At 44.3% G+C, this 72,089-nt stretch overlaps 3 protein-coding genes across 3 annotated transcripts; 2 read left to right on the forward strand and 1 right to left on the reverse strand.

Annotated features, from left to right (window-relative positions):
• Positions 1–4,281: 4,281 nt before the first annotated feature.
• LOC310783417 (ectonucleoside triphosphate diphosphohydrolase 2-like) lies at positions 4,282–23,754 on the reverse strand. The gene is made up of 9 exons (XM_083644278.1): positions 23,588–23,754; positions 15,337–15,454; positions 12,035–12,185; positions 11,603–11,762; positions 10,879–11,106; positions 9,317–9,592; positions 9,062–9,181; positions 6,234–6,368; positions 4,282–4,599 (listed from the first exon to the last, which is right to left on the reverse strand). Exons 1-9 carry the CDS (start codon positions 23,702–23,704, stop codon positions 4,387–4,389), a joined length of 1,518 nt encoding a protein of 505 aa, XP_083500404.1. The 5' UTR covers positions 23,705–23,754; the 3' UTR covers positions 4,282–4,386.
• Positions 23,755–27,018: 3,264 nt separating this feature from the next.
• On the forward strand, positions 27,019–52,446 carry nelfb (negative elongation factor complex member B). Its single transcript, XM_083644449.1, has 13 exons — positions 27,019–27,237; positions 27,766–27,926; positions 28,387–28,486; positions 31,663–31,893; positions 33,049–33,234; positions 33,588–33,700; positions 33,794–33,896; positions 35,059–35,154; positions 35,815–35,957; positions 39,823–39,929; positions 43,585–43,726; positions 44,321–44,429; positions 52,205–52,446. Exons 1-13 carry the CDS (start codon positions 27,136–27,138, stop codon positions 52,376–52,378), a joined length of 1,767 nt encoding a protein of 588 aa, XP_083500575.1. The 5' UTR covers positions 27,019–27,135; the 3' UTR covers positions 52,379–52,446.
• A 3,363-nt stretch (positions 52,447–55,809) lies between these two features.
• Positions 55,810–63,881, forward strand: LOC310784512 (uncharacterized protein; the record flags this gene model as incomplete). The annotated part of the gene is made up of 5 exons (XM_083645495.1): positions 55,810–55,876; positions 59,840–60,072; positions 61,674–61,710; positions 61,825–61,884; positions 62,851–63,881. 5 exons carry the CDS (start codon positions 55,810–55,812, stop codon positions 63,276–63,278), a joined length of 825 nt encoding a protein of 274 aa, XP_083501621.1. The 3' UTR covers positions 63,279–63,881.
• Positions 63,882–72,089: the final 8,208 nt, after the last annotated feature.

The following is a 72,089-nucleotide window of genomic DNA, read 5'->3' on the forward strand; positions in this document are numbered from 1 at the left end:
CCGCGGCCGCGTCCCAGGAACTCCGAAGAACGCGCACGGGGAGAAACCGTCACTTTAAACACCAGCCTGAAATAAGATGGATTAGCAGGCTGAAGTCATGCACGGTGTAAAGCCAACTCTGGAGGTCTCAGGTTTGACATTATAATAGCCGCACGTGTTGCGTTTCGAGCTTAATTCACAATCTCAGAGCAGACACGTTCTAAATCACTCCACCCATCAAGTTGATTGTAATTGAACGAATGCCACATTTGCCCTTAATTGTCTCTGAGGAGATAAAGTCTCTCTGACCATATGCACCCCGAGGTGTGCTGCATTCACATTCATCAGAGAAGATCTTCACCCTAAACGTCTCCATCAGCTCAGTCCACGGAGAAGGTCCTCAGCCTAAACGTCTCCATCACCTCAGTCCACGGAGAAGGTCCTCAGCCTAAACGTCTCATCACCTCAGTCCACGGAGAAGGTCCTCAGCCTAAATGTCTCCATCAGCTCAGTCCACAGAGAAGGTCCTCAACCTAAATGTCTCCATCACCTCAGTCCACAGAGAAGGTCCTCAGCCTAAACGTCTCCATCACCTCAGTCCACGGAGAAGGTCCTCAGCCTAAACGTCTCCATCACCTCAGTCCACAGAGAAGGTCATCAAAGCAGGGCTTGAGTCACAGGGGCAATAGAAGGCTGGGACCGACAAATGCACCAGTTGTAAAACTTAACAAGGTGTGAATGCCCTTTGGGTGCCCCGGGTCTCCAGTATGCAGGAGCAGCCTGTGGAAGTCCTTAGAGCCTGCGCTACACTGTAAAAAAATTTATAAAAAATAATGCCCATTCTAACAAGCCATTCCATCTTGTGTTCAGTCATAATATTACTTTGATGAACATAGAGACCTGCAATTTGCCTTTATTGTGTACCACACTCTGCACCACACTTTACACCACACTGTACACCACACACTGTACACCACACACTGTACATACTGTACACAACACAATCAACAAGACATCATTAGCTGCACAACCAGGGAAACTGGGCTGATGTGAAGACAATCATGAAGCTGTTCAGCTGGACAAAAGTTGGGCACAGCTGAACTGTTTGAGTGAGTTAGTCAGATTTCCATGCTTCCTTGCAACTGATGCAATTTTGTTTCATAAACAATAGTTCAAACTGGCAAGTTCAGCAAAATGGACAAGGGAGCCATTCAAAGCTCCCTTCTCTACAACTTTAATTTGAAAGAATATTGAATCTTACCATGCTTGGAGAATGGTTATATCCATTGTTGGGGGAATTTTACGTTTTCAGTTCATTTTTGATTAATGCTACAACTCAACAAATTCTATGATCTCAACATATCGTCACTTGTTTCAGTGAAGTTCGCTAATAGCTTCTATAGCCATGGGCGGATTTCTAGCACTTGTTTTAACACAAATAGCTGGACACAAGCTCAGAGAGCTGTTGAGGGCCAACATTTTTTACAGTGTAGCAGCTGTGGGGGGAGGGGCAGGAGCGAGTGTTTGGAGAGGAAACATCAGGTGACTGGCTGGACTGCTGGGCCTGCTGGACACTTCTGATTTATTTGTGCGTTTCAGAATCATGTTGGTGACCTCTTCACCTCACGGCCATTTGTGTGGCCCCCCATGCTCTGTTCAGGCAATCACACCCCCCACACCCATCCCACACACACACACACACACACACACACACACACACACACACACACACACACACACACACACACACACACACACACACACACACACACACACACACACACACACACACACACACACACACACTTCAGGCTGCAGTGTCATCTACAGTTCGGTACAAACTCCATCGGTGTTCTCAAAAAAAATTCACATGAAGGACCCCTAAACCGAGAATGACGAGAGATGACAAGATGTCCTCTCAGTCTGATAGGATTCAAGGTCTTTGGAAAGAAACACATTTTGCCAACAAAACATTCAACTGTTTGCTAAAGGAGGAGTTGTCACATTCTGTGCAGGAAAATATGGACAGCAGTGAATCGATGTTGGAATCTGTGAGGACTTGAGAACAGTCAGTAAACTCCAAGCAGTGTGTAAAGCAGAGTATAGCACCTTCTACTGGTTCAAAAGGGTTGAGTCCACGATACTGTATGTGAATACTATTGATCATACAATATACTTTTTTTTGCAAATAAGATATTCAAATGAGCTAAAATTTCACAAACAATGCAATGCAATAACTTTGAACACTTATTTTTCTTATATTCTTGTAGTAAATGCTGCTTTGTGTCACATCAGAATAAGCGAAGAATGGAATCGCGCTGCTATAACTTGGAAGTGAATGGAGAAGACATTGGAACAGTTAGATCCAAATTCATGTGTTTATGAATTCAAAATCAAGCATAAACAAACTGACAATGCTTTTGTAAATAGAGTATTATTGTGCCTCTTACTGATCATTTGGCTGTTTGTGTCAACAACTCAGGTGTAAGAGGTTTATGTGAATGGCTTTTCCCAGTTGGCAGGTCGTGTTGCCCATGGAACTGGAAAGTTAGCTAACTTCAAGCTAAATGAATGATCTCTTGCTGTGGAAGTTAAGAATGTAGCAAGACTATTGTCTTAGCAGAGCTGAGGGAGTCAAATTAATGATCGGATGCTAATTTAAAAAGAAAAGTGAGTCAAATTGATATGATAATCTGAAAGCTAATAAAAACAACACTAGTCTTGGTTACAGTTGAAACCATAATAAAAGACTGAATGACAGATTGATTCGTCCATTTAAAATTGGTAATGGTGAGGAGGAACATTTTAAATACATATTTATTGTGACCACAGCTTGTAATTAAAGACACAGGCATGTAAAATTAAATGAATGAAACGTTGTGGGTTTTAATCTTCTTCTGGTTGGGCTGGTAGCCTACTGTCATAACAAACAGCAAGAATGGAAATGATCATTGGATGGTTACAGTACATTGTATCTGTTGTGATCAAAAATGATGATGTATTAATATGATGCGTTACATAATCGTTTCAATAGTCCTCATTTTGGGGATTGGCAAACAAGAAATTGCACAATACATTTGTGTGCTTCAGAGTTTTCACTTCGCTTTCACACACACACACACACACACACACACACACACACACAAACACACACACACACACACACACACACACACACACACACACACACACACACACACACACACACACACACACACACACACAAAAACGGAAAACGGAATAAAAATAGCTATTTAGATGCAGGAAAGACAGGCTCACACTTGGCCCCAAATCAGCTCCATTTTACAACTGACTTAGACGCTATTGATCTCAAAACAACGCTAGGACGGCCAGAAACGCCGCGGACATCACTTGGTGAGTGGTCAAATCATAATTAATGCCAGGAGATGGGTCCAGGTTAAAAAAAAACGAAATTCTCCTTTAAGTTTAAGATCAGACTGCAGACTGTTCCATGCGGTGGGTGCAGAGAACCTAAAAGCTTTCTTCTCCAATTCAGTTCGGACTTTGGGAACAGAAAATTGTAGAGTGTCCTGAGAACGAAGATTGTAATTCCCACATTTGAAGCTTAAAAGTGACGACAGGTAGGTAGGAACTTTGCCAAGAATGGCTTTGTAAATTAAGACATACCAATGACTGAGGCGGCGTGTACATAAAGCAGCCCAATTCACTTTTGAATACAATGCACAATGATGAGTAAGAGATCCACAGTTTGTAATGAACCTCAAAGCCCCATGATACACACTGTCCAGCATGTGGAGACACTGAGCAGTGGCATTCATATATAGCACATCGCCATAGTCGCACTCAGAGTGTGTGTGTGTGTGTGTGTGTGTGTGTGTGTGTGTGTGTGTGTTCATGCCAATTGGCTAAAAAGGGGTGGGGGTTTCTAAATGCAGGGTGGCAGGAGCAGAGTAGGGTGGGCTGTCCCTGCCATCCTGGATTTTCGGAAATTTGCACGTGTGGTCAAGTTTTAGGACAGATGACGAGGCTAGATGTTCTATAGGAGGATGACCAGGCTAGATGTTCTATAGGAGGATGACCAGGCTAGATGTTCTATAGGAGGATGAACTGGACCATGAATTCTTCTTCAACTGCTGGTTGTGGATAGCAGTTCCAGCAGGGCACCCAAACCTCCCTTTTCCCCGGCCACAACTGAGAGCTTGACCATCACAATTTCACTGGCTCAAGACATTTTTCCATTTAAATTGTTGTTGTTTATATTCTAGCAAGCCGAAGCCATTGCATTTGTGTCTCAGAAAGAAGCATAATTCTGCACAGTCAGACTTTGTCGTCATTACGTTTATTTATCACATCGCATCCTGGTTGTATCGAAACACAAACCCCATCACGTATGGAATCGTATGGTCAGATAAGCATATCTTATCCTCAATCCAAGGTCTCTCCATCAAACCTCTTCTTTAGACAGCACATGGCCAGGAGGTATCCCATGGCGATGAGGAGGAGGAGGACGAAGATGAAGATGATGCCAGCCCAGGGCCCGGGGGGCAGAGCCTTCACCAGGCCCAGGCTCTCTGCAGGCAGCATGCTGCTGAGCGTCAGCATGTAGCCCAACGCCCAGCCCACTGACGAGCCTCCCACCTGCAACACACAGCAAAGCCTGAAAGCACAGCATAGCATGGAGCAACTCATCCATTTCCTCCCTATAGATGTCAAGGCAACTTGGGGTGCGTTCCGATCGGCAAGTCACTTAGGCAGGGTGACATTAATTTTTCCCCCAATTCCCGTGAGATTCCCGTGGGATGGGAGTCATTTTCACTATTCATAACATGATTGGGCCACGACAGGAAAGAAGTCAGCGGGAGCGGGCGGGAGTGGGCGGGACCGGGCGGGAGCGGGCGGGAGCGGGCGGGAGTGGGCGGGAGCGGGCGGGAGTGAACAACTGTTGTTCACTTCACCCATTTGCCAAGCAAGATTTCCCATCAGTCATTGCGCAGAATAATAGTAATAATAACAATAGGCTAAAAACAAAGAGTGTATTGGAGCTTATAAAAGGAGTTGACATATGTCTGTAAACATTGTCATTGTAAATGACCTTATCATCATTGATGTGACTATTTGAGTGGTTAAGTTACCTAATGCTCAAATAATCTATAAAGCAAATACTCTCGGGCAACAAGCTTGACCTTATAACTACTGGCTTCAAGCTAAACAGACTTTGGTTGTCGTGTACCTAAGGTGACCAGACGTCCCCGATTTTCAGGGACAGTCCCCGTTTTTGGTCACCTGTCCCCATGGAGCTGTCCCCCGAAAATGTCCCTGATTTTCTACTCCTCATCTACAGCTAACATTACTGTCTTTCAGATGCTCCAGTGGGAGTGAAGATGCTTATATATCATGGAACTTTACAACCACAAACTAGAGACCTATAGGGCATTCAGGGGATGTATGGTCTTCCAAGGTATATTGACAATAAGGGGGTTTCTGAGCAATTTCCAGAACAGAAGTGCTCGCCACTCAATCACCAAAAAATTCTAATCTTACAGAAATCTCCAAATGTCAAAAGTTTTTCATAGCAAATCACAACATGAATTTTTCTTGGTAAGTCTTGGTATCAGTCGGCTTGCACCATACTTTGTTACAGTAGCTACAACAGTTTCATCGTCAAAATACATGAAACCGGAATTGTCTGACTTTTTTATTTGATATATATTGGATATTTTAATGACAGGCCTATATTGACTGCCAAACTGGAGATGTCCCCGATTTTCATTTCAGAAATCTGGTCACCTTAATGTTAGATGTAGTTAGTAGCAGCTGGTTTCGTTTGTTGCAGGGTCTCGCATGGAGGAATGTCTGCTGCAAACAGTTTAGCAGACATTCGTTTAGTTTGGCAGTTATTGAAAGTTGATTTGAGTTCAAGCTGATGCCAGCGATGTCATTTATTTGTGCATGAATGACAGTTCTCAGACAGACAGTTTTTGGATACTGTATGTGTGAGATCATGTGCACAATAAATCAGCATTGTTTTTCAGTGAAGTGTCCCTTTAACAAAGTTGTTTCAGTTGCCTAACCTTACCGTTTTATATGCGTGACGTTTTCAAATTAACCAACATTTGTTGTCAAATGGACGTTGAGATTCGACAATTCTAGAGACGTTGTCGTGAGACGTTTTGCGCTGTGGGACAACATCGCTTTACACAATTATTTTGGAGATTGTGATGTGTCAAGAAGACACCATCTATTGATGGCAGTCAACAAATCTATTTGCTCACCTTCCTCTCAAAAGAGATCTGGGGGAAGGAGTGTTCATCAAAACCGTAGCCTTTCGTCAAGAGAACATGGATGAAGTTGGAGACGGCGCAGTATGTTATTAAGTATTTCTCCTTGCCTGGTGCCTTTTTCTGCATCTGTGTGATAGTCAGAGGTTAATTAATGCTTAGTTAATGCTTAATAATGCTTAATTAACCGTTAATTAACAGGGTTAGTAAAGTGCTGTCATAAGCAGAGGTGTGAGTCCCATGTCTTCATTCTTGAGGCAAAAGCCTCAAGTCAAGTCTCAAGTCTAAATGTGGAACAGCAAGTCAAGTCAAATCAAGAGTCAATATCATTTAGAACCTTGCTGAGATCATCATGAGTTTGATTCTAGCAGCTACCTCAGCGAACGTAGCTGTCATGTTGCACACAGTCATATCTATAGTATAGCAGATACCTCAGTGAGGGTCATGTTGCACACAGTCATATCTATAGTATAGCAGATACCTCAGCGAGGGTCATGTTGCACACAGTCATATCTATAGTATATCAGATACCTCAGTGAGGGTCATGTTGCACACAGTCATATCTATAGTATAGCAGATACCTCAGCGAGGGTCATGTTGCACACAGTCATATCTACAGTATAGCAGATACCTCAGCGAGGGTCATGTTGCACACAGTCATATCTATAGCAGCTACCTCAGCGAGGGTCATGTTGCACACAGTCATATCTATAACAGATACCTCAGCGAGGGTCATGTTGCACACAGTCATATCTACAGTATAGCAGATACCTCAGTGAGGGTCATGTTGCACACAGTCATATCTATAGTATAGCAGATACCTCAGCGAGGGTCATGTTGCACACAGTCATATCTACAGTATAGCAGATACCTCAGCGAGGGTCATGTTGCACACAGTCATATCTATAGCAGCTACCTCAGCGAGGGTCATGTTGCACACAGTCATATCTACAGTATAGCAGATACCTCAGCGAGGGTCATGTTGCACACAGTCATATCTACAGTATAGCAGCTACCTCAGCGAGGGTCATGTTGCACACAGTCATATCTATAACAGATACCTCAGCGAGGGTCATGTTGCACACAGTCATATCTATAGCAGATACCTCAGCGAGGGTCATGTTGCACACAGTCATATCTATAACAGCTACCTCAGCGAGGGTCATGTTGCACACAGTCATATCTATAGCAGATACCTCAGTGAGGGTCATGTTGCACACAGTCATATCTATAGCAGCTACCTCAGCGAGGGTCATGTTGCACACAGTTATATCTATAGCAGCTACCTCAGCGAGGGTCATGTTGCACACAGTCATATCTATAGCAGCTACCTCAGCGAGGGTCATGTTGCACACAGTCATATCTATAGCAGCTACCTCAGCGAGGGTCATGTTGCACACAGTCATATCTATAACAGCTACCTCAGTGAGGGTCATGTTGCACACAGTCATATCTATAGCAGCAACCTCAGCGAGGGTCATGTTGCACACAGTCATATCTATAGCAGCAACCTCAGCGAGGGTCATGTTGCACACAGTCATATCTATAACAGCTACCTCAGCGAGGGTCTTGTTGCACACAGTCATATCTATAGCAGCTACCTCAGCGAGGGTCATGTTGCACACAGTCATATCTATAGCAGCAACCTCAGCGAGGGTCATGTTGCACACAGTCATATCTATAACAGCTACCTCAGCGAGGGTCTTGTTGCACACAGTCATATCTATAGCAGCTACCTCAGTGAGGGTCATGTTGCACACAGTCATATCTATAGCAGCTACAAGTACCTCAGCGAGGGTCATGTTGCACACAGTCATATCTATAGCAGCTAGCTCAGCGAGGGTCACGTTGCACACAGTCATATCTATAGCAGCTACCTCAGCGAGGGTCATGTTGCACACAGTCATATCTATAGCAGATACCTCAGCGAGGGTCATGTTGCACACAGTCATATCTATAGCAGATACCTCAGCGAGGGTCATGTTGCACACAGTCATATCTATAACAGCTAACTCAGTGAGGGTCATGTTGCACACAGTTATATCTATAGCAGATACCTCAGCGAGGGTCATGTTGCACACAGTCATATCTATAACAGCTAACTCAGTGAGGGTCATGTTGCACACAGTTATATCTATAGCAGATACCTCAGCGAGGGTCATGTTGCACACAGTCATATCTATAACAGCTATCTCAGTGAGGGTCATGTTGCACACAGTTATATCTATAGCAGCAACCTCAGCGAGGGTCATGTTGCACACAGTCATATCTATAGCAGCTACCTCAGCGAGGGTCATGTTGCACACAGTCATATCTATAGCAGCAACCTCAGCGAGGGTCATGTTGCACACAGTCATATCTATAGCAGATACCTCAGCGAGGGTCATGTTGCACACAGTCATATCTATAGCAGATACCTCAGCGAGGGTCATGTTGCACACAGTCATATCTATAGCAGCAACCTCAGCGAGGGTCATGTTGCACACAGTTATATCTATAGCAGATACCTCAGCGAGGGTCATGTTGCACACAGTCATATCTATAGCAGCTACCTCAGCGAGGGTCATGTTGCACACAGTCATATCTATAGCAGATACCTCAGCTAGGGTCATGTTGCACACAGTCATATCTATAGCAGATACCTCAGCGAGGGTCATGTTGCACACAGTCATATCTATAGCAGCAACCTCAGCGAGGGTCATGTTGCACACAGTTATATCTATAGCAGATACCTCAGCGAGGGTCATGTTGCACACAGTCATATCTATAGCAGCTACCTCAGCGAGGGTCATGTTGCACACAGTTATATCTATAGCAGATACCTCAGCGAGGGTCATGTCGCACACAGTCCTGCTGGCCTCCTCCATTTGGGAGAGGGATGTGATGGTGAGACCGGTGGCACGCTGCAGATAGCTATGAGTGTAGTAGAAGCCTGAGAACGCCTGTGGAGAGAAGACTTTGAGTTAAACCAAGGACAATCACCCGGGGATATCCTGCTTTGTTCTAATATACAGGTAGGCCCTGGTGTAGGCCATGGTGTAGGCCCTGGTGTAGGCCCTGGGTTTGTAGGCCCTCACCATGAAGCTCCCGGTCACATTGGGTTGCCAGAATCCGTTGAAAGAACAACGGGAGTAATTATAGCACTCGTGGAAGGAAAACATATCTGTCACATTGCCCAGGCACTGGTGGTAATCTCCCGTGCCCTCTACTGTTATAGAGTGCTGGGGATCGAACCGCGCTGGTCTGTACGCCTCAGTGCATGGAGAGTCAAACACATCCCTCCCCAGCTTGATGGAGACATTGAAGTCTGATGGATAGCAGGGGTGGAGCACCTTGGCTCCAACACCTTGAGTCTGAGAAGAGGCAAAAAACAAAACAAAATATGACGTGATGGTGAGAGTTTTTCAACCTGTATAAATCATTGGTGTTCTATGAAAACATACATGTGCGTGCTGTATTAACGCACGTCACCATTTGTGCCAAAGAACTGATATGAATAAGAACCGAATATTAATAGCTTGTTCCACTGATGATGATGTTGATGATGTTTTTTATTTGAGTGTCATGCACCTTTATGGGCTTACAAGACACTATACAATATTTACAATAGCCAGGATGGCCACACGACAAATCGTCATATTCCTTTGCACAGAATCAAAAAAGGAAAAGGCAACAAAACAGTCACTTCCAAGAGATACAGTTATACTGGGTACAATGTTCCCTGTCTTAGTCGCCAGGCATTTTCTATAAATCTGGCTAAAACAAAAATGTCCTTATCAAAGAGCCAACTCAACATATGACCTTCAGATGACCTTCTGACAACCAAAACAGATCGGGATTCTTCAACTGGATTTTCTCAAATAAAGGATTCCTCAAATCGTTGTACATCAATATGATGTGACTGTATTCTCTGATCCTGTTACCCTGATGAGGTGAGCCAGCCTACCTGAGCTTTCCTGGCAACAGCAATATGATATCACTTGATTCTCTGATCATGTTATGATATGACTTGATTCTCTGATCATGTTATGATATGACTTGATTCTCTGATCATGTTATGATATGACTGTATTCTCTGATCATGTTATGATATGATTTGATTCTCTGATCATGTTATGATATGATTTGATTCTCTGATCATGTTATGATATGATTTGATTCTCTGATCATGTTATGATATGATTTGATTCTCTGATCATGTTATGATATGATTTGATTCTCTGATCATGTTATGATATGATTTGATTCTCTGATCATGTTATGATATGACTTGATTCTCTGATCATGTTATGATATGACTTGATTCTCTGATCATGTTATGATATGACTGTATTCTCTGATCATGTTATGATATGATTTGATTCTCTGATCATGTTATGATATGATTTGATTCTCTGATCATGTTATGATATGATTTGATTCTCTGATCATGTTATGATATGATTTGATTCTCTGATCATGTTATGATATGATTTGATTCTCTGATCATGTTATGATATGACTGTATTCTCTGATCATGTTATGATATGATTTGATTCTCTGATCATGTTATGATATGATTTGATTCTCTGATCATGTTATGATATGATTTGATTCTCTGATCATGTTATGATATGACTTGATTCTCTGATCATGTTACCCTGATGAGGTGAGCCAGCAGTTTCCGGAGGAACTGGTCTTGGCCGTAACACAAGAAGCTCTGGGTGTAGAGGCGGTAGGTCCGTCCGTAAAGCCTCAGCTCCATCGCATTGGACGTGTCCTCCACCTTCGCTGACGTCTCAAAGGTAATCTGAGTGGAGGCACCACCCAAATCCAAAGCACCCACTGCATCGCGGTCAGGGGTCACCCAGTGTCCAACAAAACCATACTGGGTGCCAAAGAAAACACAGGAGTCAAGACATAAGAATTTGAGGAAACATCCACCCTAAAACAGGTTAAAAAAAAGAAGCTAATGGTGAGGTATAGCTTGCTTTTTTGGACCCATTTTGTTGTTTTGTCGTGTGGTGGTGTTTTTGTCATATTTCCATAGATAACTGACCTAAATGTAGACAATGTGATGTCATTTCCAGAGCTGCTATACAGTGGAGTTTGAAAAACAGAAAATGTAATTTTTGGGGTAATTTGAACAACTGGGTATTTGTTCTCTCCCATTTTATTTGACTGGACAAATTTTCATTCGCTTATTCGATATTTATTGCTACTGTGCTCTTCTTCGCCCACACATAATTGACATCATGACATCATCGTGTGTGTGTGTGTGTGTGTGTGTGTGTGTGTGTGTGTGTGTGTGTGTGTGTGTGCACAGCCAGCCATGAGTGCACACCTTAATCACCTTAATCATGAATTAATTAATTAGTGCACACCTTAATCAAGTTTTCCATTAAGTAGTTGACTGTGACCCAGCCGTACGCCCCCTCCGCCTGTCCGCTCAAGATGGCCGCCTCACGGAAGTGAAAAGGATACGAGCGCACCTTGTGGCCCACCTCCTTCAGTATCTGCTGTGACTCTGTGGCATTGACTTTGCTGTTAAAGAGTAGAGAGAGTCAAAGCAGGAATCCAATCATATTTCAACATCAACGAACCCATTATGAGATCCATTTTAACCCATTGATACCTGATGCAGCATTTGCGTGTATATCCCTCATTTGTGTGTGTATCCCTTTAAGACCGCGAACCGCGTGACGGTTCACGGTCTTAAAGGGATACACACACAAATGTTGCATCGGGTATCAATGGGTTAACCCATGCATAATAGATGAGACACTGGGGGGGTTACAGTTAACTTGTATACTGACTTCAACAGCCTCATGCCTGCAGTGGCTCCCAGATAGAGCGGGGTGAGATGGTGCCTGGGTTTGGGAATGTCCTTCATAGCCTGGTCCAGACAAGCCTCCAGACTTCGTGCGGCGCCCCCACGATCACCCGCGTAGCTGGAGATTCCTCCACCTTCACAAAGACAGGCAGAAAGACCTTAGCCTGACCTTCCCCACAACACAAAATGGCTTCCCTGTCTTGTAGTTGGTACAGGCTTCTTTATTCACAGGCTCATTCAGCTCCTAGCAACTAGCTTCTCTGCTAGCTCTACACACGACACCCGCTCTAGCTCCCTCGCATAGCTAGACTGGCTTCCGCCACGCGGCCGCTGGTCCCATATACCCCCTTCCCCCTAGGAACACACCCACACACATTAGTTCCTAGCTAACACGGAAACACCACAATACCTGCGATTACCTGGATCGCTACATATCCCCCACTCAACTTTAATTGTCGCTCCCACGCGACACCCACAACCCACACATATCCCCCCTGTACCAAAACACACCAACACCAACACTTTTTGTATTCCCCCAATTTGTCTCTTCTTATTTCACCACTTCTTAATTTTCGTTCCACCACCACCATTTGCATTTCTTTCCATTCCTTTCCTCTTTTCCCATTCCTTTAAATTCACTCCACATTTCAGTTAACATTCCCATTCCAATAGCCCTTTTCTTTAACACCACTTAATTTTGCATTCACTCCCACCATCATTTAGTTACTTCCCATTAGCACCCTTTTCACCAACATTTTCAATTAACACAAGCCCCAACATTTACATTCCCTCTTTTCTCTTTACACACATTTCAACCCAAACATAACCCCCACATTTTCATTATTTCTTTTCTCTTTTACCTTCATTTAAACCTTTTTTCTTACTCACATTATCCCACTTCACTTCAACCACCATTTCCATCCCCCCTTTTTCAACCTCTGTCCCACCTGAAGTACATTACTCCCTCTCAACCCCCAGTGGGGTTAGTCCTTCCCAGGGTGACTCTTTTCAGCCCCTTTTCTGTGCTCTACAGTCATCACATGCACTGCAGTATCTCCGCACGTCCTCCTTTTGTTTGCCCCAGTAGAAATGTCTACGGATGAGGCTGAGTGTCTCTTCGGGCCCACGATCACCGTATGGGCCCTCGTGCACCCCCTTCAGTGCCAATTCTCGCAGGCAACCGGGTACCACCCACTGGGTCCCGCTTTTCCCGTGCCCCTTTCTCTCCAAAACCCAATCTCCACCCAGATGCAGGTCCGAAAACATGTTCCACAGTCCCCTCGTGGCCCCGGAACACAGGTGAATCTCCTCCACAGGGGGGCGGCGTCCGGCCGCTACCCACGCGTACACCGGACCGATATCCGCATCCTCCATCTGTCTGCGTCTCCACTCACCCCCGTTGACATGCGTGATGTGCCTGTCCTCGTCTGTCGGCTCCACCGCTTGCACTCGCTCATCCTCCCGTCCCGCTCCCCCAGGGGGCGGCGTGTTGAGGGCAGCAGGGCGAACACCACCGGCGTCGATCTCCACCTCGGCTCTCTGCAGTGCAACCGTGGGGGGTGTGTAGCGGCTAGGCTGGACCGGTTCCCCCGGCGGTAACCCCCCAGGCTCACCCGAAGACTCGAGTGTCGCTTCCCCGACTGCCACAGCATTGCAGGTGATGTCTCTCGCTTCCCTCTGGCTGTTCAGCACGATCCCCATTATCCTGATTGTCTCATCACTGATGATGATGTCCCCCTCTACCGGCTGGTATGCAGAGCAGCTAGCCTGGGCCGGCTCAACCGTCACTCTCCTGCCCTGAATAACCGGCTCTGCACTACGCCGCTGCTCCGCCGCTTGTAGCTCAGGCTGCTCCCCCGGCTGTGTGTCTCTTCCAGCGTTCACACTCTCAGTGCAGTCTCTGGCTAAATGCTCAGGCGAACGGCACGTCCAACAAAGTCTCACCTGTCCGCCGCCTGCACGTCCCTCCTCTCCCGCTGTTCTCCAGTCCCCGACAGCTTCTTGACACTCTCTGGCTATGTGTCCCAAGGCACCGCATGCCCAGCAGGCTCCCTGCTGTCCCCAGTACCTTTGCTCCGCATACCCGGTCCGTCTCCCGGGACCGCTTCGGCACCACCTCGCCACGTGGCCCGGTTCTCCACAGGTCCAACACTCTCTTTGCGGCTCCTCCGTCCGCTTCTCTCCGCGCTGCGCAACCTCTCGTAGCAGCTTCATAAGCTCCTCTGCCCAGTCAGGCATCGCCTCCACCAGCCCTCTGATCTCCTGCATCAAGCGGGCCTCCACGCCGGCAAGTACCGCGCTGAGCTCCTGCTTCAGGCGGCCCTCCTCCCCGTCCACCGACAGGCGTTCTTCTATGCGCACCATCACACGTGGCGCCCCTAGCAGCTAGCACACGCAGCTAGCCTGCTACCGCTAGGTCGCTCGAGCCGTCTGATCTCCAACTTTTCCTCTGCCGTTCCTCCTCACTCTCTCCCCTCTCGACCGAATCAGAGGCGTTACCGCTTCACTTGCTGACACCAATGTAACAAATCGCTTATTCGCCAAGGAACAGAGAGTTGTAGTTGGTACAGGGTTCTTTATTCACAGGCTCATTCAGCTCCTAGCAACTAGCTTCTCTGCTAGCTCTACACACGACACCCGCTCTAGCTCCCTCGCATAGCTAGACTGGCTTCCGCCACGCGGCCGCTGGTCCCATATACCCCCTTCCCCCTAGGAACATACCCACACACATTAGTTCCTAGCTAACACGGAAACACCACAATACCTGCGATTACCTGGATCGCTACAATATTAAAGCTTACGACAGTCTTTTATTAGACATCAGATAGATATGTATTGACTTAAAGGTGGACGTACGATGTCAGTAGATGAACAGTGTTGACCAGACCTTCCCTTCATGTTTTCCTGCAGTTCATTCCAGGCACTTCCGTCTCAAATCACACATTTCGCGTCATTTGGAGACAGAAGTGAGCAGCTGTTCTGCTCGAGGCCAGCTGTTTGAACAACAGATTGTTGTCTTTTGGTTTGTTTGTATTTCGGCATTAACAAGCGTTAATGGTTTGGATACCGTTCATGGTAACAAGTGTTACCGCAAATACTGGCTATCGGTGACTTCAGACTAAAGGTACCGGTATCGGTCTTGAAAAGCCCGGCCAAATCTGAAGATGGATGAGGCAGCATTATGTCAGCTTAGTCTTACATTAGCATTATGTCATTTATTTTATTATAATTACATTTATATTATATTAGTATTATATTATTAGCATTATGTCAGCTTAGTCTTACCTTTCACACGGCACTCACTATGCTGGGTCACGATGCCAGTGCCATTTTGTTTGTCGGCCGGCCATTTGTAGATGTACATGGAGGTGCGGGAGGAGCCTGCATCCACCACGATGCCATACTGAAAAACACAACGATGCCATACTGAAAAACACAACGATGCCATACTGAAAAACACAACGATGCCATACTGAAAAACACAACGATGTCATACTGAAAAACACAACGATGTCATACTGAAAAACACAACGATGTCATACTGAAAAACACAACGATGTCATACTGAAAAACACAACGATGTCATACTGAAAAACACAACGATGCCATACTGAAAAACACAACGATGCCATACTGAAAAACACAACGATGCCATACTGAAAAACAGAGTAGAAACATTCAAGACAAGTGCAGGGACACAGAGGCAAAGAGAGGCATATCTTCTTCATTTACATACAGGCAGTGTATCTTGGAGTTTCCCTACCATTGAATAGTTAAGCAGACAGACTGACCAACACTGACATAAAAAACGGTCATACTCTAAATGTTCCATGCACCTGACACTATATAATAAAATATTGTTTTATACTGATACTTAGTATCCATGCGATACGATATATTGACACAAAAAAGATTGTGATATTATGCTGTATCGACCCCCCCCCCCGAACCCTACCAGTTAGACAGACAACGAAATTCAGATATTGAATATTGACAAAATATCAGCTTTTTGTAGTTTGAATACAAAAGGTATGGGTATTTATTGGCCTTCTAAACCCTCATAATATTGATGCACTTTTATCCACTTGATCGTCCACTTTTGCAGCCTTTTTCTGTTTGCTGTGGTGACACTGTTTAAGAGTTCACCTGTTTGCTGTGCTGACACTGTTTAAGAGTTCACCTGTTTGCTGTGCTGACACTGTTTAAGAGTTCACCTGTTTGCTGTGGTGACACTGTTTAAGAGTTCCTCTGTTTGCTGTGCTGACACTGTTTAAGAGTTCACCTGTTTGCTGTGGTGACACTGTTTAAGAGTTCACCTGTTTGCTGTGCTGACACTGTTTAAGAGTTCACCTGTTTGCTGTGCTGACACTGTTTAAGAGTTCCCCTGTTTGCTGTGGTGACACTGTTTAAGAGTTCACCTGTTTGCTGTGCTGACACTGTTTAAGAGTTCACCTGTTTGCTGTGCTGACACTGTTTAAGAGTTCACCTGTTTGCTGTGCTGACACTGTTTAAGAGTTCACCTGTTTGCTGTGCTGACACTGTTTAAGAGTTCCCCTGTTTGCTGTGGTGACACTGTTTAAGAGTTCACCTGTTTGCTGTGCTGACACTGTTTAAGAGTTCACCTGTTTGCTGTGCTGACACTGTTTAAGAGTTCCTCTGTTTGCTGTGGTGACACTGTTTAAGAGTTCCTCTGTTTGCTGTGGTGACACTGTTTAAGAGTTCACCTGTTTGCTGTGGTGACACTGTTTAAGAGTTCACCTGTTTGCTGTGCTGACACTGTTTAAGAGTTCCTCTGTTTGCTGTGGTGACACTGTTTAAGAGTTCACCTGTTTGCTGTGCTGACACTGTTTAAGAGTTCACCTGTTTGCTGTGCTGACACTGTTTAAGAGTTCCTCTGTTTGCTGTGGTGACACTGTTTAAGAGTTCACCTGTTTGCTGTGGTGATACTGTTTAAGAGTTCCTCTGTTTGCTGTGGTGACACTGTTTAAGAGTTCACCTGTTTGCTGTGGTGACACTGTTTAAGAGTTCCTCTGTTTGCTGTGGTGACACTGTTTAAGAGTTCCTCTGTTTGCTGTGCTGACACTGTTTAAGAGTTCACCTGTTTGCTGTGGTGACACTGTTTAAGAGTTCCTCTGTTTGCTGTGGTGACACTGTTTAAGAGTTCCTCTGTTTGCTGTGCTGACACTGTTTAAGAGTTCACCTGTTTGCTGTGCTGACACTGTTTAAGAGTTCACCTGTTTGCTGTGGTGACACTGTTTAAGAGTTCCTCTGTTTGCTGTGGTGACACTGTTTAAGAGTTCCTCTGTTTGCTGTGCTGACACTGTTTAAGAGTTCACCTGTTTGCTGTGCTGACACTGTTTAAGAGTTCCTCTGTTTGCTGTGGTGACACTGTTTAAGAGTTCCTCTGTTTGCTGTGCTGACACTGTTTAAGAGTTCACCTGTTTGCTGTGCTGACACTGTTTAAGAGTTCACCTGTTTGCTGTGGTGACACTGTTTAAGAGTTCCTCTGTTTGCTGTGGTGACACTGTTTAAGAGTTCCTCTGTTTGCTGTGGTGACACTGTTTAAGAGTTCCTCTGTTTGCTGTGGTGACACTGTTTAAGAGTTCACCTGTTTGCTGTGGTGACACTGTTTAAGAGTTCACCTGTTTGCTGTGCTGACACTGTTTAAGAGTTCCTCTGTTTGCTGTGGTGACACTGTTTAAGAGTTCACCTGTTTGCTGTGGTGACACTGTTTAAGAGTTCACCTGTTTGCTGTGCTGACACTGTTTAAGAGTTCCTCTGTTTGCTGTGGTGACACTGTTTAAGAGTTCACCTGTTTGCTGTGCTGACACTGTTTAAGAGTTCACCTGTTTGCTGTGCTGACACTGTTTAAGAGTTCCTCTGTTTGCTGTGGTGACACTGTTTAAGAGTTCACCTGTTTGCTGTGGTGATACTGTTTAAGAGTTCCTCTGTTTGCTGTGGTGACACTGTTTAAGAGTTCACCTGTTTGCTGTGGTGACACTGTTTAAGAGTTCCTCTGTTTGCTGTGGTGACACTGTTTAAGAGTTCCTCTGTTTGCTGTGCTGACACTGTTTAAGAGTTCACCTGTTTGCTGTGGTGACACTGTTTAAGAGTTCCTCTGTTTGCTGTGGTGACACTGTTTAAGAGTTCCTCTGTTTGCTGTGCTGACACTGTTTAAGAGTTCACCTGTTTGCTGTGCTGACACTGTTTAAGAGTTCACCTGTTTGCTGTGGTGACACTGTTTAAGAGTTCCTCTGTTTGCTGTGGTGACACTGTTTAAGAGTTCCTCTGTTTGCTGTGCTGACACTGTTTAAGAGTTCACCTGTTTGCTGTGCTGACACTGTTTAAGAGTTCCTCTGTTTGCTGTGGTGACACTGTTTAAGAGTTCCTCTGTTTGCTGTGCTGACACTGTTTAAGAGTTCACCTGTTTGCTGTGCTGACACTGTTTAAGAGTTCACCTGTTTGCTGTGGTGACACTGTTTAAGAGTTCCTCTGTTTGCTGTGGTGACACTGTTTAAGAGTTCCTCTGTTTGCTGTGGTGACACTGTTTAAGAGTTCCTCTGTTTGCTGTGGTGACACTGTTTAAGAGTTCACCTGTTTGCTGTGGTGACACTGTTTAAGAGTTCACCTGTTTGCTGTGCTGACACTGTTTAAGAGTTCCTCTGTTTGCTGTGGTGACACTGTTTAAGAGTTCACCTGTTTGCTGTGGTGACACTGTTTAAGAGTTCCTCTGTTTGCTGTGCTGACACTGTTTAAGAGTTCACCTGTTTGCTGTGCTGACACTGTTTAAGAGTTCACCTGTTTGCTGTGGTGACACTGTTTAAGAGTTCCTCTGTTTGCTGTGCTGACACTGTTTAAGAGTTCCTCTGTTTGCTGTGCTGACACTGTTTAAGAGTTCCTCTGTTTGCTGTGGTGATACTGTTTAAGAGTTCCTCTGTTTGCTGTGGTGACACTGTTTAAGAGTTCACCTGTTTGCTGTGCTGACACTGTTTAAGAGTTCCCCTGTTTGCTGTGGTGACACTGTTTAAGAGTTCCTCTGTTTGCTGTGGTGACACTGTTTAAGAGTTCCTCTGTTTGCTGTGCTGACACTGTTTAAGAGTTCACCTGTTTGCTGTGGTGACACTGTTTAAGAGTTCCTCTGTTTGCTGTGGTGACACTGTTTAAGAGTTCACCTGTTTGCTGTGGTGACACTGTTTAAGAGTTCCTCTGTTTGCTGTGCTGACACTGTTTAAGAGTTCCTCTGTTTGCTGTGGTGACACTGTTTAAGAGTTCACCTGTTTGCTGTGCTGACACTGTTTAAGAGTTCACCTGTTTGCTGTGCTGACACTGTTTAAGAGTTCACCTGTTTGCTGTGGTGACACTGTTTAAGAGTTCACCTGTTTGCTGTGGTGACACTGTTTAAGAGTTCACCTGTTTGCTGTGCTGATACTGTTTAAGAGTTCCCCTGTTTGCTGTGCTGACACTGTTTAAGAGTTCACCTGTTTGCTGTGGTGATACTGTTTAAGAGTTCACCTGTTTGCTGTGCTGATACTGTTTAAGAGTTCACCTGTTTGCTGTGCTGATACTGTTTAAGAGTTCACCTGTTTGCTGTGCTGACACTGTTTAAGAGTTCACCTGTTTGCTGTGGTGATACTGTTTAAGAGTTCACCTGTTTGCTGTGGTGATACTGTTTAAGAGTTCACCTGTTTGCTGTGGTGATACTGTTTAAGAGTTCACCTGTTTGCTGTGCTGATACTGTTTAAGAGTTCCCCTGTTTGCTGTGCTGACACTGTTTAAGAGTTCACCTGTTTGCTGTGGTGATACTGTTTAAGAGTTCACCTGTTTGCTGTGCTGACACTGTTTAAGAGTTCACCTGTTTGCTGTGGTGACACTGTTTAAGAGTTCCTCTGTTTGCTGTGGTGATACTGTTTAAGAGTTCACCTGTTTTCTGTGGTGACACTGTTTAAGAGTTCCTCTGTTTGCTGTGCTGACACTGTTTAAGAGTTCCCCTGTTTGCTGTGCTGACACTGTTTAAGAGTTCACCTGTTTGCTGTGGTGATACTGTTTAAGAGTTCACCTGTTTGCTGTGGTGACACTGTTTAAGAGTTCACCTGTTTGCTGTGGTGACACTGTTTAAGAGTTCACCTGTTTGCTGTGCTGATACTGTTTAAGAGTTCACCTGTTTGCTGTGGTGACACTGTTTAAGAGTTCCCCTGTTTGCTGTGCTGACACTGTTTAAGAGTTCACCTGTTTGCTGTGCTGACACTGTTTAAGAGTTCACCTGTTTGCTGTGGTGATACTATTTAAGAGTTCACCTGTTTGCTGTGCTGACACTGTTTAAGAGTTCACCTGTTTGCTGTGCTGACACTGTTTAAGAGTTCACCTGTTTGCTGTGCTGACACTGTTTAAGAGTTCACCTGTTTGCTGTGCTGACACTGTTTAAGAGTTCACCTGTTTGCTGTGCTGACACTGTTTAAGAGTTCACCTGTTTGCTGTGCTGACACTGTTTAAGAGTTCACCTGTTTGCTGTGCTGACACTGTTTAAGAGTTCACCTGTTTGCTGTGCTGACACTGTTTAAGAGTTCACCTGTTTGCTGTGCTGACACTGTTTAAGAGTTCACCTGTTTGCTGTGCTGACACTGTTTAAGAGTTCCTCTGTTTGCTGTGGTTACACTGTTTAAGAGTTCACCTGTTTGCTGTGGTGACACTGTTTAAGAGTTCACCTATTTGCTGTGGTGACACTGTTTAAGAGTTCACCTGTTTGCTGTGGTGATACTGTTTAAGAGTTCACCTGTTTGCTGTGGTGATACTGTTTAAGAGTTCACCTGTTTGCTGTGCTGACACTGTTTAAGAGTTCACCTGTTTGCTGTGCTGACACTGTTTAAGAGTTCCCTTGACTGACAGTCTTGTATGTATTTTAGATTTGACTGCAAACATGTCCCCTCTTGAAACAATAAACGTGTGACTTGCCAGACTCGTCCAGCAGGTACAGTATATTTGACCTTTCTCATCCAACAATGCTGGTTAGGTTTTTGTGTATTCTATTGAAGAGGATTTCAGATTCTCTTAATATAATGTAATTCAAGCTGACAACTTCAAACCATAGAAGAAGATCCATTCATATGGCCATTCAAAAATTATTTCAAAGTGTTGAAGTTTAACAAAAGGGAGGGGTTATGATTTATGTAACAGAGAGAATGACAGCTACTTTTTTCCTCACATTGTTTGTCTCTTTCTTTCTTTCTTTCTTTCTTTCTTTCTTTCTTTCTTTCTTTCTTTCTTTCTTTCTTTCTTTCATTCTTTCTTTCTTTCTTTCTTTCTTTCTTTCAGAATATTTGGTTTAATTTCATGATACCAAGCTACCCACAGTTAAGTGATCCATTCAAATATCCAATGTCTAAAATAAAATATTCTCCACTCCTCCAAGTTATCCCAATGAGGGACATGCATACAGCACATTTTTGCTTGACTGTGATCTCCCCACCTAACAGTGAAGAGAAACCAGTCATTCAAGTCATATTTAATAACAAATATCTGCTCAGATCTAGGAGAAGAAAACATTTTGGAGCTGCTGAACTGGCACATTAAAAGACATAGGACATGTAGGAAACCATTGTGTAATGGCAGAAGCATGCACTCAGGTTCTAAAGAACATCTGCTTACAGTACTATCACTCAGGTTCTAAAGAACATCTGCTTTAAATACAGTACCATCACTCAGGTTCTAAATAACATCTGCTTTAAATACAGTACCATCAGTTGGGTTCTAAATAACATCTGCTTACTGTACCATCACTCAGGTTCTAAATAACATCTGCTTACCATCACTCAGGTTCTAAATAACATCTGCTTTAAATACAGTACCATCACTCAGGTTCTAAATAACATCTGCTTACAGTACCATCACTCAGGTTCTAAAGAAAATCTGCTTTAAATACAGTACCATCACTCAGGTTCTAAAGAACATCTGCTTTAAATACAGTACCATCACTCAGGTTCTAAATAACATCTGCTTACAGTACCATCACTCAGGTTCTAAATAACATCTGCTTACAGTACCATCACTCAGGTTCTAAAGAACATCTGCTTTAAATACAGTACCATCACTCAGGTTCTAAAGAACATCTGCTTTAAATACAGTACCATCACTCAGGTTCTAAAGAACATCTGCTTTAAATACAGTACCATCACTCAGGTTCTAAAGAACATCTGCTTTAACTACAGTACCATCACTCAGGTTCTAAAGAGCATCTGCTTAAATACAGTACCATCACTCAGGTTCTAAATAACATCTGCTTACAGTACCATCACTCAGGTTCTAAAGAACATCTGCTTTAAATACAGTACCATCACTCAGGTTCTAAAGAACATCTGCTTTAAATACAGTATCATCACTCAGGTTCTAAATAACATCTGCTTAAATGCAGTACCATCACTCAGGTTCTAAAGATCATCTGCTTAAATACAGTACCATCACTCAGGTTCTAAAGAGCATCTGCTTTAAATACAGTACCATGCACTCAGGTTCTAAGGAACATCTGCTTAAATACAGTACCATCACTCAGGTTCTAATGAACATCTGCTTCAGTACCATCACTCAGGTTCTAAAGATCATCTGCTTTAAATACAGTACCATCACTCAGGTTCTAAAGAGCATCTGCTTAAATACAGTACCATCACTCAGGTTCTAAATAACATCTGCTTAAATACAGTACCATCACTCAGGTTCTAAAGAACATCTGCTTTAAATACAGTACCATCACTCAGGTTCTAAAGAACATCTGCTTCAGTACCATCACTCAGGTTCTAAAGAACATCTGCTTTAAATACAGTACCATCACTCAGGTTCTAAAGAACATCTGCTTTAACTACAGTACCATCACTCAGGTTCTAAAGAGCATCTGCTTAAATACAGTACCATCACTCAGGTTCTAAATAACATCTGCTTACAGTACCATCACTCAGGTTCTAAAGAACATCTGCTTTAAATACAGTACCATCACTCAGGTTCTAAAGAACATCTGCTTTAAATACAGTATCATCACTCAGGTTCTAAATAACATCTGCTTAAATGCAGTACCATCACTCAGGTTCTAAAGATCATCTGCTTAAATACAGTACCATCACTCAGGTTCTAAAGAGCATCTGCTTTAAATACAGTACCATGCACTCAGGTTCTAAGGAACATCTGCTTAAATACAGTACCATCACTCAGGTTCTAATGAACATCTGCTTCAGTACCATCACTCAGGTTCTAAAGATCATCTGCTTTAAATACAGTACCATCACTCAGGTTCTAAAGAGCATCTGCTTAAATACAGTACCATCACTCAGGTTCTAAATAACATCTGCTTAAATACAGTACCATCACTCAGGTTCTAAAGAACATCTGCTTTAAATACAGTACCATCACTCAGGTTCTAAAGAACATCTGCTTCAGTACCATCACTCAGGTTCTAAAGGACATCTGCTTAAATACAGTACCATCACTCAGGTTCTAAAGGACATCTGCTTAAATACAGTACCATCACTCAGGTTCTAAATAACATCTGCTTTACCATGTTTTCAGGAGTCTCCATCGTTTCTTCAACTGGAAGGACCATGAGCAGAATCCCCGCTATGGCCAGTATCAGCAGCACAACCAGAGGGATGCTGTGGAAGCACTGGATAGCCATAGTGAACACTGGACAGCACAAGACTACTGAGACACTTGTGGCGCTGCTTGATGTGTAAAAGCAATGAAAGGCGTGTATGGGCAGTGTTTGCATATGTGGGTTTGGTCTGAGCTGAAGTCCTAATATAAAACTTAACGAGTTGGATCTCCATCAGGTCATGTGAGGTAGTACATTTCAGGAAGTGTTTATGTTCTGAAGATTCCCTTTAGTTTTTCCACTTCCTCTCCTCATCTAGTCCACTTCCTTTACCTCACTCCTTTCGCTTTACTCCTCATGGATGAGTTATTTTGTTCACCTGTTGGCTCCCTCACTGATTGTCCCCATTAAGTTCACCTGAGTTCCCTCCTCACTCCTTATTTAAGTCTGCACTCCTCAGTGTCCTTCAGTCACACGTGTGGCAGCAGGGACGAGCAGCACTGGTAAGAAGGATTTATCGCATCCTTTTAGTTATATATCCATATTCTCCTTTATATCCCATGTCCTTATTTCTTTGTCCATTGTAGTTCGAATGGAGAACTTAATTTTATATGGGCTAATTTGATTTGTCTTTTCTAATCGTGTTTTATTTGTCTTTCAGAGTAAAGGCAGCCCATGTGTTTTCAATATGGTGTTTTTTCTCCATTGCCAAAACTGATTGCTTGCTGCAAATAACTTCACTTTTCTGCATCATTGAAAGGATGCCCATGCCATGGTGACAGTCAGCTTAAACTTTAGCCCTCCATTACCGTTTATATATGGTACCGATACACACTCCGCCTAGTGGCTTGGAGGTGCATGACCCAGGCTCGCTTTACCAAAGAGGAAATATTACCAAAGAAATAAACAACATAATGTACATAATCTGAAGACACAGGATTTCAATAAGACACAGGCAGTAATGAGGTCATAGATAACTGATCAGAGCTGACAATCAATCAATGATTACCAAGATTAGTGAACAATACAGAATGAAATTATGCAACAGAAGTTGAATTTATTGGCCAGAACGACTCAACATTTGGACGGTGGGGTACTAGTCTCTCTGCAATGCATGCTTTCTCTATCTCACCTCTCACTCCACACTTCTCTCACACACACACACACACACATAGTGTTCAATAAAATGCGGACCACGAAGTACCAACGTTTTATCATGCTGTCACACACACGCACACTTTTTTCCAATCTACTCAACGATTTAAACCAAGTCTCTGCCTGCTAACCCCCCCCCCCCCCCCCCCCCCCCCTCCCCGTGCTGTCTCGAGGATGCTGCTGTACTGTAGGTTATGAAATTCCAGTGGAACCTTGATAAAATTACTAGATTATTACACTTTCATAAGAAAAGAGGAGGCCAAGATGACGTGATGGTAGCAGTGTGTTGTTCAATCCCTTTTCACGTCTCCCAACTATCAAATTTGGCAGTTTGTACGGTCGCTCATGCTCCTTGTCCATTGCAGTTGTTCTAAATGGAAAAGTAGCCTACAAACAAAACAAAGTGACATCAATCCCATGACATCATGCATCCTCAAGACATTCCTATTCCTGCTGGTCAGCTGATCATCACCATCCTCCAATGGTTTTGGGGCGTGGGCTGATGTATAATGATACACTGTGTAGGATATTACAATATTGATTAACCCTCCATGACAATGCACACACTCTACTCTGGTCTTGAACTTGGCGAGATGACAGAGTACACAGTCTTACTTAAAGCAACAACCGCCTGGAGGAGGTTGTAGGGGGAGGGAGGGATGCATTCACTCACACACTCATAGACGGCACGGTGGCTCAGTGGTTAGCACTGTTGCCTCACAGCAAGAAGGTCCCGGGTTCGAACCCCGGTCTGTCCCAGGTCCTTTCTGTGTGGAGTTTGCATGTTCTCCCGTACCAAGGTACTGGCAAAAGAACTGGAGTTGGTCCCCGGGCGCTGCACTGCGGCTGCCCACTGCGGCTGCCCACTGCTCCTCGTTCTAGGAAGGTTCCTAGTAGAGGATGGGTCAAATGCAGAGGATGAATTTCCCCATGGGGATAAATAAAGGATAACTTAACACACACACACTGAATTGGGCCATTTTGGGGCGTTTGGTGTCTTGTTCAAGGGCATTTCCATACCCATGTTTAGGGAACGGAGAGCATTACTCATTCACCCCGCCCAGACGACTGGCTCAGAGCTGTTTATATAGAAGAGTTGCGACATCTCCATTCACTTCTAATGGACCAGTTTTTTACTCTCAAAAGTTCCCGGAAGTAAGGTCCTGCATTAAGCAGCACTGTTGGATTTGCAGCAAAATGATCAGTTTGTGTTGTACTTTGAAAGGCTCAGACGTTTAAAGAATCAAATTGTACATTATCAGCTTTATTTTAGCATTCAAACGTAGCGCGAGCCTCCTTCCTGGCTATTCATTGGCTACTGAGTCATACATTTTGGTCCTCCGCTGACGCCACACTCTTACTAGATTGCTCTGGACTGGATGAAAGACTAGGCTATTAACATGAGTGACAATCTGGCCACGTAGCCTGCTTCTCTTGTGTTTGCTGAAGATAGCAGAAATAAGTACTAAGTAGACATGGATTAAATATTTGATCATCATTCATCAAGAAATGAGAGCTGAAGGGGACATAGGATTAATAGTTTTATTTCTCTATCTAGATGAGTTTATAAAGTGGTTTATAGGAAGGCATGGAAGAGCAGGCTGTATATCTCCTCATACAATACATTGAATTGTTAGGCCCTATTGATTATCTTATGTTGTTTCCAATATCAACATGAGATTAAAAAACAATTGCATAACTCGATCATAATGTGTTTTAATAAGTGATTTACGAAGATGGGACTTACTGTGAGAAATGTGTCGAGGTTGCAGTGTATATATATATATATATATATATATATATATATATATATATATATATATATATATATATATATATATACACACACACACACACACACACACACACACACACACACACACACACACACACACACACACACACACACACACACACACAACCTTAGTTTTCCATGGCCTGGTTATTTTTTTTTTTTACAATTGTTGCCAGTGTTGGATAGTTCAGATCTTGTTGGTACTGTGTTCACATTCACAACTTCACACTCAGTAACTGCAGTTCAGAACGTTTAAACGGTTGTTTATTTTTTTAATTCTCAATTTCGCGCTTATGGGCGTGCTCTGTACTTAGGGGGCGTGCTCTGTAGGGCGTGCTCTGTACTGGCTCCGCCCGGAACTAGACCGTGGAGCTAGACCCTTCTCTTTGTTTCTGACGGACCGTTGACGAAGTTACCCACACAGGAAGTGTGCATTGACAGCGAAAAAAGGCTCGATTGTTGCTGCTGTTTTGCAACTAACTGCTACCTTTCTGCAATTAACCCTGTTGGAATATTATATGAAGTAACTTTTAAACATTGCAATTGATGTTAAACTGAAACGACAATGTTTGCCGGCCTGCCTGAACTGGGGATATCCAACGGCGAGGATCTTAAAGAAACTCTCACCAACTGCACAGAGCCCCTGAAAGCCATTGATCAGTTCCAGGTAACGTTACGTTAATCATTTTGTTTGCTAGCAGAGGGCTAGCACTGTAGCAGTGGCTGACTAACTGATAACTTTAGTGTGGTTTATTTTGAATATCACTAAGAGTGTCACAACGTAGCTAGCAGGCCATTCAATTATGTATTCATTTTCATTTATTTACACAGTAAAAATCTAGAACAGAAAGAACTATACAGATACAAGTGTATGAAAATATTGTCCAGGTAAGAGACAATAAATCCTATTGGGCTTATGCGAGGTCTCTTACCTCAGAAATTAAATTAGCAAAAACATACAATGTATGTCAACAAGAACTAGAGAGAAGAACAAACAAAAAAGAAATAAGAGAAAAGAAAACATGTCAAGGTGTTAAAAGGCAATATGAGTGTATTGTAATGTGTGAAGACCATATAGACTAGAGGTTCTGATATTGGGTTTATTATAAGAGATGATGTGTGTTTGGCTATGAGAACCAGCCTGCGTTTGGGTGAACTAATCCCCTCTCTGTCTTGCACTCTTTCCTGGCCACAGACAGAAAATGGCATCCTGCTGCCGACTCTCCAGTCCGCTCTTCCCTTCCTCGACCTGCATGGGACGCCTCGGCTGGAGTTCCACCAGTCCGTCTTTGATGAGCTGCGTGACAAACTGATGGAGCGAGTCGCCACCATCGCAGAGGGCAAGGAGGATGACAGGTATGCCATGTGGTCCTCTTGGTCGAGCAGTGCTTTCCTAAGGGACCACTCAGGACGCTAGCATTTTCTGTAGGGGTGGGGCGATATGCGGATCTGGGATCTCTGGATTCAATATGTGATGCAGGGTTCACGATTCATGATACGATGTGATAAATAAAAGTTCAGTGGAGAGTTGCAACAAAGTCTGACTGCAGGATTATTTTCTTTGTTTTTCTGAGACGCAAATCTTTCTAGTGATGGAATTGGCAGAGAGAATGTAAATAGCAACAACAAAGTGACAATAAGGGATTTGGGTGGAGAGTTTGTGAAATTGTGAGCGGCAAGCGTCTCATTTGTGATTACTACAGCAGAATAAAATAGAGCTAATATCTCCATTCATGTTTCTGCCCCACGATATGTGTTCCCACATTTTAGTATGGTCCCATCCCTAAAGCTTGGTGTCCTTCACATCCACCTGCAGGTACGGGAAGCTTGAAGAGCTGCTGGAGAAGAGCTTTCCGCTGGTCAAGATGCCATCCATTCAGCCAGTGGTGATGCAGGTCCTCAAGCATCTACCAAAGGCAAGTCTTCTTTCGGAAAATGTCTTTCCTGTTGCAGCTACATGAGCTAAAAAAAATAGCTATACTACTATGTAGGGGTGGGAGAAAAAAATCGATTCACTCAAGTATCGCGATTTTTAATGTTACGATTTTTTGAATCGATCTTTTATTCCAGAATCGATAATCGCATTTTTTCTGTTTATGTATGAAATGTTCCCACTTTCATCAATCACATATTCACCTTATTCTTTGCCCACACATGGACGCTTCCGCATTACATCATTTCGTAATAGTATTTCCGTTTTAGACTTGCCAAAAACCCCGCAGGCAAGATGGCCGCCCACACTCCCCTCCTAAACTGGCAGAAACTAACATATCTTGGCCAATAAGTATGTAACATACAAAATAAAACAACCCGTAATATCTTAATTATATGTAGAATGCAGAGGACATGTAACTGTTTACTTAAACTTGCATTCCCCCACTCACACACAGCTAATCCTATCCCTTGACAATGCAGAGCCGAGAGTCCTGACATCTCCTGTCCTGGATTAAGCAGCACTGTCGAGTTGCAGCAAAATAGACAGTTTGTGTTGTACTCTGAAAGGGTTTCCCCCCCTTGAATCAAATTGTACATTATCAGCTTTATTTGAGCATGGAAAAGTAGCGCGAGACCCATTCCTGGCTAATGAGTCTCACATTTTGGTCCTCCACTGACGCCACTCGTTTGATCTCACCCGGCGTTACAAAGAATTCGATGTGGGTGATCGAGTTTCAATTCGTGTTAACGTAACGTGTTAACATGTGTTCTATCTATTAATAAGCGCCCGGGAAATTAACGTTAATGTTAAGACATCAATGCTTTTTCTCGCCCAACTAACGGCGCACGGTCCTCAGGGCGGTCGCCCTCCAGCCCTACAGCCTATGGCATATTTGTAGTTAAGCAAGTCAAAGCAAAACCCAGGCTTTTCCACACCTCTGATTCACCTAACGTTAACCCTACAACCCTGAAATACACGTTACCAAACGTTTTTTTAGAAGGCTGGCAACGCTAGGCTGTCATCAAAGTAAAACGTCACCATGTCTGTAAATTACTGCTTGCATTTTTTTTTTTTTTTTTTTTTTAGCCTTTATTTAACCAGGTTTGTCCCATTGAGATCAAAGATCTCTTTTACAAGAGAGACCTGGCCAAGAAACAGCAGCAACACAAAGTTACAACAAACAAACACATAAACGCAACCTTCGTTATTTCGAATCCCACATAGGTTACGCCAAACCCCACATAGGTTACGCTAAAACCACCACCGCAAAGCGTCCTACCTGTCGTTGGCCAGTCGGCAGGAAAGTATCGCGGGACTTCACGAGACTTGGTGACCGAGATCACGTTTGAGGTAATTTGGTCCCTGTGCGACTCCAGGAAATGGCCTGGGGCGAAATATCACTGTGGTGGATGTTGAGGGATCAGATTATGACGATATTTGGGGAAAACGGGAATAAAAATAGCTATTTAGATGCAGGAAAGACAGGCTCACACTTGGCCCCAAATCAGCTCCATTTTACAACTGACTTAGACGCTATTGATCTCAAAACAACGCTAGGACGGCCAGAAACGCCGCGGACATCACTTGGTGAGTGGTCAAATCATAATTAATGCCAGGAGATGGGTCCAGGTTAAAAAAAAACGAAATTCTCCTTTAAGTTTAAGATCAGACTGCAGACTGTTCCATGCGGTGGGTGCAGAGAACCTAAAAGCTTTCTTCTCCAATTCAGTTCGGACTTTGGGAACAGAAAATTGTAGAGTGTCCTGAGAACGAAGATTGTAATTCCCACATTTGAAGCTTAAAAGTGACGACAGGTAGGTAGGAACTTTGCCAAGAATGGCTTTGTAAATTAAGACATACCAATGACTGAGGCGGCGTGTACATAAAGCAGCCCAATTCACTTTTGAATACAATGCACAATGATGAGTAAGAGATCCACAGTTTGTAATGAACCTCAAAGCCCCATGATACACACTGTCCAGCATGTGGAGACACTGAGCAGTGGCATTCATATATAGCACATCGCCATAGTCGCACTCAGAGTGTGTGTGTGTGTGTGTGTGTGTGTGAGTGAGTGAGAGAGACAAATTAGACCTACCTCTGTGCCTTGAAAATAAGGTGGTTCAAAATGAAGTGGCTAAATGCAACATTTTTCTTCTCATGTTTTTTATTAATAAAAACGGGTAATTAAAATTATCAATAATTATCGATATCGACTGATATGAAAGATGTTATATTATCGATATACTTTTTAACTACCGGTATATCGCCCAGCCCTACTCATGATATAATATACAGTCTCTAGAAGTGTATGATTCAACTTTTCCCATGTTCTAGAGTAAAAAAGCAAACAAACTGAAAAAAATAAAATGAAAAAAGAAACAAAAATCGCAATAAATCGTAATATCGAATCGTAGAATCGCAATACTTACTTAATACTTAATCGCAATATATATATATATATATATATATATAATATCGAATCGGCACCCAAGTATCGTGATAGTATCGAATCGGGAGATAAGTGAATCGGCACAGCCCTACTACTATGTTATAGCCAGTGTAGGAACTTAGCCAGGGGCAAGGACAAAAATGCCCCAAGAAATCTCAGAATGCCCCTAAAAACTGTGACCTAAAAACTATGATGAAAAAAGAATGCAAGAATTATAGAGTACATGCAAAATAACAGCAATGGAACTTACTGAGACAAAGATTTTTTTTTTGAAAAAATACATTATGAAAATATACAAAAAAGTTAGAACATTTTCAAGACAAATAAAATATATACATGTAGAATTTAAATAATATGGAAATGACGTGAATAAACAGCTTACATAAAATGCGCTTAGGGATAGGAAACCTTCTTTTTCTTATTACACAAATTGTATTATTATTGTTGTTGTTATTATTAGTATTATTCCCATTTCTAGTCTCAGAAATTTCATTGGCTGTGTCAAATTAGAAATAAGGGGGGAATAAGTTTTAGCAGATTTGTTACTTTCAGGTTTCTTACTTTAAAGCTTACATTGGAAAAAAGTTGTTAATAAGTCTTAAATTGGGCTTTCTGTAACCAGCGGATACCCCGGGTAATTATACCCACCTGAAATTCAAAAGGTCAAGGTATCCCATTAACAAACACATGCGACCACCCCCCAGGTGCCAGAGAAGAAGCTGAAGATGGTCATGGCAGACAAGGAGCTGTACAAGGTGTGTGCTGTGGAGGTGAAGAGGCAGATCTGGCAGGACAACCAGGCTCTGTTCGGGGATGAGGTGTCTCCACTCCTCAAGCAGTACATAGTGGAGAAGGAAGCCGCTCTGTTCAGCAGCGACCTCTCCATCCTCCATAACTTCTTCACCCCTTCTCCAAGGGTGAGACGCCAAGGCGAGGTGGGTCACAGTCATCAGCACTAGCTATGGGACAATACATCGAAATATCGCCTATCGCATAAAAAAAAAATGGGACAGTACATATCATGGGGCAGAAGTTATATTGGTTACAGTTTATTCTGCTGTAGTAATCACACACAAAATGAATGGCATTCCTCATCACAAATTCATAAGAACTTCCATTATTTGCACTTCGCAATGACTGTCTGGAAAGTAGCCTGAAAAGAGAGGAAATCCACTGCTGGACTGATTAGGCTTAAGCCACGCCCCACTCGTTATTAAAACCCTCACGCACCTCCGTGTATATTACTCCCTGAGCGCACTCCCTTAACTACCTCGTGGTCCGCGAGTTACCGTAGTTATCATTCTTCATTGTGTGACAGTGTGTGCGTCGCTTAGAATGTAAGTACAAACCTGTGTAGTAGTTACAGTATGACTTAGTATAAGTTACAGTTGTATAGTAGTTTGCTGTGTGACTAGTTCCCTGGAGCTGTCGAATTGTTCCGACTATATTTCATGATGATGGTAATTGAAATTCCATGCATGCAAGTATTCTATGTATATACAGTCGAAATTGATGCCTGTTATAGTTAATATTTATATGAGTATTTTCATTTGATGGCATAGCAATAAGTTAGTTGAAGTAGGATAGTAATCATTTTATTTCCTTTTCTTGACGAACATGGCTTATAGAAATTAATAAGAATTACGGAAAGGAATGTGGTCAATGCTGCCGCCATGTGGGCATAATTTGTAATTGCGACATAATTTCTTTGATGGGAAGAGGACTTGTTGTAGCTGTGTACTGTCATGTTTCTTTATGATATTCTTGAGGCTTGTAATATTATTTAGATTTTGGATTATTGTGCTATACTCAGTTACATTATTTTAATAATTACTTAATTCAAATTGTATTGTATTTTCCTACAGAAACCACATGCTCAATCACATGCCAGACTTACAAGTTTAATAAACCAGTGAACAAGACCGTGGTTGCAATCTCTCTAACCGGAGTGCATAGACAGTTGACTACAACCAGAATTTCAGCATCCGCACACTGAATCGCACACTGGTGGTGCTAAAGCTAACCTTTTCTGTGGCCTGCACGCTGTAAGGTGGTGCTAAAGCTAACCTCTCCTGTGGCCTGCACGCTAGGTGGTGCTCAAGCTGACCCAGATGATTGGGAAGAATGTGAAGCTGTACGACATGGTGCTGCAGTTCTTGCGAACGCTCTTCCTTCGAACCCGAAATGTCCACTACTGCACCCTGAGGGCGGAGCTGCTCATGTCTCTCCACGACTTGGACATCAGCGAGATCTGCTCCGTAGACCCCTGCCATAAGGTAGGCATACCAGCCAGCGATGGTGCACTGGTTTACAAGCACCAGCGTACCAGTGAGGAGTTCATTTCCAAAATCATATGTGTCCATTTTGGGGGGGAAATGTGATTATTTTAGACAAGATTAAACTTTGAATGATCCCCGATGGTGAAATTGGCTTGTTGTGGCAGGAAAATGGTAAAAGATAAGAGGAAGAATTAAATGTTGTGTATAACAAGTAATATAGATACCAAATGCAACCCACAAGTTCAATGGTAGTTTAGAAAATAGAAACAGTGACTAGCTGGTACCTTCTTACATAGAGTCATATTGATGTAACAAGGAAAGTGACACCAGGCCCACTTGCACTGTGACAGTTCACCTGGTGCTTGGACGCCTGCATCCGAGAGAAGTTTGTGGACGTCAAGCGAGCCAGAGAGCTGCAGGGTTTCCTGGACGGAGTGAAGAAAGGACAAGAGCAAGTCCTGGGGTATGAGAGGAGACGAGAGGAGCCAGCTGTCCAAATACACCATCGCCCAATAAAGAAGGGAACTAATCTGTGGGGACTTTGTGTGCTTTCCAGGGACCTGTCCATGATCCTGTGTGACCCGTTTGCCTGTAACACCCTGGTGCTGAGTACCGTCAGGAACCTGCAAGAGCTGCTGAGTCAGGACGCCTTACCCAGGGTGAGGATGCTGTCACCCTGTGTGTCTGTAGGGGGCGCTGCAGTCCAATAGTAAAAAAAGAAAAGAAAAATCTCCTTTTTCTAACGACTTTTCCTTGACCTTGCTGGAAAACATGTTGAGGGTTAGGGAACGACCTGAAGGAGAATTCATAAGGGAGAGACAGCGGCAGAACGCACTTCCTGTACACTTCCTGTACACTCCCTGTACACTTCCTGTACACTTCCTGTACACTTCCTGTACACTCCCTGTACACTTCCTGTACACTCCCTGTACACTCCCTGTACACTCCCTGTGCACTCCCTGTACACTTCCTGTACACTCCCTGTACACTTCCTGTACACTTCCTGTACACTTCCTGTACACTCCCTGTACACTCCCTGTACACTCTCTGTACACTCCCTGTACACTCCCTGTACACTTCCTGTACACTCCCTGTACACTTCATGTACACTTCCTGTACACTCCCTGTACACTCCCTGTACACTTCCTGTACACTCCCTGTACACTCCCTGTACACTTCCTGTACACTCCCTGTACACTCCCTGTACACTTCCTGTACACTCCCTGTACACTTCCTGTACACTCTCTGTACACTCCCTGTACACTTCCTGTACACTCTCTGTACACTCTCTGTACACTCCCTGTACACTCCCTGTACACTCTCTGTACACTCTCTGTACACTTCCTGTACACTTCCTGTACACTCCCTGTACACTCCCTGTACACTTCCTGTACACTTCCTGTACACTCCCTGTACACTCCCTGTACACTTCCTGTACACTTCCTGTACACTCTCTGTACACTTCCTGTACACTTCCTGTACACTGGGGCTCGGCTACAGAAGTCTGCACATCGTTACTTGGGGCTTCTACCTTTTGCACGTCATGTAACAATTCTCAAAGCGTAAAAAGAGTGACTGAAACACACTATGTGACTGGCATGTAGTACTAATCACGCTGATTTCAATGGTGAAATGTATTTATTGTGCGGTTGCGGAGAAAAATGTGTTTTCCGCATTAACAACACTAGTGCAGTGCCCGTCCCCCCCCCCCATGCACCACCCCGTGGTGGGCCCGCCAGGCCTGTAGAATGGTGGGGGAGACACTGCACTACTCAGAGCCAAATGGATCATCTTGGTGTATGATTGTTTGACGGTGAACAGGACAGTCCAGACCTGATGCTGCTGCTGAGGATGCTGTCGCTGGGACAGGGGGCGTGGGATATGATTGACAGCCAGGTCTTCAAAGAGCCTCGTTTGGTAAGAACTTCACTCTCTTGAGTCTTTTCTTTTACCTCGGCGGGGAAAAGTCCTTCAAACTGTCTGAAAAAGTCTTAAAGCTGCACAAGACAACAAGATATAGAAATGGATATTGTTCTCATTGAACTTGTCTTTTATTATATTGGCCCCATCATACCGTCCCATCCCTCTGTATTGGTTCAAAATTTGGGTACCCAAAAATAACCAGTGAAAGTTTCAGGTAGTTTGGACCAGCAGAAGATGTTGTAGTACTGGTTATTAATGTTGTTATTACTATTACACTATGTTAAAATGTGAATGTTTTTTCTTCCTTGTGAAAAATTGTTTTTTTTTGGAGATACAAGGTTTTGGGCCCGACAGCGACGATGTGCAAGTGCAATGACCTTCAAGAGATAGTTGGGACGTTTGGATGTGTGGTTGTAGGAGGTACTTGCTGACGCTCCTGTGTACTACATGCAGTAGAATGCAGACGCTCCTGTGTACTACATGCAGTAGAATGCAGACGCTCCTGTGTACTACATGCAGTAGATCCTGTGTACTACGTGCAGTAGAATGCAGCCGGTCCCTGTTTGGAGGAATGGAGACTATCCCTCTTTTCACATGAGATTTCCTCCCAGCATTCATTGCGTTCTTTGGGCTTTGCTGCGTCTCCACCCTCAGGATGTGGAGGTGGTGACCCGCTTCCTGCCTGCCATGATGTCAGTGGTTGTGGATGACTACACCTTCACTGTGGAGCAGAAGCTTCCCAGCGAGGAGAAGAGCTCACCGACCTACCCCACCGCCCTACCAGATGCCTTCACCAGGTAAACACTCACCTACCCCACCGCCCTACCAGACGCCTTCACCAGGTAAACACTGACCTACCCCACCGCCCTACCAGACGCCTTCACCAGGTAAACACTCACCTACCCCACCGCCCTACCAGACGCCTTCACCAGGTAAACACTCACCTACCCCACCGCCCTACCAGACGCCTTCACCAGGTAAACACTCACCTACCCCACCGCCCTACCAGACGCCTTCACCAGGTAAACACTGACCTACCCCACCGCCCTACCAGACGCCTTCACCAGGTAAACACTCACCTACCCCACCGCCCTACCAGACGCCTTCACCAGGTAAACACTCACCTACTCCACCGCCCTACCAGACGCCTTCACCAGGTAAACACTCACCTACCCCACCGCCCTACCAGATGCCTTCACCAGGTAAACACTCACCTACCCCACCGCCCTACCAGACGCCTTCACCAGGTAAACACTCACCTACCCCACCGCCTTCACCAGGTAAACACTGACCTACCCCACCGCCCTACCAGACGCCTTCACCAGGTAAACACTGACCTACCCCACCGCCCTACCAGACGCCTTCACCAGGTAAACACTGACCTACCCCACCGCCCTACCAGACGCCTTCACCAGGTAAACACTGACCTACCCCACCGCCCTACCAGACGCCTTCACCAGGTAAACACTGACCTACCCCACCGCCCTACCAGACGCCTTCACCAGGTAAACACTGACCTACCCCACCGCCCTACCAGAAGCCTTCACCAGGTAAACACTCACCTACCCCACCGCCCTACCAGACGCCTTCACCAGGTAAACACTCACCTACCCCACCGCCCTACCAGACGCCTTCACCAGGTAAACACTAGGGCTGTCACTTTTTCCCCAAAATAAAATTCGAACGAACTTTAATTGCCCGAAATTCGTTCGAATATATTCGAAGTTTTTTGGTTAATTAAAAAAAAAATATATATATATATTTTTTTTTTTTTTTTTTTTTCAGTCCAGCAGCCTGTTGCACCAGCTGAACGTAAGTTTTGTCTTAAGTTAGGGTGTAAAGTCCACACTAACTGCTACGTTCAAACTAGTTAGTTTGACACTAAAGTTGTGTCTTTGTTTGGTTGCACCACGGAGACGTAAGGTACATCTTAACTAGTAGACCCTAAAGTCCATACTAACCAAAATAGTGTCGCAGACGGTTCCATGTCGCTGTTCCGACCTCTCGCTGTTCCGACCTCCCCTCTCCCAGCCCCCATGCCTAAACCTAACCTCCCCCAGACCCTAACCCAAAACCTAACCTCTCCCACCCCCACGCCTAAACCTAACCTCCCCCAGACCCTAACCCAAAACCTAACCTGTCCCACCCACCCCCCACGCCTAAACCTAAGGTCGGCATTGCGAGTGGTCGGCATAGCGGGTGGACACCGTCGCAGACAATGACGTGTACAGTATCTGTGACCAATCAGTGAAAAGCACGGTGGAAACAGTGTTTATTTACGGTTGTTTAAGTGGAGTGAAAACAGGACATGTTGCCCACCGCAAATTAGTGCTTTCATATTTCATCAACACTAATCAAATGAGAACGTTATTGAGTAACGTTCGTTTAGGTTCATATTACTGTTAACGTTTATCTGTGAGCTCTTCATCAGTATTGTAGGCTATACCACCATCCTGCCTCACTAAATTGTTGCGGTTATTTTAATTTGTATGCAGTGCTGCAGCTTGTGGGAAACAAAAGCGTGAGTCATAAATATCAAAGGGTGTAATTTATCACGGAGAGCGCGTTGCGGACGCAAAACAACGATGCGCCACGGTGCCAAGTTGCAATCCGTGCCAACTGCTATTTTACGGAGGACTTTACACCTAGTAAGACGTAGGTGTAAATTTTAAGTTCTAACTTATGCCTACGTTGTAACTATTTCACTTGGTGCAACCCAAATATTTTTAGTAGTGCGTAAACTCGGACTTAGTGAGACTTTACGTTCAAACTAGCTTACGTTTCAACTTACGCACAGCTGGTGCAACCCACTGCAGGCCACCGGGCATCAGCCCGACGTGTTAGCTTGGACGCTCACAGTCACAACACTGCCTCACAAACTTGGCTGCATCCAACTCGAGACAACTTTTCAGACCCTGGAGACAATCTGACTCAGAACATTACCAGCAAGCAGCAGTTGGTTAATTTTGGTTCATAAAAAAAAAAAAAAAATAATAATAATAATAATAAAAATAATAATAATAATTCGAACATTCAAATTACATTTCGAAAACGAACCCCTCCCCCCACATTCGAAGTTGCATTCGAATTTCGAATGAAAAGTGACAGCCCTAGTAAACACTCACCTACCCCACCGCCCTACCAGACGCCTTCACCAGGTAAACACTCACCTACCCCACCGCCCTACCAGACGCCTTCACCAGGTAAACACTCACCTACCCCACCGCCCTACCAGACGCCTTCACCAGGTAAACACTGACCTACCAAAGGTCAAAGTTCAAGGTCGCTGTGACCTCACGTCCGTCCGTTCCATGCTCGTGAACGCCTTGAGGAAATGTCCTCAAATTGGGCACAAAAACAAACGGCGTCACTGGGTGGACACGGGTAACTTTATAATGGGACCCTATGGAGCCAGCCTTGAGTGTCTCACTCTAGCCGGCTGTGCTGTTTACTAAATTCACTTCATTTTATAAACTGCGACAGTTCACACAACTTCAACAGGACGTGCATATATTATACATCAAACTCTTGAGCTACTTCTGCTCTCACTCAGAATGTCAAAATATAAGCGATGTGATGTCTAGTTTTTGAGATATTAGCGTTTGTTTGGCACAACTCATACTAGTTAACTGCTGCGGGGTTCTGCATTTCTGGGTAGTTGTGACGTCACGCTGATTTGTCCTATAGGGGGAACAGTAGGCAGGTAGTAATGCAGCACAGTCAGAGCGCATCATTTTCAGACTAACGAGCTGGCGGATTAGTGAGATTTTCATTGTCGGGTGAACGAGCTGTCGGACTAATGAGACGTATGTCCAACGCGCCATTTTTGGGACTATTGAGGTGTCGGCCTCGTCATGAGGTGTCAGACTAGTGCCATGGAACTGTAGCTTTGTCTCCCGCGTACAAAACCATCGTCTGACACATCTTAATTCCATCTGTTTGTGCCTTCGGTCATGCCATCAAGCTAACCAGCTAGACAATACAAGAGAGCCCGGAGAATTGAGGCTGGATCTGGATGGCTGGCTGCAGGCAGTCCTGTGTTCCACTAGCGATAAGAACGATACGACTTCCAGTCCGATTTTCAAAATAAAACGATTCTGCACAAGTCTAAAGCACACAGAAGCCATTGAAAATGTTTTCTTTTGGTATTTCTTTCCCTGTCTTGATTGACACAGCGCGCTGTGGCACAACAGCGCGGCCGGTCTTTGCAAAAGCACATGGCTGGTGAGGAATAAATCAATCGTCAATAAATATAAGACACTACAAATCAGGTGCACCGGTGTGACCAATTTAAATAGGCGCACTGGCAGATTTTAGGGTGTGAAAACGCACTCTGGAGTCCTGCTTTAATGTGATGCATTGTAATGCTTAGTGTTGAGTCTTGTGAGTGTTGAGTGTTGTGAGTGTTGCTCCTCCTCCCAGGTACCTGCAGGAGAACAGGGTGGCTTTAATGTAATGTAATGCTTAGTGTTGAGTGTTGTGAGTGTTGAGTCTTGTGAGTGTTGCTCCTCCTCCCAGGTACCTGCAGGAGAACAGGGTGGCTTTAATGTAATGTAATGCTGAGTGTTGAGTGTTGTGAGTGTTGAGTGTTGTGAGTGTTGCTCCTCCTCCCAGGTACCTGCAGGAGAACAGGGTGGCTTTAATGTAATGTAATACTCTCAGGTACCTGCAGGAGAACAGGGTGGCCTGTGAGATGGGCCTCTACTATGTCCTCCACATCGCCAAACAGAGGAACAAGAACGCCTTGCAGAGGATGCTACCTGCCCTGGGTGAGCACTACACACACACACACACACACACACACACACACACACACACACATTAAAAGCATTTAACGCACACGTAGGAGTTGATTATCCCTCACTTATTTCATCTCACTTTTTTAAATATGGTTAAACTGATTTAAAAGTCTTTAAAATGGTGCCGTTTCACTAGCCTCTAGCTACGTTAACAAGCAGGCAGAAAACACTAGCCTCTACATTAGCATCAGGCTACAGTTCTCAGATGATAGGAGCATGCAAAACTTTAGCCGTACAAACACACTTATTACAAATGAGTCAGGCTAATTGTAGAGTACTAGAAAATAGACTTGGCTTGCTTTAGGTAGCTAGTGCTACGTTCATAGGAAAACACACGCTATATCAGTGCACAGCAGCGCACACACTGACACACAAAACCTCACCGCACTGTCAAAATCCCAACACTCAGTCCCGCCCAGCCACCCCATTAGCCAATAGCGTTTTGGCGAAACGTGACGTACCTCTCTAGACTGACCAATCAGAAGCAGCTAAAGACAAGCAGTACTAGCAAGTTAGTTTCTCACACCTCGGTGTGGAGCTGTTTGACAGTGTTACCAAACTATAAAGTGACAGGTCAATATTCTTAACTCGGGGGATTTAACCAGGGGTTACAATTCATTGTGTTGGGAGATCATTTACAGGACACGGTGTCCTGCAGATTTTAATTTACAGATTTTTGATTAATCTTAAAGGCCAATGTCCTGCAATTACGGGACAACGGAAACGCTGCTGTCAAAGTAACGTGTGTGTCTCTGTCATGGACCCACAGTGGAGACAAAGTAACGTGTGTGTCTCTGTCATTGACCCACAGTGGAGACAAAGTAACGTGTGTGTCTCTGTCATGGACCCACAGTGGAGACAAAGTAACATGTGTGTCTCTGTCATTGACCCACAGTGGAGACAAAGTAACGTGTGTGTCTCTGTCATTGACCCACAGTGGAGACAAAGTAACATGTGTGTCTCTGTCATTGACCCACAGTGGAGACAAAGTAACGTGTGTGTCTCTGTCATTGACCCACAGTGGAGACAAAGTAACATGTGTGTCTCTGTCATGGACCCACAGTGGAGACAAAGTAACGTGTGTGTCTCTGTCATTGACCCACAGTGGAGACAAAGTAACATGTGTGTCTCTGTCATTGACCCACAGTGGAGACAAAGTAACATGTGTGTCTCTGTCATTGACCCACAGTGGAGACAAAGTAACATGTGTGTCTCTGTCATTGACCCACAGTGGAGACAAAGTAACGTGTGTGTCTCTGTCATTGACCCACAGTGGAGACAAAGTAACATGTGTGTCTCTGTCATTGACCCACAGTGGAGACAAAGTAACGTGTGTGTCTCTGTCATTGACCCACAGTGGAGACAAAGTAACGTGTGTGTCTCTGTCATTGACCCACAGTGGAGACAAAGTAACATGTGTGTCTCTGTCATTGACCCACAGTGGAGACAAAGTAACATGTGTGTCTCTGTCATTGACCCACAGTGGAGACAAAGTAACATGTGTGTCTCTGTCATTGACCCACAGTGGAGACAAAGTAACGTGTGTGTCTCTGTCATTGACCCACAGTGGAGACAAAGTAACATGTGTGTCTCTGTCATTGACCCACAGTGGAGACAAAGTAACGTGTGTGTCTCTGTCATTGACCCACAGTGGAGACAAAGTAACATGTGTGTCTCTGTCATGGACCCACAGTGGAGACAAAGTAACGTGTGTGTCTCTGTCATGGACCCACAGTGGAGACAAAGTAACGTGTGTGTCTCTGTCATGGACCCACAGTGGAGACAAAGTAACATGTGTGTCTCTGTCATGGACCCACAGTGGAGACAAAGTAACGTGTGTGTCTCTGTCATGGACCCACAGTGGAGACAAAGTAACGTGTGTGTCTCTGTCATTGACCCACAGTGGAGACAAAGTAACGTGTGTGTCTCTGTCATGGACCCACAGTGGAGACAAAGTAACGTGTGTGTCTCTGTCATTGACCCACAGTGGAGACAAAGTAACATGTGTGTCTCTGTCATGGACCCACAGTGGAGACAAAGTAACATGTGTGTCTCTGTCATGGACCCACAGTGGAGACAAAGTAACGTGTGTGTCTCTGTCATTGACCCACAGTGGAGACAAAGTAACGTGTGTGTCTCTGTCATGGACCCACAGTGGAGACAAAGTAACGTGTGTGTCTCTGTCATTGACCCACAGTGGAGACAAAGTAACGTGTGTGTCTCTGTCATTGGCCCACAGTGGAGACAAAGTAACGTGTGTGTCTCTGTCATTGACCCACAGTGGAGACAAAGTAACGTGTGTGTCTCTGTCATTGACCCACAGTGGAGACAAAGTAACGTGTGTGTCTCTGTCATTGACCCACAGTGGAGACAAAGTAACATGTGTGTCTCTGTCATTGACCCACAGTGGAGACAAAGTAACGTGTGTGTCTCTGTCATTGACCCACAGTGGAGACAAAGTAACGTGTGTGTCTCTGTCATTGACCCACAGTGGAGACAAAGTAACATGTGTGTCTCTGTCATGGACCCACAGTGGAGACAAAGTAACGTGTGTGTCTCTGTCATTGACCCACAGTGGAGACAAAGTAACATGTGTGTCTCTGTCATTGACCCACAGTGGAGACAAAGTAACGTGTGTGTCTCTGTCATTGACCCACAGTGGAGACAAAGTAACATGTGTGTCTCTGTCATGGACCCACAGTGGAGACAAAGTAACGTGTGTGTCTCTGTCATGGACCCACAGTGGAGACAAAGTAACGTGTGTGTCTCTGTCATGGACCCACAGTGGAGACAAAGTAACATGTGTGTCTCTGTCATGGACCCACAGTGGAGACAAAGTAACGTGTGTGTCTCTGTCATGGACCCACAGTGGAGACAAAGTAACGTGTGTGTCTCTGTCATTGACCCACAGTGGAGACAAAGTAACGTGTGTGTCTCTGTCATGGACCCACAGTGGAGACAAAGTAACGTGTGTGTCTCTGTCATTGACCCACAGTGGAGACAAAGTAACGTGTGTGTCTCTGTCATGGACCCACAGTGGAGACAAAGTAACATGTGTGTCTCTGTCATGGACCCACAGTGGAGACAAAGTAACGTGTGTGTCTCTGTCATTGACCCACAGTGGAGACAAAGTAACGTGTGTGTCTCTGTCATTGACCCACAGTGGAGACAAAGTAACATGTGTGTCTCTGTCATTGACCCACAGTGGAGACAAAGTAACGTGTGTGTCTCTGTCATTGACCCACAGTGGAGACAAAGTAACGTGTGTGTCTCTGTCATGGACCCACAGTGGAGACAAAGTAACGTGTGTGTCTCTGTCATGGACCCACAGTGGAGACAAAGTAACGTGTGTGTCTCTGTCATTGACCCACAGTGGAGACAAAGTAACGTGTGTGTCTCTGTCATTGACCCACAGTGGAGACAAAGTAACGTGTGTGTCTCTGTCATTGACCCACAGTGGAGACAAAGTAACATGTGTGTCTCTGTCATGGACCCACAGTGGAGACAAAGTAACGTGTGTGTCTCTGTCATTGACCCACAGTGGAGACAAAGTAACATGTGTGTCTCTGTCATGGACCCACAGTGGAGACAAAGTAACGTGTGTGTCTCTGTCATTGACCCACAGTGGAGACGCACAACGACATGGGCTTTGGAGACATCTTCCTGCACCTGCTGACCGGACACCTCACCTTGCTCTCAGAGGAATTTGGAACAGAAGAGTTTTGCGCCGTGGTCTTTGACGGCTTCCTCCTCACATCGTTTTCCAGGTGGGTTGCTTGACTTGCTTCTCTTTGGGGGGTAGGTGAGGGGTGGGAGATGTTCTGGCATGTGCATCGTGACATGCTGGTTTTAGCTTTAGCCTTTTAAAGCTGCACTTAGATTCTAATGTAAAAAAAAAAAAAAATGCCATATCAGCCTAAATCACCAACAGAGACGAGTATTCCATCCCCGACAGAGATTTGTCCTATAGGTTACTGCAGGAATTACGTATTTTTTTAGGCTTACCCTGGAAGTCCCTGCGCTCCTGGTTCGTAGGGGTAAATGCACGGTGGTGCAGTGGTAGCGCTGTCGCCTCACAGCTAGAAGGTCCTGGGTTGGATTCCCGACCTGGGGTGCAAAGGGTGTGTCTGGTTCTATTGTCTGTTTATCTGTTTTTATTGTTGTGCTGTATATAACCCTGTTGATCTGTTTTTATTGTTGTGCTGTATATAAGTTATAATATATATATATAACATATATAAATATGTATATAACCCTGTTGTACGTCGCTTTGGATAAAGGCGTCTGCTAAATGACAATAAAGTAAAGTCTCTCTGGCATGTCTCTTGACACCCGTGTTTTTGCTTGAATCTATGTTCCAGTAAAGAGAACGTCCACAGACACTCGCTGCGTATGCTCCTGCATCTTCACCACAAACTGCTGCCATCGTACATGGAAACATTGATGAAGACCCTTGAACCTCCAAAACAGGTTGGCTTTGTTTTGTTTTTGAGTCATTTCCATATTCAGTTTGTGCTTTGAAATAAACCGATGCTAAATAGATTGTGATATGTTTTGAGCTCTTTGAAAAACAGGAATCTAGCATAAGGTTCAAATATACATACTTCTGCATGTGCTGGGACGCGTCATCAGTGATGTTAACTGGGGTCGTGGGGTGTTTTGGGTCTGTCAAACATCATACACCCTCGCCCAGTAGACTCAGCCGAGGCCGATTACGACCCCGACCCGCGTCCCAGAAGCAGCCGCTCACGGATCAGCCTTCCTACTCTGTCTGCAACGTTGCCCGCGGAAGGGTTGATCACGCCCAATCCACTGCAATAGAGCTTAGTGCTACACGACCGCAGTATTGTAAGACCCTTCGGTGCATGGAGGGTCTAAGGCCCTGTGGGGTGATTCCAGGCCGGGCACCTCCTTCGTCTCACCAGAACCTCCCGCGGAAAAAGGCAATCCTACCATGCCGTACCATGGGCAGGGAGGGTGCCTCAAGGAGGCCTGTGCGCTGCACGTCATTCACCTGCGGCGAGCACCTCGCTCTAGCCTGAAGGACCACAGGCCGCGCCGATGTTTACGCAGATTTTCAGGAGGCTGATCCGTAGCGTTTGTGGATTTCTCCCTCACGAGAGAGCCAGGCTGGGGTGCTAAAACCCATCCCGTACCGGATGCCTTCTCTCCGACCGTCAACTGTCTCTCCAGCTTGTCACCAAACTATACTTGGTTGTCACCTAGTCTATTCCCAAGTGTCACTGGCCAGGGGAGCCAGGGGTTTCGGTTCAAATAAACATACTTCTGCATGCGCTGGGACGCGTCATCAGTGACAGCTAGAGATAAGGAAATGTACACAGACTTTGAATGTTTCTTTTGATGGATTTGGTCATGTTTGATCAGCTTGTGGGTGTTTGTTTTCATTGTTGGACAGTTTCTGTGGCTGATTCACAGCAACTGCTTTAAAGCTACAATATGCAACTTTTGTCCTTGAGGCAGGAAGTATATGGATAGGCCCGCCCCCTTCTCCTTCAGTTGGTCATGTTCCAGAGCAAACTTCAAACAGCGTCTAACCTGAAGCTGGGGTAACCAGCATAATGTAAAGGCCAAGACGTAGACGCAGACAATGTGCAACAACAAAAGTGAATAGTAAACATGGGGTCCCCCACCAGTGATGTTGATCCACCCTTGGGTCAGACCCATTCATTGTCAATGCCGCCCCCTAGAGGCAAAATGTCAACATTACAGTGTGACAAACAAACGGATGGACGGCGGCTGATCTGTAGTCACCTTCTTTGGTGGGGGACAAAAACAGTGTATGGAAGGCAAGAGACGAAGCTCTGGTGCTTCTGTGACAACAGCGCTGCCTGAAAGCGCCTCCTTGTGGCAATAGGGCAACAGCACAGAACAATTGTGAGAGCAAAATGATTGATTGATTGATTGATTGTTTATTGTATCTGTACAATAATGATCTATGGCTGTCTCATTTCAAGACGTCTCTCAAGTGAGCTGCTTAGAATGACTCTACATTCTCTCCTCCATCTACAGAGCATTCCCACTTAGAATGACTCTACATTCTCTCCTCCATCTACAGAGCATTCCCTGGGATAAATAACATGTCTTTTGTCTTGTGACCAGACCAAGGTTGTATTGTCTCTTGATTGAACCTGTGTAGTCATAATGGACATGTACTGGGCTAAATGGAACTTCTGTGAGCAGTGGAAACTTACTGATGCCTTCTAGGTGGGGGGGCTGGTGTTTGACTATATCAGTGATCCTCACTATTTCTTCGATGAGAGCCGCACTGGCAGGCCAAAGTCAATAGGAGAGCCACTTTTACCGCAAAACACCAAAAGCCACCCCAAACAAGCACATCTGCCTACCATTTTTTTGTGTTTTGTTTTCCACACACACACACACACACACACACACACACACACACACACACACACACACCAGTTTCCCCTAGAAAATCTTTCAGACCTGGAGGGATTTCGAAACGTACCCCGACCGCAACGGTGGGGGCCATCGCTGTCGACGCTAAAGTTTTAGCTAACCTGTTCACATATATGTTCGCAATGGCATCCCAAGTATCATCATACTATTATGGGATGCGATGCGAACAGTTATATTATGGGATGTGCGTTTCCCAGGCAACGACACACGTTGACACGTTTTGGAACAGCGCTGCACGCTGGCACAATGCTCCTAAAAGCAAAATGCTTATTGTTTTGAATGATTTTGCTTGATCAGCTTGTGGGTGTTTGTTTTCATTGTTGGACAGTTTCTGTGGCTGATTCACAGCAACTGCTTTAAAGCTACAATTATGCAACTTTTGTCCTTGAGGCAGGAAGTATATGGATAGGCCCGCCTCCCCTTCTCCTTCAGTTGGTCATGTTCCAGAGCAAACTTCAAACAGCGTCTAACCTGAAGCTGGGGTAACCAGCATAATGTAAAGGCCAAGACGTAGACGCAGACAATGTGCAACAACAAAAGTGAATAGTAAACATGGGGTCCCCCACCAGTGATGTTGATCCACCCTTGGGTCAGACCCATTCATTGTCAATGCCGCCCCCTAGAGGCAAAATGTCAACATTACAGTGTGACAAACAAACGGATGGACGGCGGCTGATCTGTAGTCACCTTCTTTGGTGGGGGACAAAAACAGTGTATGGAAGGCAAGAGACGAAGCTCTGGTGCTTCTGTGACAACAGCGCTGCCTGAAAGCGCCTCCTTGTGGCAATAGGGCAACAGCACAGAACAATTGTGAGAGCAAAATGATTGATTGATTGATTGTTTATTGTATCTGTACAATAATGATCTATGGCTGTCTCATTTCAAGACGTCTCTCAAGTGAGCTGCTTAGAATGACTCTACATTCTCTCCTCCATCTACAGAGCATTCCCACTTAGAATGACTCCACATTCTCTCCTCCATCTACAGAGCATTCCCACTTAGAATGACTCTACATTCTCTCCTCCATCTACAGAGCATTCCCACTTAGAATGACTCCACATTCTCTCCTCCATCTACAGAGCATTCCCACTTAGAATGACTCTACATTCTCTCCTCCATCTACAGAGCATTCCCACTTAGAATGACTCCACATTCTCTCCTCCATCTACAGAGCATTCCCCCTTAGAATGACTCCACATTCTCTCCTCCATCTACAGAGCATTCCCACTTAGAATGACTCCACATTCTCTCCTCCTACAGAGCATTCCCACTTAGAATGACTCCACATTCTCTCCTCCATCTACAGAGCATTCCCACTTAGAATGACTCCCCATTCTCTCCTCCATCTACAGAGCATTCCCACTTAGAATGACTCTACATTCTCTCCTCCATCTACAGAGCATTCCCACTTAGAATGACTCCACATTCTCTCCTCCATCTACAGAGCATTCCCACTTAGAATGACTCCACATTCTCTCCTCCATCTACAGAGCATTCCCACTTAGAATGACTCCACATTCTCTCCTCCATCTACAGAGCATTCCCACTTAGAATGACTCCACATTCTCTCCTCCTACAGAGCATTCCCACTTAGAATGACTCCACATTCTCTCCTCCATCTACAGAGCATTCCCACTTAGAATGACTCTACATTCTCTCCTCCATCTACAGAGCATTCCCACTTAGAATGACTCTACATTCTCTCCTCCATCTACAGAGCATTCCCACTTAGAATGACTCTACATTCTCTCCTCCATCTACAGAGCATTCCCACTTAGAATGACTCTACATTCTCTCCTCCATCTACAGAGCATTCCCAGGGATAAATAACATGTCTTTTGTCTTGTGACCAGACCAAGGTTGTATTGTCTCTTGATTGAACCTGTGTAGTCATAATGGAAATGTACTGGGCTAAATGGACCTTCTGTGAGCAGTGGAAACTTACTGATGCCTTCTAGGTGGGGGGGCTGGTGTTTGACTATATCAGTGATCCTCACTATTTCTTCGATGAGAGCCGCACTGGCAGGCCAAAGTCAATAGGAGAGTCACTTTTACCACAAAACACCAAAAGCCACCCCAAACAAGCACATCTGCCTACCATTTTTTTGTGTTTTGTTTTACACACACACACACACACACACACACACACACACACCAGTTTCCCCTAGAAAATCTTTCAGACCTGGAGGGATTTCGAAACGTACCCCGACCGCAACGGTGGGGGCCATCGCTGTCGACGCTAAAGTTTTAGCTAACCTGTTCACATATATGTTCGCAATGGCATCCCAAGTATCATCATACTATTATGGGATGCGATGCGAACAGTTGTATTATGGGATGTGCGTTTCCCAGGCAACGACACACGTTGACACGTTTTGGAACAGCGCTGCACGCTGGCACAATACTCCTAAAAGCAAAATGCTTATTGTTTTGAATGATTTGGCACCTTCTATTACTGTAAACACCAGTATTGTTGTATTGTAATAATATGCCATAAAGGTTTATTGAAATTTTGGGGAGAGCAGGGGGGATTTTTTTTTTTTTTTTTTTCCCCAATTTCTTTGAGCCGCCAACTAAAGCTTCGAGAGCCGCCAGCGTCTTGCGAGCCTCGCAATGAGGAACTAGGGACTATATGTATATCATGGGCAGATGCGTTTGCTCGTGGCTCACTCATGACTGTCCTTTCAGGAAGTGAGACCCTCTGTGCGCACAGTGGAACTTTCAGAATAAAATCCTCCTAATATACATTTTAAACGAGCAACTTATTATTGATGGATCAACAAAGCATCTTAGTCATTTTGCCATTACACTATGACAGCCAATCAGAGGCAGAGTAGGGTGAGTGTTGCCAAGAAATGTGGTGCTCCAGATGTTGCCACCTATTAGCCTTCGCTTCTTATCAATGTAAGTTCTTTGTTGATGGCCACCAGCTGACCACGGGCCACATGGCCACGCCCACAGGAAATTGATAATGTGTCAAAATGTCACCAGCATCACTGAATAGCCAGTTTCAGCCACATGGGTTTAGGCCACATGAATATTACAGCTTTACAATGGGGCAAAGTCGGCCGAGGTCGTAATAAATTAAATTGATATAGCACACTTTAAAATCCAAGGTGCTTTACAGATTCATGATAAAAGCAATCAAGCAATCAATCAAGGAAAAATAAAAACAGCTACCAAAAGAATAAAAAGATAAAATCACCACCTGGCCAGGAGCCACTGTGACAAAGCACTCTGCCTTCCCTCCCAGGTGAATAATAAGAATTTAGATTTAGATTTTATTAGATTTATTTCAAACATGGTGGGGAAAAAAGAGAGGTAAAGAATAAAATTCAACTGGCCGTCGGTGAGGGAAATCACTCTGATTGGCTGGTCAGCTGGTAGAGAAATCACTCTTGATTTCACACAGGCAACAACGTAGGTCTCACACAGGCAACAACGTAGGTCTCACACAGGCAACAACGTAGGTCTCACACAGGCAACAACGTAGGTCTCACACAGGCAACAACGTAGGTCTCACACAGGCAACAACGTAGGTCTCACACAGGCAACAACATAGGTCTCACACAGGCAACAACGTAGGTCTCACACAGGCAACAACGTAGGTCTCACACAGGCAACAACGTAGGTCTCACACAGGCAACAACGTAGGTCTCACACAGGCAACAACGTAGGTCTCACACAGGCAACAACGTAGGTCTCACACAGGCAACAACGTAGGTCTCACACAGGCAACAACGTAGGTGTCACACAGGCAACAACGTAGGTCTCACACAGGCAACAACGTAGGTCTCACACAGGCAACAACGTAGGTCTCACACAGGCAACAACGTAGGTCTCACACAGGCAACAACGTAGGTCTCACACAGGCAACAACGTAGGTCTCACACAGGCAACAACGTAGGTCTCACACAGGCAACAACGTAGGTCTCACACAGGCAACAACGTAGGTCTCACACAGGCAACAACGTAGGTCTCACACAGGCAACAACGTAGGTCTCACACAGGCAACAACGTAGGTCTCACACAGGCAACAACGTAGGTCTCACACAGGCAACAACAGGCAACAACGTAGGTCTCACACAGGCAACAACGTAGGTCTCACACAGGCAACAACGTAGGTGTCACACAGGCAACAACGTAGGTCTCACACAGGCAACAACGTAGGTGTCACACAGGCAACAACGTAGGTGTCACACAGGCAACAACATAGGTCTCACACAGGCAACAACGTAGGTCTCACACAGGCAACAACGTAGGTGTCACACAGGCAACAACGTAGGTCTCACACAGGCAACAACGTAGGTCTCACACAGGCAACAACGTAGGTCTCACACAGGCAACAACGTAGGTCTCACACAGGCAACAACGTAGGTCTCACACAGGCAACAACGTAGGTCTCACACAGGCAACAACGTAGGTCTCACACAGGCAACAACGTAGGTCTCACACAGGCAACAACGTAGGTCTCACACAGGCAACAACGTAGGTCTCACACAGGCAACAATGTAGGTCTCACACAGGCAACAACGTAGGTCTCACACAGGCAACAACGTAGGTCTCACACAGGCAACAACGTAGGTCTCACACAGGCAACAACGTAGGTCTCACACAGGCAACAACGTAGGTCTCACACAGGCAACAACGTAGGTCTCACACAGGCAACAACGTAGGTCTCACACAGGCAACAATGTAGGTCTCACACAGGCAACAATGTAGGTCTCACACAGGCAACAACGTAGGTCTCACACAGGCAACAACGTAGGTCTCACACAGGCAACAACGTAGGTCTCACACAGGCAACAACGTAGGTCTCACACAGGCAACAACATAGGTCTCACACAGGCAACAACGTAGGTCTCACACAGGCAACAACGTAGGTCTCACACAGGCAACAACATAGGTCTCACACAGGCAACAACGTAGGTCTCACACAGGCAACAACGTAGGTGTCACACAGGCAACAACGTAGGTCTCACACAGGCAACAACGTAGGTCTCACACAGGCAACAACGTAGGTGTCACACAGGCAACAACGTAGGTCTCACACAGGCAACAATGTAGGTCTCACACAGGCAACAACGTACTGTAGGTCTGGAGTATTTGCGGCGTGTTCAAGTGCAACTTATTGGTTCTGAAAAAGGCAATAGAGACACTGCGTAACATAGAGACACTGCGTAACATAGAGACACTGCGTAATGCGTCATCATTCAGAAGCCACGCCCAAGACGGGGGAAAACAGAAACCCCCCCTCCAATCCTGGCGTTCTCCTATGTCACGTGCATGGTTGCGTGTTGCACAAAAAGATTGTATATACGGAAGATGAACACTCCAACTTACTTCCTTGACAGCTAGATCCACATTTTTCTTCTCGCCAATTCTCAATGGCTTCCTTGTTTTGCTCAGGAGTACAAAAAAACTTTAACTGGCGATTTTTTACATTTGTTGTCTGCGCAGCCCCACCACACAACAGCTTTTAGCTATGTTTAATTCAAGGGAAATGCCGCTGGTGTGTGGAAATGAACGGAGCTTTTCCCCCGTGATGGGCGTGGCCTATTTCATGCAGTGTCTCTATGGTGGGGCGACGTAACCATCTGCCTTTCGTTGCCGATAGTTCTTTGCAGTGAGCTTTTATACATATATATTATATTTATATATATAAAGTTTATTATATTATTATAGTTCTTTGCAGTGAGCTTTTATACATATATATTATATTTATATATATAAAGTTTATTATATTATTATAGTTCTTTGCAGTGGGCTTTATGCACCAACTCTAATCTGTTGCTTTTCGCCCACAGAGCAGCGAGCCAGTGAAGGAGCTGTACAGCCAGCTGACGGAGAAGCTGGAGGCCCAGAAGAAGAGCCCCCCACCCCCAGACGAAGCTCCCAGCCTGGACCTGGGGCTCCACCCGGTCACCGTCCCCCCCACCCCCACCCCCACCATCGCCTCCACCCCCACCACACCTCTCTGAGACAGGTGCCACCACCTCCACCCCCACCACGCCTCTCTGAGACAGGCCCCACCCCCACTACCTCCACCCCCACCACGCCTCTGAGACAGGCCCCACCCCCACTACCTCCACCCCCACCACACCTCTCTGAGACAGGTGCCACCACCTCCACCCCCATCACGCCTCTCTGAGACATGCCCCACCCCCACTGCCTCCATCCCTACCTACCATGCCTCTCTGAGACATGCCCCACCCCCACTACCTCCACCCCCACCACGCCTCTCTGAGACAGGTGCCACCACCTCCACCCCCATCACGCCTCTCTGAGACAGGCCCCACCCCCACTGCCTCCATCCCTACCCACCACGCCTCTCTGAGACAGGCCCCACCCCCACTGCCTCCATCCCACCACGCCTCTGAGACAGGCCCCACCCCCACTGCCTCGATCCCTACCACGCCTCTGAGACATGCCCCACCCCCACCACGCCTCTCTGAGACAGGCCCCACCCCCACTGCCTCCATCCCACTACGCCTCTCTGAGACAGGCGGCAACAGACAAGAGGACTGACGGTCCTAAACAATGACTCTGATTGTAAATACAGCCGACGCACGTGAAACTTAAAAAAAAGACAAAAGACAAAAAAGAACATTCAATGTTTTTATTTCCTGTAGGATTTCTTGTCAAGGGTTAGTCTCTTTAGATGTTCCTCTCGGAGAGGGTCTTCAAGTCCAGTGTGATCCAGTGTGATCCAGTGTGATCCAGCAGCCAGTTATTTTTCCTTGAGGGGAATCATTACTTTTCCAAAACATGCAGTCTTGCATTATTGTCCAAAGATAGTTTCATTTGTAACTGGGCAATCATGATCTCGTATATATCTAGTATCTACTATATTTGAATTATGTCAGTAGTGCAAGAAACCTGTAAATAAATGATTTTTTAGAAATGGAAATTTGGTGTTATTCGGTTTACAAGGTTATACAGCAATCATCTTTACGAGGGATCAGTGTTGGTAAACAAAGGTAGCTTATAATGGGACCCTATGGAGCCAGCCTTGAGTGTCTCGCGCTAGCAGGTTGCACTTCTTACTAAATTCACTTCATTTTAAAAACTGCGACAGTTCACACAACGTTAACACGACATGCATGTATTATCAGCGATGCAAACTTGGCGCTTTTCGGTGCATCCCGATTTGATTTTTTCATCTGAATTTGGGTCAATTCTCTGATTCATCCAGATCTGGACGAATCTGATCAGTTAGGAGGACTAGCCAGTCAGAAGACAACAGGGGCGGGTCTTGCCAAGTGAATTTCAACCCCTGTGGCATCCATAACTACCGTGCGGTAACGTTAACATGAGAGGACAGACCAGGGGGACAAACTAGCGGCGATATGCGCCGGTGTGGACTGAATACGGGTGGAAATGACAAACCGTTTGACAATTGGTGCGACACTGACGAATTGACTTGTTTGCTCTGCACTGTCACACAACCAGCAGAGAGAACGTTGTGGTTCCACGTGAGGTAGGCTCTCTGGCTGACCCAGACAGCGTCTGCTGCACAGTGCACTCCCATGTCCTATCTGCCAAAACAATGCATTTTCTACAAGCATGATGTATAGGGAGTAACAGGTTCATTCATATTGTCACCAAAACACACATTGGATCATAAATTAAACCTACTGATGTGATTTTGTGATATGTGATTTTTATTTTGGGGGTCGGCAAAACTCCGATGGTGAAATAAGTTTGCTTGTCACACAATAAATCACACTCGTTTGACTTAAAGGATGGGTTTTCCGTGGGGAATATGAATATATATTAAATCTCACACCCCTAAGGTTTTCGAATCCGTTGAAATTTTTGAAATTGGAGGTTTACTCACAGAGATATCAACCGAAATCCACTCTGTGTGTGGGGGGGGGTGGTGGGGGGGAGGTGCGGGTGCGGGGACTCGAAATACTACATTTCCCACAATGCACTGGGCTCGCGTGGCCTTCGTTTTTATGCCCACCCCTCAGGCATTTGGCTGATATCAAACTCCAGTTGGTGGCGGTAATGCACATATATGTTTGCCAACCGCCATAAAACTCAAAGAAGAAGAAGAAGAAGGCTTCGACAATAAAATATACAAAGAACAAGAAATAAATCGAAAATAAAATTGCCTCCAAATTGCACCAAATGTAAACGGTAGTATATATGTCGGGAGATGTCTTCATAAAAAAAAATTCATGCAATTTAAGGCATTTTCGTAGGAGTTACGCGCATCTGATGTTGTAACTATTTTCTGTCAAAATGTGTAAAAACGGGTACATTGCTCAGCGTTGATTTCGTTACTTCAACCCACCTACTACTAGATGTAAAATTTGACGAGCTTTCCAATGCCGCCAGTCCCGTGTCGATTAGTGCTTCCGTTCCCGAGATAATGGTCTCTTTGCAAGGAACTATGGGAAGCTAATATTAGCTACAGCAGGCTAGGCGGTTGGAAAGATGGCTGCCTTTTGGTTTTTGTCAAGGCCTCTGAAGGGGCGTGGAGGACCTCTAGAGGCGGGACCATGGCCAACAACAGTTGTAGTTCATAGGTGCACGACTTCCGCAAGGCGGACTTAGGCCAGATGACGCGAAACGCGTCGGCTGGCCCAAAAAATATGTGAGAGATGCTTGATATCTCTGGGAGTGAAGCTCCAATTTCAAGAATTTCAACGGATTCGAAAACCTTAGGGGCGTGAGATTTAATATATATTCATATTCCCCACGGAAAACCCATCCTTTAAGAGGGCATGTAAGTTGTATCCTACACATTCGCTAACCAGTCTTTGAACTGAAATCTTTGAAGAAGTTGGGATCCTGGTCTGAGCCTGGCTGGTTCGATGTTTATCCGTTCACCTGCGTCGCGTTGAAGCACTTTTTACAGACTGGCTTCGTTTGATGTGTCCGGGCTTGCCTTCGCTGTCGGCAACGTAAGCAAAATACTTCCACATTTCGCTTCGTGCATCTGCTTACAAGCGTTGGGCGGCTTGCAAGACTCGAACAAGCCTTTGCCATTTTCGCTGTCTGTGTCCCTGTCGGGCTGGACTGAAGGACTCTGGCCAGAGAGCGAGCAGAGAGGGGAGGGGGGGGAGAGCACGCCCACACATGAAGCAGCCATACCGCTATCATGACAACCTAGAAACCGGTGAAAAGTCCGCGATGACGGGGTCGCGCTTATACCGGAAAACAACTTTCACACTCCAAGGCATTAGACCGCTTTCCGGTCATTTAACGGTAAAAAGCGCATGTGTGAAAACGGCATTAGTGTCTGTGCAGCGTAGCGGTCACATCAATATACAGAGATAAGAAGTAGAAAGATAACTAAAGACAATCACAAAGTTGCAAGTGCAATATACAGTAGGCCTAAAAGTCCCTCTTTGATGTTACCAGTATATATTACAAATCTGTGCACATGGTTTACTAATCCATGGCCACCCCGCTGTCAGTGCGACTGCTTCTGAAGAAGACGAGAGTGACTCGTGGAAACCGTCAAGGTAAATAACAAACATCTATAAACCTATGTCTGAACACAAGAAAACATAAACGTCTAATCCATGGCCACGGTTTATTAGGAGTAAATTGGATATAAAACCGTGCCCACTGAGCTAACATATTTTTGTACCAGGTGACCCCTTTGTTTCATTTTTCATAATTTTGGCCTACAGCTCCAGAAAACCCCCAAAACAGTATTTCAAGAAATTATTATAGTGTGAAGAAAATCAGCAGTTACTTCTCAGTTATGATGACTGAGTCCAGCCTCAGTCCACTCCCTCCTGGGGGAGGCTGTTAAGTGTGATGTCATCAGTCTGAGGCTATATAAGAGAGTAGAGCCACACATAGTTGGAGAATACCATAAAGTTTATTTGGTAGGGAAGTCAGATTTGACCAACATTCCAAGATGGCCGCCATTTTCCTGTGTCTAATGTACAAATGTGCTTATAACACTTGTGCACTGCTTCAGAAAAGCATGAAATGTCTCACATAGTGAGTGGATACCACAAGGTTTATTGTCAGATGTGGAGGGAAGTCAGATTTGGCCTCAATTCCAAGATTGCTGCCATTCCTCCCTAGTCTAATGTTCAAGTGTGCTCATATGATAAAAGTTTCACATATCTGAAAGTATTTCTTGGTGAGAGTGTAGGGTCCCCTTGGTAATCTAGAACAGATTTGAAAGGTATAAGTGTAATGGTCTTTGAACTAGACCTGGTTGTATGCGGTCTAGATGGGGCAAAAACAATGACATCTTCAATTTTTCCACTTTCACAGATAGGATAACATTTTCACAAATTTCAAGGTGTTTCTTGGTGAGAGTCTAGGGTCCCCTTGGTAATCTAGCCGAGATTTTAAATGTGTAAGTGTAATGGTCTTTGAACTGGACCTGGTTTTATGCGGTCTAGATGGGGGAAAACAATAAAATCTTGACATTTTTCCATTTTCACAGATAGGATAACATTTTGACAAATCTCAAAGTGTTTCTTGGTGAGAGTCTAGGGTCCCCTTGGTAATCTAGACCAGATTTGAAATATCTAAATGTAATGTTCTTTGAACTGGACCTGGTTTTATGCGGTCTAGATGTGAAAAAAACAATGACATCTCTGTGAAATCACCCATTATTTTAGTTTTCACAAATGGGATAAAAGTTTCAAAAATCAGATAGTGAGTGAATACCATAAGGTTTATTTTCAGATGTGGAGGGAAGTCAGATTTGACTTCAAATCCAAGATGGCCACCATTTTCATGAAGATTTCATTGTTGTTGTCCCATCTAGACCGCATAAAACCAGGTCCAGTTCAAAGACCATTACAGTTACACATTTCAAATATGGGCTAGATCACCAAGCGGACCCTAGACTCTCACCAGGAAACACTTTGAGATTTGTGAAAATGTTATCATATCTGTGAAAATGGAAAAATTGAAGATTTCATTGTTTTTGCCCCATCTAGACCACATAAAACCAGGTCTAGTTCAAAGACCATTACACTTATACGTTTCAAATCTGTTCTAGATTACCAAGGGGACCCTACACTCTCACAAAGAAATACTTTAAGATTTGTGAAACTTTCATCATGATATGAGCACACTTGAACTTTAGACTAGGGAGGAATGGCGGCCATCTTGGATTTGCGGCCAAATCTGACTTCCCTCCCGATCTTAAAATAAACCTTATGGTATCACTCACTATGAGTGTGCTTGTACATGTTGTAGGCCTACATGTTGTGCTTTTTTGAAGAAGTGCACAATTGTACATTAGAGGCGGGGGAATGGCGCAATCATGGAATTTTGTCCAAATCTGACTTCCCTCCCAATCTTAAAATAAATCTTATGGTATTCACTCACTATGTGAGAAATGTCACGTTTCTGTCAAAAAGTGCACGATCATTGTGCTTATCCGCTCTACTAATGGGAGTAGGGAGAATCAGTCTAATACATACAGACAGACTGAGGAAGAGGGAGATAGAGAGGGGGGGGAGAGAGGGAGACATTGCACGCCAATAGGGTAGGCGAGGCCACGAAGCAGCTGAGCTGCGGTCGAGGCCGCGCAGCGGCCGAGCTCTATGCAAGCTGCAGGGCAGGAATCGAGCGCGCATAGCGCACTAGATGCCTAGTGACAATAATCTGATTACATACACAATCACAATCAATACACACTTTAGTAAGTACTGACAATAATCTGATTACATACACAGTCACAATAATCATTACACACTTTAGTAAGTACTGACAATAATCTGATTACATACACAGTCACAATAATCATTACACACTTTAGTAAGTAATGACAATAATCTGATTACATACACAGTCACAATAATCATTACACACTTTAGTAAGTACTGACAATAATCTGATTACATACACAGTCACAATAATCATTACACACTTTAGTAAGTACTGACAATAATCTGATTACATACACAGTCACAATAATCAATACGCACTTTAGTAAGTATAGTGGCGTGCCGTCCATTAGGCGAACTAGGCAAATGCTAGGGGCGCTTGAGCCGTTAGGGGCGCCAGAGAGGGTAATTTTTTTTTTCTAACCCTAACCCTAACCCTAACCCTTTTTTTTTTTTTTTTTTTTTACAAATACTTTTTCATGATAATAGGCCTACTATTATTTTACAATAGTAGACAAAAAATAAGCACAACAACATCTTAAGCCTTTAAATAATAGTGAAATCATTTTTCTAATTCTGGCTGCCTGGGCTTCAGCACTTTCACCATGGTCCCTAATCCATACCACCCCACCCCCTGCGCGGCCACGCCCCCTTCTACCTGCTCGCCACTTTTTCCCAGAGTGGGGGAAGGGAGCTGGAAGGTGGGTGCTGAGGGTGCTGCAGCACCCCCTGGTGGCAAGAAATGGGATTTTCGAAATTGGCTGTCTTGTGTTTATACCACCACCAACAAGATGCATTATTAAAAAACAGTTTGTGCTTCCCAGCTCTAATCTTATTTCATACGCTCTCTCTTCAAAAGTGTTTGATTTTCATCATAATCTGGTTTTCCATAATAATAATAAGTTCAGTGTTTATGCCTGTGTTGCTGTCTGTTGTAGTGTAAAACGACTAAAGGGAGAGCAGGTGCTTACATGAAAGTGAGTGAGAAAAGGAGAAGATACTGAATAATGACATCACAACAATGTTAATTTAAAATTAAATATTCTTCTAAATATGGATGAAAGTCCAAAAAACGTCAAATTTTCTTCGGCGCTGCCCTCGCGGGCAGCACCGAGAGTCCCTTCCTTACAGCACCCGCCACCTAAAAGTACCTCCAGCGCCACTGGGGAAGGGAGATTCTGAGCCTGCACTGCAGTGATGGAATTAGCTGCGATATCATTTTTATTATATTTTCTTTGGGGGAGGGCCGGGGGAGGCGGGGGCACCAGCAAAAATCTTGCCTAGGGCACCAACTTGGTCAGGCACGCACGCCACTGAGTGGGAACACACCTCAAAGTCTGTGAGTCTAGTCTATCTTTCACAGGGGCGGGGCATTAAGTGTCTGCACCTGTGCAGAAACATTTTGTTGCGTCATTGGCAGTTGTCCACCCATTCATACACACCTGTCTGTCAGACAGTAAATCAGACAGTGATCATGAAGGCCAGGCGCCTGTATTGCTTGTATATAATTAGCCTACATGTTTCTAGTCATTATTGTGACAAAAAGGCTTGTCAAAGAATCGTATTAAACCTTTATCTTTTTTGCGGTGTATATTTTCTGCCCCTCAACAATCAAAGCATGCCACCGCCCGCGCACCTCCTGTAATAAACCAGTTCTTTATTGAGTCTGGTCGCAGTCTGGTCGCTAGGAGGAAGTGCATGATGCGTTTGAGACGCGCATAACAACATCAACTTGTTGGGAGACTCTCACGGTGCTGTGTGTGTGTGTGTGTGTGTGTGAGTGAGTGAGTGGGCGACACGGGCTGATAAATGCCTGGCCTCGACTCTGGCTGAGAGCAGGACAGCTGAGCTCGGCCATGGAGGAGGAGGGAGAATGTTCCTGCCGCTGCTGCGGGGAGGAGGCGGCGGCTTTATGCCGGCAGAACAACACGCTGCTTCACCAGCTCCGACACAAGAGAAGCACGCAGCTGCTGGGCGCGGTGCTGCTTCTGACGGTGCTGCTCAATCTGCTCCTGGCCGTCCTCCTGCTCACGGTGCTGTTTGGAAGCGGACACAGCCAGCTAAACTGCCAGGTATTAAAGTAACGGCTCTCAACGAGCCTCACTAAAGTTCCACGTTGTTGTTGTTGTTGTTGTTGTTGTTGTTGTTGTTGTTGTTGATGATCTTTTCATTGAAGATAACATAGCCACATGTGGTTAAATGCTGCTGCTTAATGATGCTAGAATGGATCGGCCGGAGGGACCTAACTCCGCGTGTGTGTGTGTGTGTGTGTGTGTGTGTGTGTGTGTGTGTGTGTGTGTGTGTGTGTGTGTGTGTGTGTGTGTGTGTGTGTGACACACACACACACACACACACACACCTTATTATAACACACACTGTGTGTGTGTTTTAATAATATTGTTTTGGTTATTTGGATAACTGTTATGCAAGCAACAAATGTTATGACATCAGTAGGCCTATTACTACTTAATGGATTTAATGTAATTTATCTATTTGAATTCAGTATTATGACAAAAATCAAATGAACTATTATAGCCTACCTACAGTTATAGGTTTGCATTTATAGATTTCAAAATCATCTTATCAATATTTAAATTAGTCTAACTGTTATGTTATTAACACATTCACTGCCAACAACGTGTAAACACGTTTTCAGAATCCAGCTGTTGCCTGCCAACAACGTGTTTACACGTTTTTGGCATCGATTTTTTTTTTTGACGGTGGGTTGTGCATCTAACCCTTTTACATCTCTTATATAATTATTGGAGCCACCGAACGTTTACAACCCATTCCACCGACCCACTAAGTGGCAACAGCTCTCCTGAGTCCTGACTAGAGGAAGGCAAGCATTTTTTTAACTTGTCACGCCATTCTCATGAAAAATGGATGGGGGAAAACGCTTTCCTTTTCGCGCTGATTGCTGGCGATGCGGGATTGCAAATTTACATAATAGATTCAGCCGATCTACTATGATCGGGTGATAGATTACAGGTGGAGGAACACACTTTGAAACACGCAGCATAAATATGACCAGAATCGCAAAAGCTTCTCTCAACCAAAACTCCAAACGAGCGAGTCCATCCCGACTTCCTCAAACAGCGGCCGTGCAGACAGGCACAGGAGAGCAGCAAAGCACTGACTGGTGACAAGCTTGTCCGCCCACGGAGGGAGGAGTTGAAGCAACTCGAGAGGGAGGGAGAGAGAGAGAGAGAGAGAGAGAGAGAGAGAGAGAGAGAGAGAGGGAGGGAGAGCGAGAGGGAGGGAGAGAGAGAGAGAGAGCGAGAGGGGGAGGGAGAGAGAGAGAGAGAGAGCCAAAAATGAATGGTTAAAGTGACTGTTCCATCCAATTTCACAAAAAGCCGTTTATCTCTGAATATTCTTTCTGACGCTAAAACCATGCTGTATTCAACTGCTAATGCTTACATAACTACTAACTCTACAAACTAACTCTTTTAGACAGAGAAAGTACACATTCTATTAGTACTTTTGAGATATTGTATGTTCACAAACTCCAAGCTGAAACGAATCCTCGGCTCTTGTAAAATGAGCCATAATCCTCAAAAAACGGCTTGGCAGAAGCTACCTACAGCAAAAAAAAACGGCTGGCAGTCAATGTGTTAAAAAGAATACTAGTCAAATTTTGTTTTGCTAACACTGTTTTGTTTCCACACAGCGCATCATGCATGATGACGATGACGGCCATTCATCTGGTAACTATCTCATTCAGTGTGTATGATGTGAGAATGATGATGTGTTGATATTGTTTATAAAAACATTTATTCAAAATCATTATCAAAATGGATCCATTGAAATCTCTTTTGTAGGAACCAGCGCCAAACAGCAGCAAGACAAGCCGACTAAGTCTCCAAGTGCCCTGCTAACAGGTAAGCTGTACTACTAGGCTACCCTGGTGCACGGCACTCACACTGCCTGGGTTGATGGTCTGATTCCCACTGGAGTCACCTACTGTAAAAATGGATGCACTCATTTCACTGTGAAGCTCTTTTTTTTGGGGGGGGGGGGGGGGCGTCATGTGAACAAAGATGAGATTAAATGAGCCTATCAGTAAGATAACACTATATAGCCTTATGGCACAAAGTTTATCGCATTGACATTCATCAAACATCAGGGTCTGATAACGAGTTACTAAAAATACATAATGGGCGATAACTGCCCCTTTAGTAACATCCACCCATCACGGCCAGATGCATCGATTTCCTCACATCCCAAGTGCTGCAACTAAAACAGGTATTTTTTTATAAGGCTTTGTTTTCATTCTTTAATGCAACCATCAGGATGTATAAAGTTCTGTCCTAAAGTTGCATCAATTCTGCTAGAAATAGACAACACAGGAAGCTTGGCATTTTTACCTTTAAAATAAAAGCAATAATTTAGGGATTAAAATTGACATAGAAGGCAGGAGATATTCTTCCAGTTTATCTCTGTTCTGTATCTTTTGGATCACACATAAGAAAAACGTTACAAGTTATTATTACCTTATTTAATTGGCATTATTGTGAAGGTTGTAACCAGAAGTTGCTGTTTTATGCTGACTGACTTGACACTGCTTGGAGTTGGTTGGTGATGACATTTGCGGTTCCACTCTTCTGTCTGCACGTGAATCGTTATCATAAATGCGAGATCAAAGGCAAGAACGCAACATCAGTTTGGTGTTTTATGCAGAGAGCGTTGTCGTCTAAACGTGGCCTTAGATTCATTGTAGTACACACGGTCCCAAAAAGCCTAAAAAAAATTGTGTGTTGTTATTGTTACTTTCCTACCATATTTCACACTGAGCGAAAAGTATAAACTTCTATAAGTGACTCCTTCCTGTCTGCACTCATCCTCAGCTGCATCCAGCTCTTCAGCCAATAGGACACACCTTGATTGGGAGGACAAGGTGGGAAACGCCCACCTCTATGGAGGGTTCCTGTACGACAGCCTAAGTGGATACCTGGTGGTGCCCAGAGACGGCAACTACAGGGTGTATCTGCAGATCACCTACGAGGAACTCTCGACTTTTTCCTGTGAGGAAGATGGGTTGGTTCTCACCCAAAAGGTGTGGGTCCTTAAAGATGCACACCCAGTGGATCGGGAACTTCTGGTCACGTACGACACGGTGGATTGCCACATGGCAAGGTGGAAGAAGTCGCTGTCCTCGTCCGCAGTGTTTCACCTGAAGGCCAACGACAGACTACGGGTGAACACAACCTACCCTGAACTGATGTCTCTGCAGGAACACGAAGTATTCTTCGGTGTTGAACTCGAGTCTGTATAACCGACCCGACACCGGGGACTGTTTTTACATTCTCCTCCATGTCAAATCCAACAGTCAGCTTAAAGGAACCAAAAGGTCATTGATGACCTCTATCAGTGATCAATAGGAACTCAAGTTGAGTTTATTTATTTATATATCCCTTTATCACAAGCATGTCTCAAAGCACTTTACAGAGGATGAGCCTCAGGAACAATCAGCCGTAGAATAGATTAGAACATGGCTGACAGATTAGAACATGGCTTAGAACATGGTTGACAGATTAGAACATGGCTGATAGATTAGAACATGGCTGATAGATTAGAACATGGCTGACAGATTAGAACATGGCTGACAGATTAGAACATGGCTGACAGATTAGAACATGGCTGATAGATTAGAACATGGCTGACAGATTAGAACATGGCTGATAGATTAGAACATGGCTGACAGATTAGAACATGGCTGACAGATTAGAACATGGCTGACCAATCTGCGGCCCGAGGGCCAAACTTGACCCACGTCTAATTTGTTTTGGCCCTCCATGATTTTGAAAGAAAAAACAAATCTGCCAATTTGACTGTTTCTCAGAGGCTGTGGCTCATTTTTAAAGCTAGCTTGATGATACTTTTACCATACTTCAGGCCGAAACCCTGCGTGTGTGTGTGTGTGTGTGTGTGTGTGTGTGTGTGTGTGTGTGTGTGTGTGTGTGTGTGTGTGTGTGTGTGTGCGCTTGCGCTTGTGTGCGTTCGTGTTCGTTAGGCATGGGTCGATTTCCGGTTTTACCGGTTCGGTTCGGTGTACGAGCCCAAACCGGTTTGATCACGTGCGAACCGAAAAAACCTAAAAAAAAAAAAAAAAACTATTTTTGCCAGTCCATTCTGATTGCACTATTGTTCGTATTAGCCTCTTCTCAAGTTGCACTAGTAGGCAAAAGTCTTATTTTGTTTATTATGTTGATGTTTGAAGAAAAGTTAAGCTGAATAGTTATGAGAAATAAAAACAGTGTGTTGTTACAGTTAAAAGGTTCTGCTTATTTGTATTCAGTGTTCGTGCTGGTTGGCAGCATAACAGCTTAGAGGTGCATTATCGCCACCAACTGCAGCCGCTTTCATACGTTTTTTTGGGGAATATCGAACCGGTTTCAAAATGTTCAAACCGACCCATGCCTAGGCCCTATATTGTGTGAATTTGTGAGTTTTGAAGTTTATAAGGCAGCTCAGCTGTAAGCCAATCCATTCTGATTGCACTGCTTGTGTTTTTATTAGCCTTTTCTCAAGTTGCACTATAGGCAGAAGTCTTATTTCATTTATTATTTTGATGTTTAGAAGAAAAGCTGAGCTGAATAGTTATGAGAAATAAATACAGGGTGTGTTTGTTACACAGGTGTCCTGCTTCTTTTTATTCAGTATCATTGCTGGTTGACAATACCAGCTTAGAGGTGTATTATCGCTATCAGGTGGACTGAAGTTGCACTACAGACATGGGCCACACTCGGGAGCCCTGCTTAAAAAATAAAATAAATAAAAAATTTAATTACAAAACAAATTGGTATACCGGTTCGATCCGGTTTAGACGGCAATATCGAACCGGTTTTAAAATTTTCAAACCAACCCAGCCCTAGTGTTCGTGTATGACCATTGTTAAAGTTCTAGCCAGTCCTATAGGCAAGTCATTTGTATTATATCAGGCCCCACAGCTATAGTCATGTTGTGCTATTTGACGGTACCAATCATATCCATTGCTCCTTTTAATCCAATGTGCTGCTAGTCACCATGGTTACAAGAATAATGTCACCACATTCTTTCTCACCGACAGAGAGAGTAGAGGACATCCATGTTGAATGGCATGGGTCATGTACACCACACATGATCTGGTTGTAGCTTCATGTTACATGTACACCACACATGATCTGGTTGTAGCTTCATGTTACATGTACACCACACATGATCTGGTTGTAGCTTCATGTTACATGTACACCACACATGATCTGGTTGTAGCTTCATGTTACATGTACACCACACATGATCTGGTTGTAGCTTCATGTTACATGTACACCACACATGATCTGGTTGTAGCTTCATGTTACATGTACACCACACATGATCTGGTTGTAGCTTCATGTTACATGTACACCACACATGATCTGGTTGTAGCTTCATGTTACATGTACACCACACATGATCTGGTTGTAGCTTCATGTTACATGTACACCACACATGATCTGGTTGTAGCTTCATGTTACATGTACACCACACATGATCTGGTTGTAGCTTCTGCTTTAGTGGAGCTAGATCTCCTGAACTGAATATGGACACATGCCATGATTGCATCATCAATATGAATCAACAGAGTGGGAAGTTTTTTTTTTCTTCACAGAGCTCCACCTCTCCTGGACTTTCACTAGTTCCCTCTGGTTATTATCTTTCAAACATCACGGCCTGGCTGCATTCCAGGAATGTTCACCAGCAATTTGGCCATTTGTCATTCTGGGTATAGAGAGCCAAAGTAAACGTCACTTCCTGCTTCTCTCCCTGTACCAGCGTCAGGAAAAACACAACGGTGGTGAACGGAGACACACGTTACTTTTTTATCCTGTTTGAATTTTGCCACGGGGTACATTATGTTACATTATGTTACATTATGTTACATTTTGAACATTTAAAAGAGAACTATGTCAAGAAAGTAGCAGTTTGTCCTGAAACTGAAACATCTTGTTATAGTTTGAGAGGTGTCCGTGTGCGTGTGTGAGCAGAATTTAGTCCGGCCGCGGGCGGCTGTGCCGTGTTACGTGCGCTCGGGCTGAAGCTTTCAGGGGTTGCAAAGAGAACCCGTGCGCGTGACCTGAGGGAGCTGGATTTGTGATGTCATCAGTGATGTCATTTTCCCTGGCTGAGGCTCATTAGTTCAGTGATGATGTCATCAGTGATGATGTCATGTTCCAGACCAGGGGGAGGCCTAACTCACAGGCGGCTCCCCACAGGTCCGCTAGTAAGGTTTAGTTTTGTGAATCAAGTACATCGTGTCCCACATTATACGTCACAACATCAACAACAATGGACTAGCGGGAGAGACGTCATTTACGCGACTGGTTGTGCGTAGTCTTTCTGATTTATAACTTATAGTGCCACAGTTTTACCACAGACTGCAACTTTCTCGACTTGCAGAGTTCTCTTTGACATTGACAAACCTGACGTGTGTTACTTCCGTGGCACAATTGAAACAGGATCAAAAAGGCAGCGTATCGCTCTGTTCACCACCATTCATATTTTTCACACGCTGGTACAGGGAGAAAAGCAGGAAGTGATGATTCACTTTGGCTCTCTATTCCAAAGTAACGTTAACAAAATATGCTTAGGCTGTAAAAAAAAATGCCACCACAAGGAATTTGAGAGCAATCAGTGTCTTGATATTGAGAAACATACAAAGATGCTTTATTGTTGTTGTTTTTCAGTAGGCCTCCATCTTTTAAATTGTTACAGCCGACCTGCTGATACAGATTTATCTGGCTGATCATGATTCATGAGTGAATGTAATGGCTTTCTTCCTGTTTACACAAGCACTGAAACGACAGTAATAGAGCCAGTACAACCAGAAAGATAACCATGGGCCAAAATGACACGTTCATTTCTTTGATGTGTGCTTTCACTTGAGTTCACTACACTTTCCGCATTATCTTATATTGACGTCTTAACAGCGTTATGATGAGCCTTAACAGCGTTATGACGAGCCTTAACAGCGTTATGACGAGTCTTAACAGCGTTATGACGAGCCTTAACAGCATTATGACGAGCCTTAACAGCGTTATGACGAGCCTTAACAGCATGAAATGACCATTGGCAAGTGTTGCTAACTCTCTTATGTCCAAGTCATACCAAGTCACCAAGTCTTTTTGTACAGGTTTTTCCTCAATAAAATATTCTGAGTAAAACTCAACTGGCATGAAGGTATCTCTGTAAGGGGGGGAAAGTGCCTTGTAAGCTTTCTTTGCATGACATAACAGAAGTAAATCATGAAATAGCTGAAAAAGCTCAGAACGTTAAGGTGTTGAGTTCTTCTAGACTAGTAGAGACTGATGTATTTCAGTGCAAGACAGGTGTAATAAACAGTGAAAATGTTAGAACAGGTTAACGTTAGACACACTTCAGGAGTCTGAGTAGAGTCTTTGGACTTTGGAGTCATTAGCAGCAAGAGGCAACAGAGATCCTCGTTTCCCGTGACAGCTGACTGGAGCCAAGATTGTCTGCAGGTCAAAGTACTACAGAGATGGAAGACTACTAGGGGTGGGCTCCCGCTCACCGGGTACTAGGGTACTTGAGTATTCAGGTACTCGAGTACTCGTTTGTAACGTCAGTACTCGAGTAACGTTTCAGCTATTCGGGTACTCGCCCCAGCCCCACGTGGATTTGGCGACAGTTGCTCCCAGTGTCAGAGATTGTTGCACAGCTGTAGGGAAGTTCAGAGAGGACTCCGAGCAGCCGAAGATGGCGAGTTCTGCCTCCGGCTGTAGGGTTATTTTGTAGGCCTTGCACAAAGGGGCGGGGCCACAGCAGCAATGAGTCGTGATTGTTTTTCTGTACTGCTTGTATTCTACTAAGAATTGAGCAGGGCTCAATTCTTGGGCCAATTTTGTTCATGCTTTATCTCCTCCCCCTAGGATCTATTTTTAGAAAGCACGGTGTCTCCTTTCACTGTTACGCGGATGATAGTCAAATCTACCTGCCTCTACAACGTAACAATCCTGACTCCTTAAAACCCTTGCTCTCATGCCTGGAGGATGTCAAAGCATGGCTGGCTTTAAACTTTTTAAACTTCAACAACAGTAAAACTGAAGTTATGGTGTTTGGCTGTGTGTCAAAGCATGGCTGGCTTTAAACTTTTTAAACTTCAACAACAGTAAAACTGAAGTTATGGTGTTTGGGCCCAGCACCGCACATGTGTTTCCTCCCGGTGATTTAGGCCCCCTTCAACCATTTGTGAAGCCAACTGCTACAAATCTAGGTGTAAAAATTGACTCTGACCTAAAGATGGACAAACAGATAAGTGATGTAGTGCGAAAAAGCTTCTTCCAGCTTAGGAGGCTGTCAAAGGTTAAACCTTTTTATCACGTTCTGTTTTTGAAACTGTAATGCATGCTTGACATGACATCTCGCCTTGACTACTGTAATGCCTTGTATGTTGGTCTTAGTCAGGCCTCCATTTCTCGCTTACAGTTAGTTCAGAACGCCGCTGCTCATTTGCTAACAGGAACAATGGTGCCAGGACAACCACCTCTCTCTGAACGTCTCCAAGACCAAGGAGATCATTGTAGACTACAGGAGGGGGGGGGGGGGGGGGCGCACCACACAGTGGTGGAAAGGGTGGACAGCTTCAAGTACCTGGGAGTCAATATCCACCAGGACCTGACTTGGGCCGGCCACACCGCCACTGTCGTCAAAAAGGCCCAACAGCGAATACACGGACTCAAGCGCCTGAAGAAATTTGGGCTAAGGAAAGAAATCCTCAGGGACTTCTACAGAGGCACCATTGAAAGCCTGCTGACTGGCGGCTTCACCACCTGGTACGGGAACTGTACCACCATGGACCGCAGGGCGCTACGGAGAGTGAGACGCGCGGCACAGCACGTAACAGAATGTGAGTTGCCAGATCTGCATGAACTGTATAAACAGCGGTGCCTCAGGAGGTCCCTGAAGATCATCAAAGACACAAACCATCCCCACAACAGCCTGTTCTCCCTGCTACCCTCAGGGAGAAGATACAGGGTTCCGAAAGCACGCACAAATCGCTTGAGGAACAGTTTCTTCCCGCAGGCCACGAGACTCCTTAACATACACAAATAGTGTAGTAGCCGCACTGTACCGTACTGTAGCTGCTACCATTACGTATGTCTAACGTTTAATTGTATGTTTAATAAGGAATAAGCTATTTGCACCTGTATGTCAAATACGCCGAATTTAAAATGCAGAGTTTAATTGTATGTTTAATAAGGAATATGTTATTTGCACCTGTATGTCAAATACGCAGAATTTAAAATGTTTAAGCACGTCTAAAGTATGCACACGACATGTGCACCTATGTGCAGTGAATATGCCACTGTCTCTGACTTGTCTTATCACTATACTGCCTTATTGCTTGTTGTGTCTTTTGTTGTTTTTGCACTCATATGCCCTGTTATATTTTCACACGTGATACTTGTACCACGGAGTGACAATAAAAATCTTGAATCTTGAACACGTAAGCACGAGCATATTAGCCCTGTACTGGCCTCCCTCCACTGGCTTCCTGTGAGATATAGGATGGATTTTAAAATCTTGCTGTTTTCTTTTAAATGCCTAAATGGCCTAGCACCCGCCTACCTCTCTGACCTGCTGGAACCCTATGTTCCTTCAAGGACCCTCAGGTCCTCTGATCAGCTTCTCCTGGCCGTCCCGAAATCCAGGCTGAAGCTCAGAGGGAAACGGGCTTTTGCAGTGGCAGCCCCCAAGCTCTGGAACGAGCTGCCTCTGCATGTTAGGCAAGCCCCCACCCTGCAGGCGTTTAAATCACGTCTCAAGACGCACTTTTATTCTCTGGCCTTTCCCTAGCACAGCCTGAGTGGTTTGATATTTTAAATTTGACACTGTGTTTGTTGTTTGTTTTATGTGTTTGATGCTTTGAAATGTGACGCTGTGTATGTTTTATGAGTGAGGTGTTATTTATATATATATTTTCAATCTGTCAAGCACTTTGGTACAACATTGTTGTTTTTAAATGTGCTATACAAATAAAGTTGGTATGGTATGGTATGGTACTATTGGTGTGACCATGTGACCACTGCGCTGCATACTTGCACTAAATCAAATTCCTCATTTGTAATCTGATTGATTAATTACTGTGGCTAATTAAGTGCATCTTAATCTGAATCAGTTATGATAATGGCTCTACCAAAGATTGATGCTAAAATCAATAAGAATGGATGAATAGAGTCAATCGTGCAGACAACTCATTTGCTTTGAAAGTTAATCTTTGAATGCCTTATTGGTGATCATGGTAGAATCCAAATGTCAAAAGTAGCATATATATATATATATATATATATATATATATATATACAGTATATGTGTATATGTGTGTATATATATATATATATATATATATATATATATGTACATATATATATATATATATATATATATATATATATATATATATATATATATATATATATATATATATATATATATATATATATATATATATATATATATATATATATATATATATATATATATATATATATACATACAGTATATGTGTATATGTATATATATATATATATATATATATATATATATATATAAATATATCGATCAAAAGGAAACCTGCACAACTAAGGAACCTGCACAACTGCTGAACACATGGTAGCCAAACGGAACACATGGTAGCCAAACAGATAATGCTCAGATGGAAGATCTCAGATTGTGGTCGTCCACTTTCTCCATCCAGTTTCCTTGTTGTGTGTCCTTGTGCCACTTACATCATGCATTCCTGAGATGCTATACGCCCACGCATTGAAACTTCTACAGATACTGTACAGATACCTCCAGAAAGAGCAGCCATCAGTTCCAACAGAGGCTCGGACAGCACAGCAAAAGCAAGGCTAGTGAGCACACAAACCAGTTCTTATTATTACAGCTATTATGTAATTGTGATGATGTCGCGTGACAGTGATGAACAAATGAACAGGTTGACCTCACCTGACACAAATCCATCAAAGTTGTGATGCAATAAACTTTATTGCATCACATTATTATTGAATAAAGAGTGAAACCCCTGATAGCTCAACAGATCAGAGCAGCACACGTTAACGAGCAAAGGTTCACCTAATTGCAGCCGCACGTATTTGAATCTGGCCCTTTGCTGCATGTTTTTCCCTTCTCTGTCCCTGCCCAGTCTTTTCTGTCTAATAAAGCAAGACAGAAAGAATCTAAAACAGATACATCGTACTTGGTCTCTGCAGGTTCTACTTTTTCTTTCTTTCAATATTTTATTTTCAAATTTTTACAGAACAATAAAGAAACAAGACAAACAAGCTCAGACAGGAAAATAAAAAAATACATATTTGACAGTATTGTAACGTGGTGCTACCAGCCGCATAAGGTGCTTATGTGCTTGTACAAGATATTATGCATGGGATCCTATGAAAGGTGTCCATGGGAAACCATCCAGGTAAGCCATCTATCACCCCTAACCTCAGTCACTATCATTCTTAACTTTGTCAAAGTAAGACAAAAAGGGTCCCAGATATTTGAGAACCTTCTAAGTGAGTTGGCTCTCAGGAACCTCAGTCTCTCCATCTCTATAACAGAGATCATGTCCATCAGCCACACCTGAAAAGAAGGCAAAGAGGAGGACTTCCATTCCTTTAAAATGAGTCTTTTAGCAACAGTTGTCCCCAGTGTCAGAGATTGTTGCACGGCTGTAGGGAAGTTCAGAGAGGACTCGGAGCAGCCAAAGATGGCGAGATCTGCCTCCGGCTGCAGGGTTACTTTGTAGGCCTAAGCCCCCGTTCACACCATATGCCAAAGCAACACTCAACCTAAGCTCAACCTACGCTGAACCCACAAGTTTCATTTAGCCTTGTTAACAGGCGAAGCCATTCACACCACCCGCGCACGTGTCACGCTGAAGCCGCGCCGAAGCCACGCTCAGGCCTTGGTCAAGCGATCGTTCAGGATACACACCTATTTTCCAAGCGTGACACATGATTGAAGCTTGAAGCTGCCAGGCATGAAGTCAATGGGAGTTGTGGGCGGGTTCAAGGCGTGCCGAGGAGGCGCTGAGAGGAAAATAGAA

This window comes from Poromitra crassiceps (genome assembly GCF_964638095.1).
Source record: "Poromitra crassiceps genome assembly, chromosome: 10".
Classification (NCBI taxonomy): domain Eukaryota; kingdom Metazoa; phylum Chordata; class Actinopteri; order Beryciformes; family Melamphaidae; genus Poromitra; species Poromitra crassiceps.

Coding starts and splice junctions, on each gene's coding strand:
- nelfb (XM_083644449.1), top strand. CDS start 27,136: ATGTTTGCCGGCCTGCCTGAACTGGGGATATCCAACGGCGAGGATCTT. Junction 31,894..33,048: donor GGGTGAGACGCCAAGGCGAG/GTGGGTCACAGT, acceptor CCTGCACGCTAG/GTGGTGCTCAAGCTGACCCA. Junction 35,958..39,822: donor CTACCAGATGCCTTCACCAG/GTAAACACTCAC, acceptor TAATACTCTCAG/GTACCTGCAGGAGAACAGGG.
- LOC310783417 (XM_083644278.1), bottom strand. CDS start 23,704: ATGGCTATCCAGTGCTTCCACAGCATCCCTCTGGTTGTGCTGCTGATA. Junction 12,186..15,336: donor TAGTGAGTGCCGTGTGAAAG/GTAAGACTAAGC, acceptor GTCTTTGTGAAG/GTGGAGGAATCTCCAGCTAC. Junction 11,763..12,034: donor GCAGGCATGAGGCTGTTGAA/GTCAGTATACAA, acceptor ACTCTTTAACAG/CAAAGTCAATGCCACAGAGT.